General features: G+C 40.5%; 2 long non-coding RNA genes across 3 annotated transcripts; one reads left to right on the forward strand and one right to left on the reverse strand.

Annotated features, from left to right (window-relative positions):
* The first annotated feature begins 15,077 nt into the window (after positions 1-15,077).
* LOC148223290 (uncharacterized) lies at positions 15,078-24,756 on the forward strand. Its single transcript, XR_015804404.1, has 3 exons — positions 15,078-15,505; positions 22,864-22,974; positions 23,955-24,756. It is a non-coding gene; the product is annotated as an uncharacterized LOC148223290 (long non-coding RNA).
* Positions 21,197-38,263, reverse strand: LOC106851525 (uncharacterized). 2 transcript variants are annotated; one of them, XR_001402894.2, is made up of 4 exons: positions 38,171-38,263; positions 37,598-37,704; positions 25,549-25,672; positions 21,197-22,252 (listed from the first exon to the last, which is right to left on the reverse strand). It is a non-coding gene; the product is annotated as an uncharacterized LOC106851525 (long non-coding RNA). The 2 variants fall into 2 exon arrangements; XR_015804403.1 differs by having other exon boundaries at positions 21,198-22,252; positions 37,598-37,755; positions 38,171-38,236.
* Between the last annotated feature and the right edge of the window lie 33,826 nt (positions 38,264-72,089).

Raw genomic sequence — 72,089 nt, forward strand, 5'->3', positions numbered from 1 at the left:
TGATCCTTGTAATCCAAAGAAATCAAAATAATCAATGACAGGTCATGATAATCTCTGTCTTGTCCGACTGAAATAATACCAATTTACCATGATGGTTATGTAGTTCTTGACCTAAATATATTTGGTTATCTTACCCTAGGCCTTCAAGACTTTCTGGTTTCTGTACCTGCAGCATGACTTCTTTGTAGCAGCTTTTCTTACTCAGTGCACCTACCTTTCATTATTTGTGCTTTTGCCTATTTTTAAAACATGGCAAAGCCCAGACCTGGATCTGCTCCGGAAGTGTGGCTATCTCCAGGGCAATTTTATTTTTCTCTGTTTTGTTGTAGTTTTTAAAAAAATACTTTTTCTCAAGTTGCTTATGTCAAGCAGTTTAATATAGGTAACAGAATTAGTCTGCTCATTGGAACTGAATTATTCAAGACTTCAGAGCACAAGTTTATTTGGTGCAGTCTCAGTTTCTTGAGCAGATATTTTTCCAATTTGCTTGCTAGTGAAAACTCCACTGCAGTTTCATTTTAGACAGGGCCAAAAACACTTGTTTTTTTTGGTTTTTTTCCCTTGCATTTTATCACCTATGGCATCTAAAAATGAAGGTGCCCATAGTTAGAATATAGAATTGACAGGTAAATCAATGTTCCACAGTCACTGATAGCCTGAGTGGCAACACGTGAAATGAAGAATAGCTCAAAAATGTCGCTTTGCATGGAAAGGTAAGTGTAGGCATGTTTGTATGCCAGGAGCCATGGGTGAGGGCAAAGCAGGCAGGACAGGACCCTCCCTGACAAGGGCATCTTCTCATGGATCTGAGCAAGAGGAGCAGGACAGGTCCTCTGACAGCACACTGGGTTGGCCAGACCATCAGAGTCTTCAGCAGTGGGGCAAGCCCAAGGCTGTCGAGGTGGAAAACAGCCAGATGCAAGTCAGCTGCAGGAAGGCACCGAGAATGAAACTGTGTGCTTCAAAGCCACTCCCAAGCTAAGCAGGGAGCCCCACTGGGACCCTGCAGAGCAGATTCTCCCAGCAGCTCATTTAAAAACCAGACACCTGCACCCTTTTCTAAGGAGGCCCTGAGGTCTGGCAGCCAAAAGCCCAGGAGAGGTGAAGGGAGAATACCCCTCAGGGCCCTGACAAGGTACACTATGCATGAGTACAGTCTCACTAAATGGCAGCATTTACCTTTCGTGACATGATGCAGGAAAAGTATTAATTTATTTGTTCTCCAAATAATTGTGCAAATTGGAAGAACTGTCAACTCCCTGGAGGGCAGAGAGGCCCTGCAGAGACCTTGACAAATTAGAGAGATGGTCAATCAATCCCCAACTGTACGAAGTTTAACGAGGACAAGTGCCAGATTCTGCACCTGGGACAGGGCAGCCCAGGCTGTGTGTGTAGATTAGGAAATGAGAGGCTGCAGAGCAGAGCTGTGGAAAGGGCCCTGGGGGTCCTGCTCCATGGGAAGTTGGATCTGAGTCATTGTGCCCTGGCAGCCAGGAGGGCCAAGCCTGTCCTGGGGACATCAGGCCCAGCATGGCCAGCCAGGCAAGGCAGGGATTGTCCTGCTCTGCTCTGAGCTGGGGCAGCTCTGGGTGCCACAATATAAAAATGACATCAAGCTGTCAGAGAGTGCCCAAAGGAGGCCATGAGGATGGTGAAGGATGTGGTGAGGAAGCTGAGTGAGGAGCAGCTGAGGTCACTTGGTCTGTTCAGCCTGGAGGAGACTGAGAGGAGACCTCACTGCAGTTTGCAATTTTCTCCTGAAGGGAAGAGGAGAAGCAGGCACTGATCTCTTCTTTCTTGTCACTGGTGACAGGACTCGAGGAAACAGCATGAAGCTGAGTTGGGGGAAGTTTAGGTTAGATGTTTGGAAAAGGTTTTTCACCCAGAGGGTGGCTGGGCACTGGAACAGGGTCTCCAGGGGAGTGGTCACAGCACCAAGCTTGACAGAATTCAAGGTGTGTTCGGACAATGCTCTCAGGTACCTGGTGGGATTCTTGGCGTGGCCTGCACAGCACCAGGAGTTAGACTCGATGATCCTGATCAGTCTCTTCCCCCTCAGCATATGCCATGCTTCTATAAAAGTCCTTACAGAATCCAGTACCCAGAAGGGACAAGATGTTTTGTCAGGATCAAAATGTTGCAAAACCGTGTAGTGCACATTACTTACCAGCAAAAATCGTTTAGTGATTTCATGTACCACAAATACTGCCCATGCCTTGCCACATCCTCCTTCTCTTGCATGTTCCAGACCAGTCCTGTCTCCCAGGCCCTTACTGGCATGAATCAACCATCTCATCTGCTCTTATACTGAGTAACACCAAGCTCTGCCAGCACAGTAATGTCTCAGACTTTGAGCTGGCTTTGTCTTTTTCCATTCTTAAATACTTTCTCATGAAGATGCAGTAACAATTCAACAGATATTTAAGGAGAATGGAGTGTCTTGCCATGTCTTGCACTGCTTTTTTAAACCAGAACTAACCTCACTTGACTGAATTGTCAACAGGGTTATCAGACTACCCTGTGATAGTCAGATCTGGCACAGAACACATGGTGTGCATCTGTGATTGCCACAACAGAAAGATGTTTTGGGAAAATAAATATGCCCCTATTCTCCTAACCAGGATCCTTTTTAGAACACTTTTAGTTTATTCATTTTCCTGAGTGAGACAAGCATTTTGTTTTTAAGGAATGGCAAAATGATCACTCAAAACATATCACAACTTTTGACGGGAGTTTAAATCTAAATAAAACAAGTGTACAGTGCTCTGTCAAATTAAATAGACTTTGCAGTCTGTCTGCAAAGTGCAGGTGCCATTTAACCACATTTAAGCAACACATTATTGCTTTAGAAATTAAATCCTCTCTAGTCATTCTCCATGGCCACTGTTATGTCCCCAGTCTCTGGTATTATGATGTTGAATAGCTGAGATAGTCTCACCTATTGTAACAATACCTCCAAAGACATGCCTGGGGAACAAAGTGAACACAAGCACTAATCAATATTCATTGGGAAATGGGCAAGTATAGGTCTAATACATTATTGACCAAAATGTCCATAAACTGAGCAGGTACCTAAGTTTTTTAAGGAAAGTTTAAATTTTTTATTAACTAACTATGAGCAGACCCCATTGGGATTTCCTAAAAGTGCCTGAGTATCTTTGGCAGAAGAGTGCAAAAGAAATTAAGTGCCATCTGCATACTCAATGTTCCAAGCAATTCACAGTCTCACCACGTTATTTTTAGTAGATATTGACCAGTAAGACCAGAATGAAATCACTGCTGTAGCACACAGAAGAGAGAGCCCTGCTGGGCAAGTTCACAGGGGATCTTCCACTCAGAAAAATGGGTCAAGAGGCCATTTGGTGGGAACACCCACAGCAAGTGACAGATCTGCACCACATGCAGACTTTTAGATCTCATGGTTTTCATTTCTCTCCTTCTGACGTTTCACTTCTTATCTGTTGCTTTATGTATTTATGGCTCCCGACTTTGTCCTTCACAGTCACATTAAGTGAGGAGTACAGATCTTCTGGCACCATCCTGGATGTGAGAAGATGGATGACATTCCAAGTCTAAAGGGTATTATATTACAAGCCTCACTGTGCCTAAGGTTATGTCAATAGCAGGAAAATGGAACCTGGCCAAGCTTTGACAAGAAAGTATGTAGTTGGAAGTTTTCTAAGGTAAGGGAACAAGTCAAAAATACCATACTATTAGAAAAAGACACGGTGAATGTTGCAACCTAATGGTGGTTGTGTTTGTGACTCCCTAAACTCTTGCAAAATTTTGAGAAAGAAAACTGTGGCCTGAAAATGCATATCATCATTTCTAGCAAAGACTAGAGGTGTATTTAGAGATTGTTTTGAAAGTTATTTAGAGTTTTGAGTTTGAAAGTTGTTTAGGTTTTCAGATTGGTGGAGCTGGCAGATACTTTTGGAAAGACACTGTTATGTCCAGTCATAAAATATTTAAAATAATTTACTGTCAATAGAAATTCTGTAACGCAGACTAAGAGTCACTGTGAAATTGATAGCACAGTTTTCTTTCACAGTTTCAAATGCCAGCCAAAACTGAAGGGGTTTGCATTGCAGAATTGTTTTGCTCATTTGTCCACAGATGCTATGTGTGCTATTTTCTACTGCAGTCTCCTGGATGGAAGAAGCACTGTTTGTTATCCACCTAGGTCTGCAAGGACAATAATATTAATTATTTCTGACTATTTGCTTGATTTCTGGTGTATCAATTATGTGCCTTATGTGTTCTCAGACTGGTTTAGAGGTTGAAATAGATTGAACTGCTGCTTAGAGATGAAACTTTAAATGAAGGAAGTGAGTTCAATTCCTTGCTACTCTAATTTACAGTCAAAGAGTGTCAGCTGACTTCCTCCTTTAGTTCAAATTAAGCAGAGGACATGGGAAGGCTGTGCAAAACCTTATTTGTGCAGGTGGAGAGTTAGAAGGAGAAAAGTCCTTTTGTTTCACATAGTTTTACCACTTTAGACAGAATGAGAAATGCACAGGATAATATTACATGCTTAGTGGATTAAAAGATTTGAAGTGGACTAAAAGATTCTTTCTCTTTCCTCATAGTTTTTGATGAAAAAAAGCCTCCAAGCCTTGCAAAGCTCCCTAGGACTACTGTTGGTTACACGGTGTTGCTGTGTCACTGTAGCTCAGGGTTTCCCTTCAAACCTCAGCATTCATCTGGCTGAAGCACATCCACACATCTTCCTTACTAAATTTCCTTCTCACTCTGATATGCCTTCTTCAGCGTGGGGTACAGCAGTGTGAGGACATACTCTTCCATCCTTCCTAGAGCTTTCTGATTTTTTTTTCTCTACATTTCAGAAAACCTCCCAGAAAACACAGGAAATTTGAATTACACCAACTCTGCCCCCATCCAGCTTCTCATGGCATCTAGTGTCTGTGCCAGAGGCATTTCCAAACTAAACCAGATAAAATATCTGGTATTGAACACCATGGTCACAGCAATCAAGCTAAGATCCACAGTGCAACTGTTTATAAAGACTGTTCCTCAACCACTCTTTCAGGAAAGGTAAAAGTATTCTAATTTAGTCCTGAAAGAGGGCTCATTTTCATTATAATTCTCATCCTAAAGTGAAAATTCTCTGTGCTGTAGTTGCTCTCAGATCACACCAGTAATTTCCATAAATAAGCTGCAGTATGAGCTCAATTCCTTTGACTTTTCAGGTGTATAAAGCATAACCAACAGATCTTAAGGCCCTGTAGATTTGCAGTGTATGCAAGTCTCATCTTCAGTCAAAGTTGAGTGTACACATATGATTAAAATCAACCTTTGTACCTTTTCTGTTGAATTTCCTTATCTTTTTATATTTGCAGCCATAATAAAGCATAATTTATTTGTGATGTGTTTCTTTTAGCTTCTGTAGTACTACCAACTCAAGCAAAGCAGAGTGCTGAATGGGTAAGAAGAGGGAAAAATCCTTCAGAAATTGGGACAGGAAAAGAATCATTCCTCCCCTTCTATTGTGTTCTGTTGCCTTTGGTGTCCCTGATGATGACATGTTGAAACCTCTTACATCCTTAGCAGGGAGAAACGTGGGGCTTCCAAGACAGGATCTTGGTTACCACTCATCAATGTCTAACTTAGAACCCCAAATCTTCCTTACAGATGCCATGGAATATCTGGCATCAAGCAAGATGGGTGTGTTGCAATTTTTCCCCTCATCACAGACCGACACTAACACCAACAAAGTCAATGGCTGGTTTTACCACCAAGGCCTCGTTAGAGACCAAAATAGTTTAGAGGCAAAGAAATGGTTCAAGAATTACTTTGGGTTTTGAGTTTCTTTGCTCTATAGTTGTCTGTTTTGCTGTTTTTCTTTATTAGCCCTGCTTGAACAATTCTCAGAGCAAAAATTTGTCATATTGATCTTCCTTCCTCAATAGGCAAAATGCATTCCTTTTATATTTTTGTAATTTAATATTTCCAGGGAACATTGATGTATCTACGTATATGAAAAGCAAAGCAAGTGTGGAAAAGGTACTTTGTTCTGGGTGCAGAAGTAGTGAATTTTGTGGTACACTTCACCTAAACATGTGCAGGTGAAAGATTGGCTGTGTGGGTAAACAGCTAAGAAGTGCACCATAATATTTTTCAGTTTCTGGAGAAATTTAATTATTTAGTCACGTTTAATGACCTGCTGTTTACCAAACCATCACAATGAGTAATAAAAATTTTTACAGAAAGCAAAATGTTTGACTAACCTATTTATCAAAATTAAGTTCAGGTCATAGCGAGATGGGCAGCAGAGAGTAAACCAAGTGCACAAATCCTTTTCTGCTGTTTGCCTGGTCTGTGGAGTGACCCTAAGCATCCAGTGGACTTTGCTCGTGTTTGTGACTGAACAGTTCTAGTCCATGTAATTCTGCTCGGTTTTGTGGCCGTACACAAAGTACAAATTCTTCCTACGTGCATCTGAAACACGAATTGCACCCACATAAAGAGCTGAGAGCAGATAGCAAAAGCGACTGGAAGCACAGATCATCAACATGCTTCACACACAAGTTTTTGAGGACCTAGACAATTGCTGCAGCCCGACTCTGGGGGCTGTTTATGAACATGAAGGCAGGTTAGCTTCCTAGGTAACCCATTCTGCCAGGCTACTGGTCCAAATGCTGTCAGCCAGGGAGGGACTACTGCAAATCCCCGTGCTCTCCCTGCTGGAATTTCACACTCTGTGTGTGAGAGCAAGCCTAGCTTGCATTTGTGCCTGGGAAGCTAATGGATTTAGCAATCACACAGATGGGCTGCTGGATGACTTGAATAACATCTGCAGTTTAGGGTCAAGGGGATAACAGCTAAGATAAAAAAGGCATGGGTATGTGGAATTATTAAAAACAAAGACAGGGAAGTTTGTTGTCTTCTGTATAGAAGAAATATAAAAGAAAATCAACTGGTCAGAGAATGGACAGCAGTTGCATCTCTCCTTCAAAGACTGTACTTTTAAAATGATTTAAAATGAAGAATAGTGGAGAAAATCAATATTGTGAAACATCACAGAATGCAAGGAAAGAGTGCTTTCTCCCCAAGCTCATGAAAATAGTAGAGTCCTATTCCTCAGGATATCTTATGAATTCCCAGTATTGTAACAGACAATGACTCCGCCAGTGACCGATTTTATGTGGCTTCTAGGAAAAAAATATTATTTGAATAATGAATTTGATGCAGGCAGATTTTTGTTTTAGAAATAATTGCATGAAAATTACTTTGGAAATGATGCATGGGGCTAAGTTACATGCTCTAGAATAAAGGCATTATAAAAGGCCATAATACCATGTCCTTAAATGTACTTATCTTCATGAATCCTGAATTCCATTCAGGATTTCAAAGTAATCCTCACTTTGAAAACTTGGTGAGGTACTGCACTGTGCCACATTGAGTCTTTAGAGTGCAAGTATCAATGTTATTGAACAAGCACTTTGTGCAACATGCTCAGTGGAAAATAGGTCATACTGCCGTCATGTGGCTGTTGGTAAAAGAAATCATGAACAAAGGCTTTGGAAAGTGTGTGCTTCAGGATTTAGTGCAACGTAACTACCAAGAAGAGGCACACTCACAAAACACAGGCTGCATGCTTTTCTCATTGTGAAACTTTTCTTCTTGCCTTTCAAGCAGCTGCTTTCAAGCAGGACTTGACTGGGTGACTCATTGATCTTACATTGTCTGACCTTTATCTTTTTCCTGGACTCTTCTATATTTGAGGAGATATTTTAGCTCATCTGCTTGGAGACAAGAATGAAATAAATGATGGATTCATTTTTTCATCCTATCATTTTTGTGACTGATCTTTTGTTGTTTCATCATTTTCTCAGTAGTATAGGACTACCTGCATAGAGGTCAATATTCTTCTTAAATCCCAGCATGAGATGTGTTTAAATAGTTTTGGATCACTGCACTTTAGAAATAAGCTAAACTTAGAGTTACTCTGCTTTCATACTTTTTCAGAGTGTACTTTTACAAAGCCCCTTGAAAGCTAAAGGGGTTTGCTTGTTTGTTCGTTTTTATCTTGCTAAAAAGTCCTGCACAATGCTGGCTGCTCACAGATATCTGCAGTTCTCACCCCTCTCATGGGATTTGAGATGGATATGACTTCCAGAGATAGAAGTGTTCAGTTTTGCTGGACATCTTGTGATAATGCACAAACAGCTTGAATATTGATGCAAATAGGATTGGAATTTTTGGAGATATCAGCCAACTTCCCTCACCCCCTTTCATCACTAGCTTTCTGTGAAGGGGATTCTGGCTATATGCATCACTACTTTTCAGAAGTAATAATAATAATAGTAATAATAATAATAATAACAACAATGCTGTGACAGAGATGAGGTTGCAAAATCTCATTTTTTTTCACAGGGTGCACACCTTCATAATCTTCCTCTAATACCCGGTGATTACATTGACACCAGTGTTAGTTATTTAGTTATTTAGTTACTCAGTGAGCTCACGATTGACCTTTCACATTGTACCTGCAACCCTCCAGTGAAGATGTCACCGTCAGTGTCATGGGATTCCAGCACTGCATGAAGGGCCATTAGCCACCAAAGATGTCCTTGCCTGGAGTCTCCTGTGTAGGATGCTGTCATTGGCCGTGCTCCTGACCAGGCACGTTAATTAATGGATATTACAGCATGTGCAGCTGCACATGTGCTATGTGCACATGTCACTGTGCCTGTAGGATAAATATCAGATATAACACCTGACTTTACTGGGAAAATTTAGACACGTTCTCCATTCCTGCCCCTCCCTCACTTAGATTCTTGCAGCAGTCAAGAGACAGTAGAGACCTTTGAATCATCCTTTAAAAACAAGTGGTGAGGACAAATAGAGGGAGTCTTTCTCAAACAGCTTGTCGTTTCAAAAGAAGGCCACAGGCACGAAAACACTTGGCACCCTTGCCCAAAATGGACTCTTGAACTGGAAAAGATACACGGTTTGAGGTTTAGCAACTTATTTATTTCTCTCTCTGTAAATACTGGTGCTAGGACACTATCACCTACGCTGGTGTTTACATTTCAGCCTGCTGACAGAAAAGGTGGACAAGTGTGACTCAACCACGTCTTGTTCAGCAAAATCTCACCAAATACCAACCAGTCATGGTGGAAGTGGCTTAAAAACTGATCAAGTTGATCACACAAATTAAAAGAAAAAAGAGAATGAAGCCACCTGCTTGGCTGGGAAAATCACTGGAGAAAGCATCACTGCTGGTGCCACAGGTCCCGGGGGCAGTCCAGGGTGGCACAAGTTTTCCCCATGGCCCCAGACCCTGGGCTGCAATGGTTACTCAGGCCACTGGTGTTTTCATGTACATGGGGAGTTTATGATTTATGCCTCAGGGGAAAGCACAGTTTATTTGGGAGCTAAAGTAGGAAACCTCCCACTTCAGAAAGGAAGGGTATGTAAAGCCAAGGAGTTGTTTTTTAGGTGGAGGAACTGAGGTTAGTGAAAATTTGCCAACATCCAGACACTTGCCCCAATCTGCCATTATGACAGAGTTTTTCTGACCTCATGGTGGCCTTCTGATATTTAATCCACTAAATTTGATCCCAGGTCCTTCTGTGAGCAGTGGCAAGACATGCTCTTCCAGGCAGCTGGAACATGCCCCACAGGCATTGCAATGACTCTCCAGGGTTAGGAGAGGAGCCTGCAACGCTTATCTTCTTAAAAATTAATTCTTAGACACCTAAAATGAAGTGAGATGGATTCCTTCTCAAATAAGTTGGTCCAGTAATGTTTATTTATGGCCAGATACAGCCTGCTCCCGCTGATAACTGCAGTGCAGTTAACTCCATTTCTTCCAATGTGAGTGAAGTGTTTTGCTGTGGGGGTTACAGCTACAGATTTGGTCTTCTGACCATAATCTGCATTGTGTCTACATAGCAACTGAAATAATGAAACATTTCATTAGGAAAGGAAGTGATTCATAACATCAGCTTTAAAGCAAAATATTGTACCATAATGAAGCAAGAAAGTTGCAGTGACTCATTTTATCTTCACTTAAATGACAGGGCATCCCAAGAAATATTTGCAATTTGAGGGAGTCTCCTTTGAAATCCAGCCCAGTATACTTATTTCTCTTAGGTAGAGACATAGTGTGGGAATGCTTAGGAGCCTGGGGTGAACTCCCCACATGACACTCTGAAAGACATTGACTTGCTGGGTGAAGAAACTCTATTGTGGAAAGATTTACACTCACACTGCAAGGATTGCTAATTTAGCCTGCCAAGATCCTGTCCCTGACAGCCTGACTATGCCAGGCAGCACATTAAGCACATTAAGCACATCCCTGCTCTTCTAGGCTACAGATCCCAGTGCACACACAGCCTAAAGAATCACAGCATTTCATCAAAATTGTTAATTGTACTTAATTGTTAACTGCACCTGCATCCCGCTGAGATTTAAATAAGCATAGTCCTGTCTGACTCTTGGGGCAGGTCCTTTCCTCTTGCAGTGATGGGATCTTATCAAGGACAGAACCACATCAGTTGCAGGTCCTCTGCCTTCCCAAGAGAAGTCCATGCTGCGAGGTGTTGAGTCCCTGGCTCCAATCCAGCAAAGCATTCAGATCGTTTACGTGTGCATTTTGTGTCAGTGTTCAACGTGCTTGGAGATGAATCTGCATTTTGATGGCTGCTGCAGGGGAGAACAAGTCCTTGATGTGCTGGCTGATGTGCAACAACAAGAGCAGCATTAAACCAAAACATGGTATTTGAACTTCTCACTTCTAAGATTTTCTGGCCTTCCATCTGAGGGACATCCATCCTCAAACAACTACTTTCAGCAGTGCTTTTTATACTAAAGCCTCCTTTTAGGCTCTGCAAAATTATACAGTGGAACCTGGCCTTCAACTTAAAAGACCACCGATCCCACTAACAGGAGTGGCAAATAAGGCAGAATTCAAAGAATGTGTATTTTTGGTGCATGTCTGGTATTAGAAATACCTTTCTCTGCTAGATGCCACCACCAGTTAATTTTTAGAAGTAATTTTCACCAATATACAGGGATAAGAAGCAAAACAGTGTGAAGTACAGAAAAAGGTTTTGTAAGACACTCGGATTCAGCTCCAAAGGCGAAAAATTGTGCAAGAATTCCCTGTAACTGATGACTTATTAAACTAAGGTGTGTTTATGAACTACAGGAATTATGTAGTTATCTACTTCCTGGAAGTACTTAAGTGTTGCCAGGAACATTTAATTCACTTTAACTGAACAAAGTCAACTATAACACAGAAAAATCCCACAGATGAGACAAACAAAGCCTGGCAAGCTTTAAAAGAGGGAAGAGCAAGACTGGCATGTGCCACAAATCACTAGAGCCAGCCTCAAGCTGTTGTAATTCACTTGCTGCATGTCTGGTGTGTCTTCCCAAGCCCTATCTCCTGATGCTTTCTATTCAACAGCCTTGCCCTAGGAAATGCTGAGTGTTGCTCACCTTATCTTTGGCCTTGCAGCCTGTTGACTACACCACTGCCACTGTGGCTAAGCACTCTCCTTCCAAAGGAAATAAACCATCACATTATTTTAGACTCCACAGAGCCCATCTCCAAAATTAAAAGCTTTCAAACATTGCTTCCGTACAAAAAGTGCCAGGACAGAAAAGCTGCTGCTGGCTTCTACCTGGCCCCTATTGCCCATCCACAAATCCACTCGGTGGGGATAAGCAGCTGCACAACAAACTAAGGGCACCGGGGCACACTTTAACTGATGACAATTGCAGCTCCAAAACTGAATGTGTCTGGTGACTGTTCACACACAGAAGGTGTCTGGAAAGAAAGCAGCTGCAGGCCTTCAGTTTTGCATCCCAGCCCACAAACTACACACCCAATGCTGTGTGCTTTCTTTTCTACCTCAATGTACCATGCTGTTTTTACTTTCAGCAGATTACAGCACAAAACCTGAAAACATCCAGCATCTGCTACCAAAAAAAACCCCAACAAATGCCAGGAGAGAAAGTTGTTGCTGGCTTTCCTTTCTCTATAGAGCCTATAAACTGCACTTCAGACACTGGGGCTGGATGTGCTTTCCATGCCTTGTACAGCTGCCTGTGATGTCCTTGCTGCTGTGTACGAATGGAAATCCTGGGTTTGGCAGGTGTCTGCAGTGCCACTGGTGGCTCTGTTGTGATTGTGTGGGAGCAGGAAGCAGGGTTCTGCAGCTTTTGATGATGGCATTGGTGGCTGAGCAGATGACAGAGGAGAAGCAGGGCACTGGTGTGAACTGGGATGAGTTATGCTGATGCCATAGGAAAAGGAGTAAAACCAGCAGGGTGTGTTGGGGTGTGTTGCAAAGGGAGGGGATGAGCCAGAAGGTGTGAAAATGTTAGTTCCCTCCTTTTCACTCTATCTAACATTGGGGCAGGGATTGATAAAGAGGATATGGTTTATTATGCAAGTTAAATGCTCACATAGCTGGGAAATTCTCCATAGTTGCACATCCCACTGGAAAAGGCATGGAAGGCTCAATCCTGTTTATGAATGAACCAGACCTTGGAGGAACCTGAGAATGTGGATTGATGCTGCTTAGAGTGTCAATCTGAATTTAATACTTCTATATTCCCAGTAAAGAAGGCCTGTTCTGAAGAGCATAGGCTGGTGCAGCAGGATTCAAGAGCCATAACCCAAATGAAAACCAAATAAATAATGGGCAAGTACTTATTTGACTGTTTTGGATTTAGAAGATGCTTTCTTTTGCATTCTGGTGGATGAGCAGAAATCCAGCCATGGGAAGAAAGATGCAACTATGCTGCACAGTACTACCACAGAGATCAAGAAACAGCTCTACCCCGTTTGGCAATGTATTTGCAAAAGAACTGGAACAATGGCTAGGTAATGATAACAACATAATTCCATGCCAATACGTGCATGAAAGAAGGTTGACTGGCAGAAATACTGAGACATTCAAAAAAGAAAAAAATGTCTGCATTTTGGTGGATAACTCTGTGTTGGGAGGAATGGGTTAAAGGTGGAGAATATTGTCAATAGCTCAAGTGACTGTGCAGCAGGGAGCCAGGGAAGTTGTTAAAGATTTTAATAAAAGAAATAATTCTTAGATTGGGAATTCCAGAGGGTTTATCTTCAGACAACAGACCACATTTCATCAAAGAGGTGGTTCAGGGATTGTCTAATTTCCTTTGGTTTAAGAGGGATTTGCACACCCCTTGGAGAAAACAATCTAATGAAAAAGTGGAAAGGTTGAATCAGACTATCAACACAAATTGTAAAATTTTAGGTAGATGTATTATCTGTTGCTTTACTGAGAATCCAGATTACTCCATGTGCTAGAGAGGGAGTAAACCCCTTTGAAATTCTGTATGGCAGATTGCATCCAATTAATACTGTGGTGACAAAAAGTGATCAAATGCATGTGAAAGATCATGATATGTCGAGAAATTATCTATTATATCTCTCTCTCATGGGTTTTGTCCTCTTTGCATGGTATCTCAACAGGGGGACTCTCCCTTCCTTTGGATGTGGCTGTCCACAGCTTTCAATCAGGAGATATTTTTAATATCCAGACCTGGAAGGATGAACTGCTGATGGGAAAGAAAATGTTTATTTCCAATGTTGGTGATGCAGCTTATGGGCTGCAGTGGGAAACTCAAGGCCACCAACATCTTTCTATCCTGGCTCCCTTTGTGTGGGAACAAATGCCTGACTTTTCCATTTTTGGGGCTGCACTTGTGCTGGGTGAAAAAGCGTCAGGGTACATTAGATTGTTAGGCAGAGGCACACCACCATCTAGTGGTGTTTTGGAACGGCATCGGGGGAAGGCAAAGAGCCAGCTCTTGCTCATCTGCACTTTTCCATCGCACTCTCTAAACTGTACCACCAAATCTGAGGCTGTGCACTCTCCTTCCCCAAAAATGTGCCATCTCGTGCTTCCACCCCAGGAAAAGCCCAGCTCACGACTGAAGAAGTCCAGCAACTGCTGCCACACAAGAAGTGCCAGGACAGAAAGCTGATGCTCCCCTTTCTCCATGCAGTCTATAAGCTGCAAGAGCAGCTCTGGGGGTATGTGCTTTCCTTCCCACCTAAATACACCATCATGTTATTTACTCTTAGCAGACTCTAGCTGAAAAAAATTGAAAACAACCAGAGACTGCTTGCATACAGAAGTTTGACAGCACAGAAAGATGTTGCTGTCACCTTTTCCCTATAGACTGTCAACTGCACCACCAATACTGGGGGCCATGCACTTTCCTTGCCAACTAAATCATCACACATGGTCACTCTGGACAGAGACGATCTCCAAACCAGAAAATGTTCAGTAACAGCTCCCACACAAAAGGCTGAAGGACAGAAGGCTGCTGCTGGACTTCACTCTGCCCTGCAGCCCATAAATTGCACCACAAACACTGTGGTTATGTGCTCTCCTTCCTACCTAAATCTACTGTTAGGAAACTTTCCTGTCTGAGCAGCCAGCAGTCTCTCTGGCAGTCACATTCCCAGTTCCAGATATTTTAATTTCTGGGTCTGAGTCCCCTTCACAAAGGGTGGCTCCAGTGATCCCATGGGTGCTCCTCCTGACTCCCTGCACTCACACAGTCACACAAGGTTTCCTTACTGAATCAACCCCCAGTTTCCCATGGCAGAGCCCCCAAATCTGGCTCAAGTGTTTGCTCTGGGCAGGTGGGGGCACACCCTGCCCAGGTGTGGGGGGCAAGGGCTCTTGGGGGTATTACAATGGATGGCCAGCAACAGCTTTCTGTCCTGTCACCTTTACTGTGGGAGCAGCCACTGAACATTTACAACTTTAGAGCTGGGCTCCAGAATGAGAGTGTGAGGGTGGGAAGGAAGCCATACAGTCAGTGGGACACTTCAGAAAATAACTCCAGAAACAGTGGACTTGCCCAGCCAACTAAATGTCCAATGACACTCTCTGAAACACCACAAGCATAGCTCCAAACTTGAAAACTTCCAGTGACTGCTGCTCCACAAAATTTGGCTGGACAGAAAGCTGTCACTTTGCCTTCACCTTCCCTTGCAGCCTATAAACTGCATGACCAACACTGGGATTCTGTGCTTTCCTTCTCACCTAAATGTACTATCACAGTATCTACTCTCCTCTGAGCCCAACTCCAAAATTTATAGTGCCCAGGCACTGTTATCACACAAAATTTGTCAGGAGAGACAGTTCTTGCTGGCCTTTACATTCCTGCTTCGCTGTTCCACAGCACCACTAGATGGGGTGATGCACTTGTCTAGCAAACGAAATCTGCCCCGGCACCAAATGAAACCAAACTGCTCCAAAATGGAAAATGTCCAGCGACTGCTCCCCACAAAATAAGGTTCCAGGACAGAGAGCTGTTACTGGCTCTAGGTCTGTGCAGAAAGTGATCTGAGGGATGAAAAGTGAACAGAAGTGTACATGGGGGTCCCTGGGTTGTGAAGAAGGGCACTCAGAGGGCCATGGGGTACACATGATGGCATTGGGTTCTCAGATCCACCCAGCAAGGGCCATGAAAGGTAAGAGATGAACACGTTACAGCGTCATTCCCTCCTGCCCCCCATTCCCTCTGCCTCCTGCCTCCCACATCCCCCTCACTCCTCTGGGTTTTGTAACATTTGGTGGGTAGGGATGAAGCCAGGACGTGATGCAGGTGCACAGACAGTCAGAGCCACGCTGGCCATTGCCCACAAACGCCGTGTAATACGGTGCCAACATAAAATGTCATTGCAGCAGCACTTAATTTGATAATTCCAGTTCTTAAACCAAATGCTTTCTGTAAAACACAACTGCTATGGCAGGCATGGCCACAGTCTTCTGATTTTCAAGAATGAGACTTTTAGGGCTAAACAACAAAGGAGCAATGAACTGAGGTTATGTGGAATAACGTGCTGCAGAGATTCCACTGGAAAGCAAGATCAGAGCCCTGAAAGCCACCTGTGGTTAGCCTGAAATTGTTGATGGAATTACAGCTGTTGCTTTAATTTGTGGTGTGTAAAAACCAGTGTCCATAAAAACTACCAAACAGCTGTGATGCTTTCAAAAAACACAATTGAATTTTCATATATCATGTTTCATTCTAACCAATTTACTTATTGTGAAGTTTAGGTAGGGAGCAGCTGAGAGCACTTACTGCTCATTAATTGTTACTGGTAAATGTAAAACTGTATGTCACAGACTGCTTTGAAGAATTAAAACTATGGTTGCATAGATGTGGGCAAAAGTTCTAGAGAAACTTTGCCACAAATAATAATTTGCATTTCAAAATTAATCTGCTTCAGCAAATGCTTACAACCTTTCCAGAACTGCTTCTTCCAAATGCAAAGGTTACTTGAATCCACCTTCAAAAAGGTTAGTAGAAGAAAATTCAAACTTACATGCATGAGAAGTTGTAGAAAGTGAACTTGGATTTCAGTGAAGTGAATATTTTCCCTGAAAATTCTTTTAAGAAAAATTATACTCATTCTGCCATGTAACAAAATTGATATCATGGGAGAAATTGCAACTCTCCCACACAGGACAAAGAAGAGTGATAAATAATTGCAGTGAATGTTTTTTTGGCTCAAAAAACTAAATATACCACATATATATTGATTGATAAATTTGTGTAGATGAGATTAATAGGCAAGGAAAGTAGCTGCTTGATAAATAATTCAGAATAGAGCATTTTTTATTTGTTAATTTGGTTGACTGGACAGATTCAATCCAGACAAATAGAGGGGATTGAATTGTTCATTTTGGATGATATACTGGATCCTAGCATATCTGAGAAATGCAGTGGTTTAGGGTACAATGGATCAAAACCACATTTTCTTATTAAATGAAAGAAAACTTTCTGTGTTACTTCAAAGTATAGGAACCTAAGTGAGAAATGTACCCAAACAATTTCTTTTAAAAAAGCAGTGAAATGGGGCAGAATTTAATACTTCACACTGTGGTGCCTCATGACCTCTAGAAAAACCATGAAGAAAATAACCACCCAATCATTCCCCCCAACTCCCAAGTTTTCAGGATAGTTATGAAGGTTATGTCAGGACTTTCACTCTAATAACTTTCCTGACATCTCTTTCATAACTACCCTGAAAGCCTGGGAGTTGGGGGGACTATGTCAGTGTTTTAGAGTTTTTTTCAACTTTGGGGGTATTTTTCTTACCCTTTGCATTGTGTCTGTATGTCTCTGTTCTTATGATTCATGTGTTTTGTTTCTTTGCCCTGTGGTCCCTTGGCATTTCATTTTTGCATCATCTATATCACAGTTTCTCTCCTTTTCTTTACAGTTAGATGAGTTCTTTCTCGTTCAGCCCCTTGTGCCTTGAGAACCACTCCTTCAGTCTTCTCTCCCTCCTTTCCCTGAGTGAAAAGCATCTCTAATGCTGGAAATCAGATCTTTGCAGGGCTGGAACTTGTCTACATTATTAGGACAGCATCACCTTTTAAAGGAGTAATTACATTCACAAATCATGAGTAAATGCCTGCACATACAAATCTGCATTTGAGGAACTTAACTCGTGTAGTGAGTGTGGCATACAAAACTGGGAAAAACGAGAATTAAGCCTACTTGTGCAGCCATGGTTTTGTTTATTGATTATGTTGCAGTAAGGTCTGGCATTGCTGGACCATTGTTTTCCTCACAGGCCTTATGTTATTCATGAGGTGGATATTCCTGAGCTGTTGTAGTTTGTTTCCTGACAAGTGTCCAATCTTTCTACAGACTATAAAAAGTTAATTTTCTTAATGAGGATTTTCTTCACAGCTCTCTATTCTTTAATTCCCTCAATAACTTCCTTATCTCCTACATTTAATAATTGCCTTCAGAATGGCCTCTCTGACATGATATATGGAAGAAAGTGATGATGGTGAGTCCCACAGCAGAGCAGTGCCAACCTAAACACGGGGATGTTTTGTTTCTGTGACAGTCTCTAGTCTTGCTCACATTTCCCAGCCTTACCTGTCCTATTGACTACAGTCTCAGTTGCTGCACACCTCTGCTGCAGTTTGATAAAGTTAGCCACATATTTTCTTACTGTTTTGCCTCTGGTCAATGATCCTGTTTCAGCTTCAGCCTGCCCCTCCCTGTTCACTGTGTACCCAGGTCACCCTCTACTGCTCATTCTGCCTTGCCAGCCTCCACTCCCCACTGGGCATTTCAAAGGTGGGCAGTGGACCAGTGAAGGATGGATAAATTCCAGCACATTGTGACTAAGCAGGTGCTCACCACTGGGAGCCACTGGCAGTGTCAGCTCCCACGAGATCCTCCAGGACTTGCATGCCTAAGCCTTTAATCCTTTTCCAGCAGTCATAAAACTCCAGTTTGGTCAAATACTCCCCTAAGCCAGAGAAGGCTTGAGCTGCTGAGGGATTTGAGCAGCTAAAATGCTCCTCAGATTCTCATTGCTAGGGCATAGACAAATGACCTTCTGAAATTCCCTGCTTAGTGGAAACTCTTTTGTTCCTATCATCACAATGGAGCTGGGTAGAATTGCCAAAGCTTGGCATGCACACTCCTTGATCTTTGGCAGGACTGAATAGCAAGAGAGGGTATCTGCAGCAGCAATTGCACTTCTATTTCACTTACACTGGACTAGCAATTGCTTAGTTTTCGAATCTCAGCTCATTTAAGCAAAAATAAATCTTCCAAGCCAAGGTTGAAAGTAGTAAATTAAAAAGAGTGTTTTCATTCAAGTGCATCATTAAGCATACTACTAATGAGATGGATTATCCTTGCAGTATGCACAATAACACCATCAAACAAAACTTCTCCTTCACTCTTTAAGAAGCAGACCAATCTTCACTACTTGGAGTTACAGGAATAACAACGTGTTGTGTGTTTCTATATCCTGTCAGAATTCAAACCTCCCTTGGAGCATTCAGGTTGACCACTTTGAGTAGAAAACCAAAGGAGGGAGCAGAGCTTGTGTCCCTTTGGAGATTTGACTGGTTCACAGAGATGAGCCTGGTCTGTGTGTGGTTGTGAGGCCAAAGTTTGCAGTGAGGTTATTGTCTGCCTGCCCTATTTCTGCATACTCCTCGTGTAGTGTCTAAGTGGCCTCTCTCTTCTGCCTTTTTTCAGTGCTCAGGAATGTGGGTTCCACATTTTTTGTTAAACTCACACAAAAATGCAATGCTTTATGTTTTGAGTTTGATTTCTGGAACACCAACTATACAAGATGTAAGATGAAATACAAGTGTTCTCCACAAAGACCTGCAGCTTCCACAAACTGGTCCTGGGTCATGTTGCAAGCCATTGATATTAAAGTGGGAAAAGGAAATGCATTTGGCATCTAGTTTGTGCTGGTCACAGCAAAACTGCAACCACTCACAGATGTTGTGCTCCCTCCAGTATTCTGAGAGGATGGATGTCCAGAAAGAGTTAGAGTCTGTAACACATTTGACAAGAAAGAAAAACTGCAATGAAAATGTCACATAAACATATTTCAAGCAAAACTAATTCCTTTGCTTCCTCCTGACTGCAGTCTTCCTCCTTTATTGCTCCAAAGCACATCAAGCCCTGTGTTTGGCCTTTTATTTCTTTCTGTTGTAAGCCTTTTGTACTTCATTTTGTGTGAGATATTTCAAGAGAAAGTGTTTCACTTGGAAATAAAAAACTTCCTCTTAAGACTGCAAAAAAATTTAAAAGGCCAATGAAGAGAATTTGTGAGAATTTAGAACTCTGTAATAAAAGCAGTGATTTGTTCCTAGATTGAAATAACTTGACTCTTAGATGGGAAAGTACTCAAAGCCACCTAGCTACACCTTTTGGCAGACAGATAACTTACATTAATTTATACAATTTTTCATACAATTCCATCAAGTTCTTTTACTCACTTAATCTAAAATAATGTTAATGTCATCATAGGGAATATTTTTTGTTAGATTAAAAAATGAAAAATGTATTACTCTCAACACACATCACTAGACAAAGAGCTTCCAAGTAACCCTGCCAGACAATTATAGCCTAAAAGTACTTTTCAAATTAAATTCCAAATTTTTTAACAGGCTTCTCTCCTCAGCAATGTAGTTGCCAGGAAAATGAGTAGAAATATGTATATATTTGCAGTAATTTTTTTTCCCAGAAAAACATATTTTAACTGTTACTGGTATAAAATCTAGACCTGGTATGATATATACACTGCATATATATATATATATACATATATAACATAATTTGTGTCACAAGCACTTTTTCCCCCCTTGTATCAAAGCACAGGCTTTGTTATTTTATTTTTAACTTTTTAAGGATGACTAGTAATTTCTCTCAGTTTTGATTCTTAAACAGTTACAGGAATCCAAGACTTGAGGAATTATTGCTTTTGGAGCTTTAAGGAGTCTAAATTAATTTTGAATATATTAACTGTAATATTTTTTGTATCACTTGAGTGGGGCTGTTGCAGAAGAGGAAATAGCAAAAGAAAGGTCATCAAGGATGTGAATGAAAGTTTAAAGAAATCTGAAAATGTTTAGATATTTTCACATCTCACAGCATCTGAAACTTGACCTGTATTTCACAGTTTCTTAGTCCAGTCATCTATTATTCACTATATAAGTTTCAAATGAATCCAGAACATTTGATTTTAGGCATTGCTTATATGAAATTGTAATTCAAAATGGCTTATGATAGCACTGCAAGTCGAGTGAAGAGTGTCTGTCTAGACAGCGAGTTCAGAGTGCAAAATGATGCAAATAGGCTGGAGGAGTTTCCAGAGAAAAATTAATTCAAAGGGCTTGAAATTGTGACAGAATAACTGTAATATGGATCTTGCATCCTACATGGCTTCTGTAAAGTAATTAATACTTCTAATTACTTTAATTACAACTCCTAAATGTTTACAGAGGAATTTGTGGTTGCTTTCATGAATCATTCCCATGCTATAAATATCTTCATATGTATGCACATAGAGAATTAATGTAATATACTGCATGGTGTGTTTTAAACCCCGAGATGCTACTGTGACACTGTAGCAAAGCCAAGAGGTGGGCAGAAGCTCTGGGTCTGACTTTTGGGACCCATACCTTGAGGATATTTGAATCTCAGATTTCATTCACCTCCTTATTTAAAAGGGAAATCAGACGAGCTTGACGTTGGATCATCTTTACAAGCCCTGCAGACTGAGCACACCTGGCTGTGTCAGGGTCTGAAGGCTTCTGTGGGGGAGAATGGCAGTGCTGGGAATGCAGGCTCACAGGCCTTCTGCCAGGGCAAAAAAAAAAAAAAAAGCTTTAAAATTCAGCTTTAGCTCTACAGGAACCCCAGCTTCAGAGGCTGCTCAAGAAAAGCAGAAAGCTGAATTGATCCCTTTCTGAATCAGGCATACTTTTTCCTTCTATTTTCTAATCCTCTGCCAACAGCCTCCAGCCTCCCTTAGGAAAACTAGAATACCATCAAATCCTCAGCTAGACAGATTTAGAGGAGATGAACATCCCTGTGGGGCTGGGTATGGATCCAGCCCTGTGTTTCAGGGCTACTGCCACAGGCCAGTCCAGACCTTCCCTTGTCTGTGTTTCCCATACAAGTGAAAAGTTCACGACATTGCTTTTCTGTCTACAAGAGTGTTGGATTGCTCGTTGATCTTCTATCTAAAGGTAACATGAAAGAGAAGTCTTTATTCTGCCAATCCACAGCTACAGTGAATAACCTTGAAATACTTTGTCCATTGGGCTTGAAACTTCCATCTGATTTTGAGAAATATCTTCTCTGGCAATACTTGTACTGTCATATAAATGAGATTACACGTTTCATTCATGGAACAGCACTCATCTGATCCAGTTTCTGTCCTTGCTTTGGTTTTGGAGAGACTCAGATCATTCTTTTCAAATATTTCACAGCCCCTTGTAGTACTGTTGTGTTTGATGAGCGTTTTGAAGGTGCTGACACTGAGACCTCACCTTCACATGTGCTCATATTTTGTGTCTCATATCGGAGTAAAGAATTCAGGGAGCTTTGCTGCCTTGTAAGTGATGAACTTGATCGAGGTATTATGCCACTGAGGAGGGAAAGATCAGCCAAAGCCAAAGGGTCGATGAAAGGCTTCAGAGGTTTTTAGAGAAAAAGAAAAGGGCAGGTAGAATTTTATACCACCATACAAGAACATAAGAGCCAGTACATCTCCTTGTGACAGGAACATGCCAGAATTGTTCTTAAAAGTACAGCTTGATGTGTGAAGATACCTGGCAGGATGATAGTGAATAGCTGAGGATGGAGGAAAAAATAGAATTCAGACCTCTCCTGTTCCAGCCTTTTAAGGTTATTTTCTTCTTTTCAACAAGTGCTGGAAAACAAAGAGAAAAAATGAAAAACTACACAATATTTTTGGTGTCACAAATTTTAACGTACCACACTTTGTATTAGAAAAAAACGCCCTCAAATATAAATGTTGATGTATTCTGATTGCCAGAAAATAAAAGCATTAAAATTACCAAGGTGGGAATGGAAAGGCAAATGTACCCTGTATTTCATCCCATGGGAACATGGGGGTGGCTGCAGTGTCCCAAATGATGGTCCTGCTAGTGCCAGGGTCCTGTCTCTGATGAGGTGTGCCAGAACTATTTGACATTTTTGCAGAAAATATTTTAGAAACTGGCTTTGGGCTCATACATTAAAATATCAGTGTGCTTTCTAGAAGAGAAGCTGAGCCCAGCAACAGCCTGTAAATCAGTGGTGTTCATCTGTTTCTTTCTAGGCAGTCATGCTACCACAGTTTCATCTCTTTTAATTGAGCTTCTACTTTGTTTCTACCAAGCACAAAACAGGTTTTCAAAAGGCATCAAGGATCACAGTCCTTAAGCCTATTACTGTCACCAGAGGAAAGTGTGGGTCAAACGTTGTTATGCTGACCTACATTCTTCTCTGGCTTCACAGCCAAGTCCTTTTCTGTTCCAGGGCAGCCTGAGCAATGCTGGTGGCACTGCTGGAGTGGCTTTGTCTGTGTGTGCTCAACACGTCATCTGTACTTCTAGGCGACTGTGCAAGAAGTGACAAAGGAATTCCCAGGTTGGTTTAAATTTGATTCTGGAGAGAAATGAATGTAATCCTAGAAAGCCTAAAAGCATCAGGAACTGAGCAATAGCAAACACGTGGAGGAAGAAGCATTCCTTGGTCAGAGAAGACTCATTGTTTCCTCAGCTCATCTTTGCTGAGCAAGAGGCATCTGACCTGATTGTTGAGTAAAGCTGCGTCTCTCAAGAGTGGAGGGAGCTCCCACTCAGCTACACATGGAATTCCATTCAGCATATTCTCTGGCCTGTAGGTGTTGCACCACTGCTCACCCAGATGAAGTCACAGACCTTATACTGATAACAAGTAACAGTCTGCAGTAAAGTTAGAAATTGCCAATTGCTGATATGCTTACATCACAAGTTCCCTAGGGATTATTTCAATTTCAGTGTAGTGGGGTTTGTATTTGGGGTTTTTTATACGTTTGTGTAAAAAAGTGAAAGAAGAGTTAATAACAGGCAAATCTTTAATAAAATCAAAGCAATTCCCCTGAGTGATCCAAAATTCAAGCAAATCACATCAGGTACTTAAAATGCATGTTTAAATTTTAGAACAAAATATTTTCTATGATTTCTGTAATTTCAAATGAAATTTAGAATTGTATTCCAGGATGGTATGAAAATGAATATTAAAACAATATGATCAAAAAAACCTCAATTCCTGCAGGGCTTTAAATGCAACCATTTGGTTGAAGCAAGAATATTTATATTCTACCTCATATGTTGAACTTAGTGATATAGAAACAAAACACTTCAGATTAGTGGTCTTGGATTAGTACCACCAGCACCATAATTACTGTTATTACTCAAATTGTGTCTTGGCAGGCAAGGTCTTTTCCATAAGACCAGTAGTGTTGTCATGTAAAAGATTAGTAGCTTTGGAAGAGAAAAATGTTGCATGCACCCATAATTTCTTCCTGATTCTGACCAAAAGATTGGTTCATTACCATGGCTGGGTTGTATTACCTCCCTTTTCAGAGCCTCTTGAATGATTCAGCCTGAGTGCAGTGAAAAGCAGCAAGACCATTTTGGAATTTGAACCAACTCCTAAAAAGAAGATTTCTAACAAGAAGTGCTTACTTTAGCTTCTGAATACGGATCTGACCTGACACCAGAACATTTGGAATGAATTCCTTCAAACAGAGTTGGGATTCCCCACGGGAAATGCAAAGCCTGCTAAAGCACAGGGTTTCCAATGCACAGAGAATTGCTCTCTTAACACTGGCAATTCTGCAGTGGGGAACTCTCACATTACTACAGATACATTTCTCTGGTGCCTCTCAGAATCCTTTTTCTTGCCAGCTGAATATGTATTTACCTGGTCACTGCTCTCATGACCAAGTTGCTGAATATTTCAGGAAGTAAACCTCACTGCTGTGCTGTGTTGTGTGGTGCTGCCAACTCGGTGAGCAGAAATAAGCAGCTGAAAGCCAATTGCCATCTTGGAGAGAAAGAATATCTCCACAAATCATTGGAGGGACACAATTTAAGAATGATTGCAAAGACAACCTGCTCAAAGTATCTCGTTTACTCTTTATACCTGCCTCCCAATATGTAGGATTTCCCACAAATAAATGTCTGGAATGAAATCCAGAATCCGTGAACCATGGAGAGTAGATATCCTCAAGCTGAAATAATATCTGGGAAGATGGATGAACTGTCACAAGCAAAAGGTGTGAAAAAAATTCCAAAGCCATTGGATTAAAAAAAAAACCAAAAACAAAATGAACAACCTAGAACTAGGCACATATTTGATTTTGTAGTTATTGTGAGGACAACATATTTCTCTAAGTTGGGAAGTGTTTTTGAAGTGGAATGGCAACCTCAGTCCCTGTTGAGGACTAGATTTGAGCTCACTGGTGTGGGCTAAAGCTGCCAGCTTCAAATCCTATCAGCAGGTTTGACCACATGCCATACAGGCAGTAAAAGCTATCTGCAAAAGGAAAAAAATCCCATTTTACCCATCTGCAAAGATATAATTAATAAGATATAATTATTAAGATATAACTTCTGGAACATCCAGGTCTCTATATGGGATGTTCCAGAAATTAATGGTAGTTATTAGTATTATTAGAAAAGACAATATATTTTCATGCATTTTATGCAAACAGGATATTGGTTTGGGTCACATTGAATGGTATCTCACCATTAACTGGTGCTGTGTATGTATGCACAAATCTGCTTAAGAACACTTAGGAGACACAGAAAGTGGCAGAGTCAGGCACTTTTGTTTCAAACAACGGGAGAGTTTACAGCTCTCAGTTTTACTCCATCTGGTGCTGTGTTCACAAAATCTATAAATTAATTTTCACATTACAAACAATCTCTTCTGATTTAGTGATACAGGCTGAGATTGTTAATTTATTAAAAGGTGTTGAGGCTCATGTTTGTCTCCACAATTAATTCACTGAAGCAAAGTCAGTTGTTTATCATTGAGAAAACTGGTGATGCCAAAATGAGAATGGCAGGGAGTACATCAATTGAGTGCCTGATAAAATCATCACAGCAAAACCATTTTGGCAGCCTACAGCTCTTTTATAAACAATGACTTCAGTAAAGAAATGGAGCTTACTTTTAGGTGGGTGATTACTCCTGATGCAGCACTTAAGTCCAGAAGTAGGTCTGGGGAGCCAGGGGAGCAGGAGGCTCCAACAGCAGCATAGCCCAGCACTTCAGGAATAAAGCCACCTGCAGGACTGTGATATATGGAACACCTTAGAGACAGGCTGGTTTGGTTTTTCAAGTTCTTATACACACCTCTTTTAATGGCAGTGATAATATATAGCATAGCATAGCCCAGAGATGGGGGGAGAAACATTCTCAAGTACAGAAAGTTTACCTTTATCCTGTATTGGTTTTTTTCCTCTTTGTCTAAATCCTCTTTGTTGATTTATGCAAGCATGGCTTATGGACCACCTAAGCAAACCTGCTGTTTAAGCACTAAGGAGAGTCTCACTCCTTCTTTTGTGACCTTAGCATGTCAGAAGGGTTATCAAATTTTGTTCAGAGCTCTCAAAGCCCAGGAAGTGGTGTTCTCACAGTTTGCATCTGGCAAAGACCAGGATGCAGAGAAGTAACTGGCTTAAAGTCACTCAGCAAACCACTGTGGGTATCAGAAAATGAACAGTGCTTACCTGAGGTCAGGTGACATCTCTGCCTGAGCACCATGCCTCTTAGACCCAAAAAACCTGCTGGGCTCTAGCCCAGACTCAGCTGCTTTTAGGTCTGAAATGCTCACTAAGAGATCTTACCAGGATTCATGAATAGGATGCTTGGCATGATTAGAAGCACCAGATCAGAGTCACTAAAGGTAGTGAGAATGAATTGATGAATGAAAACCATACATGTAACATAATATGATAATTTAAAAGAAGAATATAAAATAGGAATAGTTTTGATTTTTGTGCCTCAGAGCTCTATCTTAATTAGCAGTGTCTTGAGGATGCCTGCTTAAACAGCGAGAGCAAACAATTCAGGCACGAATCACTGCAAGTGGAGGCATTTCTTAGCTCCATGGTGTGTTCCCAGGGTGCCTCATGAGCTTCACCATGCTACTGCCACGTGCATCTCGCTCTAGTGGTGTGACAGGGCTCTAGGGACAAGCAGCTCTGATGCCAGGTGATGTTGCATGCTGTGAATACAAGGAGAGGTGACTCAGAGGGAGTGCCACGTTTTACCTCCCCAGCACAATAGGGGCAGTGCCAAGAAACGCTGCTAGTGGAGCTGGTTGAGGGCCACCTGGGTGCAGTGTCCCAGCCAGACATTTCAGAACAGCACATTGTCCCAGCAGAATTACCTCTTGTTGCACAAGATGATGGCTGACAAACGTGACTAAAGCCTACAGGCTCCCTTTTGGCAAAGCTTTAGCCCTGGAGGACCCTCCTTCCTTCTCCCACTGCACTCCCCTTGCTCTCCTTCAACTGATTTATCTCTCTACTTTGTGCTTCTTTTTAAGTTTCCTTCTCTGCTTACCTTTCTTCTGTCTTTCTCTCTTCACATTTCTTTCAAAATGGTAAAATGATGGGATTTGCTTCTACCAGTAGGGAAAATGCACATATACTGGGGCAGTTCCATTGCAAAAAAATCTTTCCAGAAACTCAATTTGCAGTCTGTGAGACCGAACGTAAGGTTGTGCAACAGCTTATCACCATTTCCAAAGCAACCGTCTGATTTCTTGTAATGTGGCTTTTGCATTGATAAAGCAGCATATAAACTGTGGGATAATCCAGACGGGAAATTGTTCATAACCTTGTGAACATCAATAACTGCATAAATGAGGAGTTTCTGCACAGTCCAGAAGGGATCTCTAAGGCTGTGTGAACAAAATGTAGAGGTATAGGTATAACCCCTAAGAAATAAGCCATGAAAGAGAGATTTCCTCTCCTTTCTCTGCTACTCCATGTAGATATTTAACTAAAATTCTCATTTCTTAAGGATATGGGAAAAGGTTTCTCTTTTGATGCAGTCTTATAGATGTGCTTCTGCACTTGTGAATTCTCAAGTCAGCCCCAGTCCATGCTGTATACTTGGTTTGAGCCTTAGTGCTCAGTTTATGAACAAAGGCCTGCAGGTTTAAGTAAATTTGACTAAACTCTCGAGATTAGCAGGAAGAAGTTATCATTGAATCAGTCCATGACACAATCTTTCACAGTTTTTAATAAAATTGTCAATCACAGAGCTTCTCAGACAGCTTGGAGAAGTATTGCTGTGGTGTGCAAATGGACGCTGAAGAATTCCACAGTGAGATGGAGTCTCTGGTTCAGATACATCTCTGATTTTGATTTGCAAAGTGGACTTTGTTCACAGTCTATTAAACTGGCTTCATCTGATATTTCCTAGTTTATAACCTGTTATTATTTTTTATCGCTCACCATCATAAGAGTGACCCGAGACTTTGACTTATAGGATGTAGAAAGTGAGGGGATGATAATACCATAAATACTAATCTAGTTTCCATTCTTTCAGCTACAGAAGCAGAGAAACCTGATTAACTCTGTTGCCTCCATCCAGAAGTCACCAACAAACAATTCAAGGTCAATCATAGCAGAGAATGTCATGAACACACTGCATGACATCTTCACCACTACACACGTAAATCTTCTAAATAAGAATCATGCCACACTCGCGATTTAGCCAGGCTTTTGTGGCAGCTACTTTCACAAGTTTTCCATCCCCTGAAAAGGCACAAAGGCACAGATTTACCTTTTTTTTTGTTTGTTTGTTTTTGTGGTTTTTTTTTTTTTTTTTTTTTTTTTTTTGTGTGTGTGTGTGTGTGTAATCCCACACAGAAACAGGGGAAAAGAAACCAGGAAGATGTATAAACAAGGCTGCATCATAGAACAAGTTCCTAGGTCTCCTCTGAGATACCATTTCCTTGCATCCTAAAGATTGTCTACACCAGACAGGGTGGGGCTGGAAATGATGGAACCACTGGCATTCTCCTTGGCTTTATGTGGAATGATCACTGCATGTTAAAGATTCACACGCTGCACATTTTCTGCTCTCAGAAATTCTTGTGAGAAGACAGTGTTCAATGTTTTTAGTATTAAAATTAAAAGTGGTGAAAGAAAGAAACACTTAGGAAAAACAAAGCCTGACTAGAGACTTGGTGGTGAAGAAGAGGCAGCACTTGAGCTTTTTGAGTTTGTCTGGCAACAGCTGTAGCTGTTTTGTAGCTACATTTGTAGCTGGAGATGGATTGGAAAGGAAACTTTGATTCTCCAGCCAGCCCAACAACACAATTTTGACTTTTCTACAGAAAAGGATGCTTTCCTGGATTCACTTTGAAGCCAAAAAGACTTTGTGCACTTTTTAAGTGCACAAAAGACTTTTAAGACTTTTTAACTCAAGAAATTTGACTTACTATATTATGGGAGAACTTGTTTTCTTTCTTGCCTTCTACTTGGCAGAAAGGAAGCAGGGCCATAGACTTCCCACAGGCACTGGTCTCTTAACCCAAAATCCAGTTCACCAGGATGAGAAATGGTTCTACTTTTAGATCCCACTCTTCTTCTAACTACGTGGGCAGCTGCTCCCACAAACAAAAGTATGCAGACATATCCCTGCTAAGGAGTATCAGGTGGAGTGACAGCCATTTTTTGTCATGTCACCAGAAATGAGGGTCAAAATGCTTTGCACAACCTTCTGTTATTTTTTAAAGGCAAAGAAAAATCAAGGGTGTGTCTTTGACCTTTGAAATACGATGGAAATTCCCCTACAGATTCAGGTCAGAGGAGTTAGGAAACAATAGGGTTGATCAATCTGAGACAGCTCAAGGGTTAGAAAACAGTAGGAGAGATCAACTTAGTGCTGTAAAAATTATCACCATTTAAAAATACCTTTCATCTCTGAATTTACAAGGCTCATAAAAAAGGCAAAATAAAAGTGCCTATTTCTCTCAGAAGTCTAGATGGTCAATATTCAAGAAGATGTCTATCTACACAGGAGATCATAGAATTATTTAGGCTGGAAAAGACCTCTAAGGTCATCAACCATTAGCCCAGCACTTCCATGTCCAGCATTAAACCACGTCCCTAAACACCACATCCATAGCTCCTATAAATACCTCCAGGGATGGTGATACACCCTGGGCAGCCTATTCCAATTCTTGACAGCCAGTGAAGAAAATCTCAGTGAAGAATTTTTTCCTAATATATAATCTAAACTTCTGTTGGTGCAACTTGAGGTCATTTCCTCTCATCTTATTTCTTGGAGAAGAGATTGACACCCACCTCACTACAACCTCTACATGAAAGTAAGGATCTTGGGTAACAGCAACTAAAGCAAGGTAAAGAATCTCATATTTATTCTGACCTGGGGGCCGTCATCTGTAAGCATTCCCATCAAACGTGGGACAATATGAAAGGCTGATTTAGAGACGTGTACACACAATAGATTTCTTGGTTTAACAAATCTGTGTCTTAGAAAAATACATTTAATCATTCTTGAGGCCAAATTTTTTGTTCCTACTCACCAGAGCCTAGAAATGCATGAAAATGGGGCTTTAGGTAAGTCTGAACAAATCTATACCTTTCTTTACACCTTTCAGACTCTGTAGCTTGGTAAGTTTGGGTCCCCGTTGTTGTAAAGTCCATGCTCACATCCTTGGGAGTATTCAAGGTATTGGATGGCGCCCTGAGCAACCTGGTCTGAGGAGCAGTTTGCCCTGTGGCAGGTTTGGCTGAAGCTCTCTGTGCCAGGCAAGTTTTGGAGACATTGTTAGGTTTGCACACCTCCAGTATGGTCCATGAGAAAGGATAACTCCGGGTCCTAGTGAGGATAAAATATTTTGGTGGTTGGAAAATAAAAGCAGCAGAAATTGTGGTGCTTACTGATCCCTACTGATCCCAGTTTAATCCCTCCCCTCTTCAAATCTGGGTTACCTGCTAACTCCTGAGCAAAGATCCTTTTCTTCCATCTGTTGCCAGGAAGCTTGGTGCCATGTAAACTGACCTGTGATCAAAAATTCTGCTGGTAACAGCAGGCTCAGAGCCAGGTGAGGCTGTAGGCATCTGTGTGATTTCCCTGTTTCTTCCTCCATTATTCCCTGCAACTGGCAGACAGAGGAGAATACCATTTGCACTCCAGATCCTTCAGCCAGGCCATGAGGTCTCTCTTGATTGACCTCAGACTTCTTGTTGGGACTTCATCACTGTCCACTGGAAAAGACAGTGGTGGACAATATCCAGAGGGCTGTAACAGGCTGGAGAGTTTCTTGCTATGTTAGTTCATGGGCATTCAGGCCCAGTGACAAAACATGCAAAGCTGAATGAGCTACCATGAATGTGATCAGCCTCATGAGAGTTCATGTGCATCCTCCCCTCACACACCCACACACCCCAAATCGTGAGAAGCTGATGGAAAATCTGTAACAAAACTCCCAGATGCACCATCACTGACAGCCCCAGTTTAAACAATATAGCTCTCAAGCGAGAAACTTGAGATTAAAATATAAACATGAGTGAGAAATGGTGCCAAGCTTGGGGGGATTAAGGGAGTCAATGAAAGATGAAACTTCAGAAAGTGTTTGAACCTGTTTCAAAATCCTTGAAACTCAAATGCACAGAAAAGTAACCTCTTAGTTGCTACACAAACCTGTGTACGCCTTTGCCACTGCCTGGAAAGGCAGCTCATGTATTTTAGTGACCAGAAAAGCAAATATGTTTCAATCACAGACCTGTGAACCGTTCCAGTAAAATAAACTCTTCCCTCTCTGTCCATGGATGAGAAACACAAGGTCTCCATTACTAACACAAAATCTTTCTTAGGCCTTTTTCTTCATACTAATCTAACTTCATGCAATGTTCACGACTTGAGGCACAAGAAACAGAGTGAAAATACTCATGACAGCCTTTGCTGGAAAACCCAGTTATGAGAATTACTAAATCCTGCAAGACTCTGTGATCACCAAGGGAATTAAAAATGAATGGAACTAACCAAGTAACCAGTCGGATTTCTACAATTTTTTGTCACCTTCCTTGGTACAAGATAGAAGGGCAAAATGTTCACTGATCCTGACTCAAATTCAGCTGGGGGACACAACAGGAAAGGAGCAATGGTTCTGCCTGAATTAGGCTGTCTAGGTGGTGAGTCACATAAACAGGCCTCTTTCCATTGGAAGACTTTTGTCTTCCTAAAGCAGTACACCATTAACACTGCACCCTAATTCCTTGGAAGATAGTGTTGCTTCAAAACCCCTTTCAAAGCACGTTCAGGAAGCTCAGAGGGATGCACACAGAGAAGGACAACTCCAAGCACAGCCCAGGGAGCACTGAGAGCAGCCAGCAACCAGCACACCAGTGCCTGACTTCTTGTCTTGCCATGCATTTCTTTGTAGAAATGCACATGTCTGACCATTTGCTTTGCTTTAATCCTGTAAATTGGGGTAGGAGTAATTTGTTCTGTAAAGAAGCATAGTGGGAGTCCAGGAATATTTGGAAAGGTCACTTAAGGCTTTTTTCTCTTTCATTTTGTTGAATTTCTCCATGAAATGACCTTAAGAGCTACCAGTGCAGCAGTCAGCTGAAACTAACCCTTAACTAGAGAGCTTCCAGAAATAAATGAACATTTCTGTGTCTGCTGTTCCTCAGGAAAGTTGGGCAGTACAGAAATCTTAATGCTGCCAGTGCTGTTGGCTCAAACAATGCTTTTGACATTTCAGGACTATTGCATGAAGGATTAACAGATAAATGCACATTGTTACACATGGAGAACAATTCTTAACCCTTCACACATCCCAAAAGAATATTTGCATGGTCTGGGTGGGCAGGGAAGAAGCACTGGGCTTTCCTTTTGCACTCACAAAGGATTCACATCTGAACTTCCTCATTCGCCTCACATTCTGAAAGGATCAGAGAATGCAAGAGTGTATGACTAGTGCTCTGCAAAAACTTGACAGAAGATAGAATGACAGCTAGGGTAGGACAAATTATGCTTGTTAAAAGAAAGCTAAATATCATCATTTTACTCTTGAGGACATCTATAGTGATTTAAGGCTACATGAGAGCACCGAGTTGGAGGTTTAACTTCCTTTAGGATATACATAACAACTTCACACACTTAACTAATTCATGCCCACTTTCCTGAATAGACAGATGACAGTTAGGGGTCAGCCAGAAAGCCAGGGAGTGAACTGGGAGCTAGCAAGTACAATTCTGCAACAACTGTTGTGTTTTTCTTTTTTAATGAACTCAGCTAGGATTACACATGCTATACTCCTCCTATTACCATGCATTAATTTTCTGTTATGCTGGCTTGCAGATCTCTCTCTCCCAAGCCAACTCTTAGTGAAGTTTAGGAGGCATGTCCTCACTGCACATTGAATTCCTTTTACAACAATGAAATACTGTCAGGTCTTAACACGCTCAGGCTGTACCTAGGCCAAGGCAGATAGCAATCAGTTGTCATGCTTGGAGAACATTTGCTATAATATGTGTCTGTACATTTCTGTAAGGGAAGAGCTGCCAGGGAGGTGCCCTGGGAGGGCAGAGGCAGGGAGCAATGGGGGGATGCCATCCTGCATGTGTGCCAAACCTCCCAGAAAATGAGGAAAGTGCGCTTGTACATTTTTACTGTTGGTCTCAAATGGTGCTTTAAAACCTTCAGTTTTCCCTTTGGGATAACCAAGAGCCTGCATTACAACAGCATCAGCTGTCACATAGGTTAGACAGCATCTGAGAGTGGGATACAGATAATGTTATCAGATACTGCTTCAGCAATGTTCAACAGTGCAAGCTTTACAGCCACAAGGAGCACTCGTCCTTCTTGCTTCAGTTTTTAGTCCCCAGTTAATATTAGTCTTTGGTTATTTTTCCTGTAAAACTGTGGACATTACCATTTGGACGGAATCTCTAGCATTTAATGGACTTTTAATGGGCATTCCAGTTTTCGAATAAGAACAATCCCTTTATTTGTAAATTGTGCCCAGAAAAAGTCTTCAGTACCTACTGTGGCTGCAGCCCTCCTTCATTTAGACACATGATGAGGTACATTTTAGACTGTCATTGCCACTAAGATTAATCAACTCTTTTAAGACACGTGCATTATTAAGTATAGAAAGGTAGGTATCATCTAAGTGGTTAATCTTTCATTTCAATATTTTTCTTGAAATAAATACAGTAACCATCCATGATCTATAATTTTCAGGGGAGAATATGTTTATAAACTTCAACAGAAAGCGGGTTTGAATACCTCAATTTGCTTAAAAGTCCTGTTCATAATCACCTATAGAACAAGGATAAAATATGGAGAATTATCGAAGGCAAAGACTACTTTCTGCTCATTCAGGATGTTGCTAATTCTAGAGCTCCAAGGGTTTGAATACCTTTCCATTAAAATTCTGCCATCTATCTATCTATCTATCTATCTATCTATCTATCTATCTATCTATCTATCTACCTGTCTGTCTGTCTGTCTGTCTGTCTATCTGCCAATGCATGTAACTACTTCACAAAATGGAACTCTGATCTGAAACTTGACATGCATCTTAATCAATTAGCTACAAATGGCTTCAACCGACTGCCTGCAGTAGCTTCACATGAAACCTGCACACTCACTTTGCAACCATCTCTCTTATTAGCTCATTATGGAAAAGAAAAAAATCCCAAACAAACAGAAGAATAAGAGTGTGGTCAAGGACAGAATTATATATCTTGTGGCCATGAGAAAACTCAAACTCAATTTGGATAGAGAATTTTCAATAAAGAACACAATAAGCAAGCAGTCTGTGTTCATTGAGATCATAACATAATTACATACAAACCTCGAAGCCTGAAGTTTTAAACCAAAACATACTTATCTTAAAGTTACAAAGCCTTCATGTTTAACTGCAGAGTGGGAAAAGGTAGCTCCTCGTTTAAATTCTACTTCAATTTAAAAATAAAAATAATAAAAGAAGAGAATGTCTCTGGGAGAACACACACACGTGTGAATGAATCACAATTACCTGCAAAAAAGCAAGATGACTACATTAAACCTACCCAGGCAGGCATGGGTCTCAGGCTGAAACAGGGAGCAGGCTGGACTGATCAAATACTTCCAGCAAGTGAGTCAAATTCTTACTTCTCTTAGCATTGGCTCCAGGTCTGAGTTCACTAATTACCTCTGGAAATATCTCCCTGGAATATGCAGTTGCTGCTTGGCAGATGCAGTGTAAGCTACATGGGCAAGGGTAGGGGCCCCGAATCCTGCCTCCCCAAGCAGGTCAGCGCTGTCAGTGAGGAATGCAGCTCCTGCATTAACCACCCTCTTTATGACTCTCTGTTGAGATGAAAGATCCAAGTTCCTAGGAAGTGGTTAGGAATTTTTTTTTTAGATACTCATTGCCTTTATTTTTTGTAAGTACTTGATTGCAGTGCTGGTGAGGAATCTGCCAGGGCAGCATTTTTTCCACCAGAAAATTCCCTTTTGTCAAAATTTGTAATATTTTGTGAAAATGTATCAAGTTCAAAAGAATATTATGTGAAATAACATTCTGGGTCAAAACAGACAGTGACGAATTCTACCTGGTTTGAATATGTGAAGCTAAGTGGTAATAGCAGGATGGGCAAACAACTTCTTACAGCAGAAGACATCCAAGATTATAATCCAGGTAAGAGAATACTTCATCCATTCAACTGTGATTTGCCAGTTAAAAAACAACCAAAGAAGAACCAGAAAGAAAGAAGGTCTTGTTTTTTTTTAGTGAAGGAATACACAAGTGCAAAAGAAACATCCCTAAACCAAATTAGAGGGTGGATTTTAAAGGACTGTATATGTCAGTTGTTTGAACTGTGAAAACACAGAAGTGCTTGTTTCCTTGTGCAATTGCTACTATTGTGTAAGTGGTTCCCAGCATGGTAAACAGCAAAGGTAAGATGGTGAGATGCAGATAGCTTGGAGAAACATGTATTTATTTGTCAATACCATTTCGGTGAGTGCAACTACAAATAGATTTGATACTCTATGTGCAGTGTTGGGTATCATTAATATTTATGAGCAAATCCAAGAGTGTGTAGCACCATTAGTCCTTTTATTAAGGACAACCTTCATAACTCTGTATTTGACTAAATATTGTCTGTGTAATATCCTCTTCTACATGAAAGAGCATTGTGCTGGTTTTGGCTGGGATAGAGTTAATTTTCTTCTTAGTAGCTGGCATGAGACTAAGACTGGGTTTGTGCTGGAAACAGTTGTGACAACACGGGGATGTTTTCCTTGCTGCTGAGCAGTGCTTACACAGGGCCAGGGGCTTTTCTGCTCCTCACCCCTCCCCACCCCACACATGAGCGGTCTGGGGAGGGGTACAAGGAGCTGGGAGAGGGCACAGCCAGGACAGCTGATCCCAGGTTCCATATTGTAGATCATGCTCACACATAAATCCACAAAAAGATGAAGGAAGGGGGGGGGGCATGTACAGAGTGGTGTTTGTCTTGCCAAGCAGCTGTTACACAGCCCTGCTTCCTTGGGAATGGCCAAACACCTGCCTGCAGATGGGAAGTGGTGAATGAATTCCTTGTTTTATTTTGCTTGCGTGTGCAGCTTTTACTTTACCTATTAAACTGCCTTTATTGCAGTCAATATTGCAGTTTATTGAGTTTTCTCATTTTTCCCATCAAGGGAGAGTAAGCAAGTGGCTGGACAGGGTATAAGACAGCTAAATGCTGTTAAAATCAAAGTGAGGAAAATAAACTGACCCAAATTGAGGAAACAATTTAAGAAACTTGGTACAGCCTCCTTCTAATGTAATTTGCAAAGCTGCTGATTCTGAAGTTTCTTTCCAGGTGACCCTTGGATCTTCACTATTGTAGAAACTTTAAATGATGTTTACTCAGTATTAAACTCTGAAACTACTGCTAGATGTTTTCTCTTTTCCAAATTACAGAATCAGTGGAGTTGACCTGACTTCTAACTCATTCCCTTAATTCTAATGAATGTTGCACTTAGTTCTTCTGAATTGTATACCAAATAGCTGCTTGAGATCCTTTTACTGCTACGTTGAATAATCTTGCAGAAATACTCTGCAATCACTAGACTGAGATCCATTCATTGCAAAACAAGCAGATGAGCTAATGGCTCACATTTGGCTTCTTCTCTTTGCACTCTTGTTTCCTAAGAAAGGCTGTGTGTGTCTAAGTTCATGTGCATCTTTTCTGTCTGCCTCCTTGGACCTTTTTCAGCTATTGACCAGTTTTAACTATAGTTGGCATATGAGTAGGAGTCCCGAGGATACCACAGGTTCAATGGAAATGGTCAAGTGAGAAAAGACGAGACTTTTTTTAAAAAAAGCAAACGTATCATACCTGGATATGATTCTGCTTAAGAATTGAAATCAAAACTGTCCTAAAACTTCAAGCTTCCCCAGACTCACGGACACGTTTTTAAGTCATGTGATGAGCTGCACAGATTACATACATTGAGACAGTTCTGATATTCCGTGAAGAGTAAATCAGTTGTACAAAGTGAGTTAGAGACAATAGTAATTCCTTCGTTCTTTGCCAGGTGATGATAAAGAAAAGATCAGGAGAATCACTGCTTTTAATTTTGACCTGTTTTCCACCAGATGGTGCTCCTTCCCTTGTCCTGAGGTTGTTCTTTCTATCGAGTAATACTTGTCAGTATCAGACCCTTTGCATCTGTCTCTACCCAGCCTGTACACCTGGGTGCATTGCTCTGGGTGTCTCCCTGTGGCCAACAAAGCTTTCCCAGCTCTGACCTGCAGCTGTGCTTCACAGGATGTCTGGGGTCTGTTTGGTTCTTCAAAGCCTTCTGCATTATGAAACTGATATTGCAACTCAGTCCAATCACGTTGCGTCAGTTCACCCCAGTGCTTTGTTACCACCATCCACATTCACCTTTGTGGCACTGTCTGAGACAAACAAACCGAGAAATGGGTGCAATTCCACACACTGCTATGACTGTTATAGGCCATGGTGTATCAATCAAGCGTGGGATTATGACCCATGATGGAATGAATGCATTAGCTGTTTGGAAATCATGGATTGGTTTCTCCAGACTAGGTCTGTATCAGTGTAAACAAGAGGATGACAATACCAAATTAAAAACAAAGGCTGAGTCAAGCAGGAAACAGAGCTGATTCTACAGTGTCTGCATTCTGTGTTTTCCAGTGCACTTGCTGCTCTTACCTTGACGCTGTTCCCTGCCGAGGGTTTGATCTTGCACCAGCCAGAGCCAAGGCACTTTGGCTCACCCAGAGCAGACCACAAAGTACTCTTGTAACTTCCACTTTTATCTAGGACCAGGAAGACAGCCGGAATAGGATGTTGTAAAAGCTTCTTTATCTCTACCGAGAGTATAAAAAGTTTAAACAATGTCGCATTACATTTTCTCTGCCGTTTTAGATGTATGGAGTGACGCTGCACACAGTAGTGAAGGCACTGACTCACAAGAAACACTCCTGGGACCTGACAAGCCTCCAGCCACTGCATGCTTAGTGGGCACAGCAGAGCCAGCTGCAGCCCTGTCCTTCAGCTGTCAGTGCCCTCAACCTGCTCACAGCCCTCCATAGCCCTCCCCTCTGCCTTTTTCATGGACCTGCTGTTACAAAAACTCCTGAAACAGCTGAACATATACTTGGCTCTAAGGCTTCCCCTTAACTTCTGTCTCTGTCTCAGTATTCTTATCCTACTGTCAGTCCCCACCTTACCTCCCACTCCCCATGATGGTCTTTATTGGTCTTGTGGAGGAGATACACTTACCAGATGTGTCAGCAAGGCATGGGTGGGGGTTCCAACATCTGGTATAAATAGATGCTGAGCAGGAGGAGTTTGTTTTCTGCAGGGCTTTTGTCCTTTGCTCTTCCTATATTACTGGGCTAGGAAGGAGGCAGGTAAGAGACTGTAGCAACAGAGCTACTCCTTTTCACAGGAAGTTCTTGAAGTGTTTTATGAGACTGAGAGCTATCACTGCCCCATTCACCTCTTCCTGAACTGAGACAGACACTGGCCCAGGCTGCAGAGTGAGTCACATTTGAATGGGTATGCCTTGGCTTTAGCTTGCAATTCCATTATGCATCTTAGGGATTCTGTAACAACAGATGATTTAAAAGAGAATTAAAATGAGTAAAGGAAACCCCAGTGAAACCAGATGACTATAACAAACCTAAGCATGGTTAACTGCTGCATCCTATTCTCTCCTGCTGGATGTTGCTAATTCACCTAAGTCCTTACATCCATAGATCAAGAGCCAGCTTAAAAAGTTAGGACTTCTGCTAAAAGATGAACTGAAATTCCATTATATTTCTTTATTTCTTTCTTTTTTCCCCCCACTGTTTAGTGGGAAAAAAAAAGTTTTCAACTGTGAAAATTTTACTTTCCTTTATTTTATTTTTTTGAGATTACATGTTTTTTTCATTACCTGTTTGTCTTATTTATGTGCAATTGTAGATATTTAATTTTAATAGCAAAAAGCATTATACTTTACTCACTGTCAAGCAGCAGAATCCTAGAAACAGCTTCTTCACAGAAACACTGAATGGTTTCTGATTGCACAGACTTTGAGACTCATCCTAAGCTTAATTTTCCTTGATGTCTTGGTGATGCATCAGATCATGTCATCTGTTGTGAGGCTTGTATGTCCCACATTTTCAAATGCCTGGATGTTCTAACCTTCATGGTCAGATCCACTTCTAAGCGAAAAGGAGCAAAGATATACTCCCACAGTTATGACTAGTGATACAGCCATTGCATGTCTTTATGCCAAATATTTCAAAGATTAATGACAGTAAATACTATGGCTCAAGATCAGTGTGTTAGTAAGGATTGGAAAACCTGTTTCACTTTGGTCTTTTTCTACCAAGCCGTTTGCTTCATTTCAGAAACAATTCATAGGAGTGTTCTCATCTTCACTCTCCAGCTGCCTTAATATTATGATGCATTTATAGGAGAAGGAAAATTATTAGAAGAATTATGCTCTCATCTGATTCATTACCCAAGAGAAAAAAAAAAGCCAAACCCTTCAGAGTATTTGTGGCTAAAGGTATTCCTTCTTTCCCATTTAGAATGGCTTGATTCACATGTCTCTGGGAATGATTTTTGCCAGAGGACCAAGTGAGTATTGAGTGGTTGGTGCGAAAACTGATTTAGAAACAGACACAATTCTGATGAGGATGGGACAATAGAACTGCAGGAAATACTTGTTTGTGATGCAAGAATGCAAATTGTGCAGCGTGTGTGCAGAAGAGTTAATCCAACAAAACGTGGTTTTATCTCAAGACAGTTTGTGCTGCCCTTCCTTGGACATTTTAATTGCAGGTGGAGAGAGATAAGCCAGCACTCAAAGTGACAGCAAGGTAATACAGTGCTTTGTACTGAGAGCAAAGGAATGAATAGCTTTCTCATTACCAATTTCAGGCATGGGCAGGCAGAAGAAAAGGCAATGTTAAGACCTGGAACAGGTCTAGAGATCCTGCTTCCCCTGCACCAGCCAAATGGGGATAGTGGAAGCATAACTCCATTGCTGGGCTGGAGCAATTTGGACTCTTCATGTTTAGTGATTATTAATGGGCTAAAAGTTACAGAAATAAACAGTTTTTCATGTTTCATAGACTCACATGTATGTGTGAGATATAATGAAGATGGTCTTACACTGACAAAGAGAGTGGAAGGTTAACCTAATGTCTTAGTTCTGTCTCAATTCCGAAATGAGCAGGCTACAGAAGCTGGTCCTGGAGTGGGGTGAAGCAGGACCCTTGAGGAAAGGACCGTGCCTCCAGAAGGTGACCAAGGAACAGCTGTGATCCAGAGCTGAAGTGACAAAAGAAGAATGTGTTTTCCAGAAAGCCTCCAGCTATGCAGCTCAGATGGGCAGTGCTCCTGGCATGGAGCCATGGTATCTATTGCTGGTGTCCTTGAAGCTGATGGCACTCATCTTCTGATTTTGCTCCCTGTGTTTAGATTTGGGTGCTAGGTGTTAGGAGCCTCTTTTCTTGCCTTTTTTTTTTCCTTAATTTTTTTTTTCATGGACACTACAGTACACATTCTGTTTGTTTGGCAAAAAGAGCTGAATGTCTAGATGAAGTTCTTATTCATCACTAAAATCCTTAGAAAAGACTTCCAAAGGCAGTGTAGAAGGCACTCTGCAGCACTAGCAGTGACAGTGCTCCTTGGCACCCACTGGGACATAAAGGTCCTATGACTGAAGCATCTTTTAGAAGCTGTGAGCATTTCCTGGGGAACTACATCTAGCTGAAGGTCTCTCAACCACATTCCTCTTTCTCTCGAGGACATAAGAAGAGCACACCAAAACTGTACTGTACTGTACAGGTCCTGCACATTACTGAAGCAATGATGAGATTCTCCAAGTCTTTCTCAAGGGAACTTTGAAGTCATTCAAAGAGCTTTGGGAATGTATATTTTAATAACAACCCAGGACCATACTTGCTGGGCTTTGCATTTGGCTTTGCCATTTTGTTTACTATAGTGTTTGTGAAATAGGGACAAGCCATAAACATCCACCTAGATGCACTTCTGCCATGACATGCTCTGACATGCACGAGTATTTTCGGTGGAAGTATTCCTGCAGCCTTCTTCTTTGTGGGTTTTCAAGTCATCCAGTTAGGGAGAAAAACAACCATAACATGTTACTGAGGTCACAGATGAATAAGACATTATGAATAGTCATGCTGGAAACAAAAGCTTTGGTGAATACCTGGTGAGAACTGTGGGGGTTGACAAAAGTTTGCAGAGCAATTCAAATTAATGAAGCACATGGAAAAATGTTACCTTGTGGATAATTTCCAGGCTAAAAGAGTTTTTGAGTAAACTGTTCGATGCTGTGATTTCACTCGCTCTTATTTTCATCTGAGTTGTGAATCATCCGATCGACGGCTCGAAGGTAAATCATTAAGTAAAATAATTTAGGGGGCGGGGGGGGAGACGAGGGGGTGGCAATCAATGTGTCAGGTTTACCCTATGTCCCAGAGCAGTGAATAATTGCTGTTACTGTAGCAACTGATGGCTTAATGCCTAAGCTTAAACTTCTCCCCAGCAGTGTCAGATCTTCTGAGTGGGTCATAAATAAATGTGAATATATATATCATTTTTGCATCAGAAACTTTGCCAACAGATAAAATACCTTTCTTTCTTATGCCATTTAAAAAGAGAGCATATACTAACATGCCCACATAATAATAACTTGCCCATTTGTGACAAAGTTTTTCTCCATATCACATCTCACTGCCAAGAGTAACAGTCAACAACTTCCTTCATGAACTGCTGTGATTTTATCTGGAAGTTTCAATCAGATGCGTGCTTGTAAACTTTTCTCAACTATAGATTGTGAACATTTATACATTTATTCTCCCAGCAGCTGTGTAAAATGATACAATGTTTACAGCTCTGGACCTGAAAGATAAATATCATATAACCTGCCTTCAGTGTTGCAGAAAGTCTACAGTAGAAAAACATTCCAGATTTCCTAAGGTCAGCTCCAGAGCCTTACATACATAATTTTCCAAGCTAAACATCAACTCTGTGGTCATGGGTCCAGACATATCTGTCCCCAATATGTTAAACGGCAGAAACACGCTGGCACAAAAAGACGAGGTGAAGTTGAGTGTTAGAATATTTACTTTTCTCAATCTTATGTAATCTTAGCATGTTAATCTGTTTTTCCTACCTCTGAGGTAGATTTTATAGATTTTTCTCAAGTGATGCAACATACTTCAAGTTCACTTTGGTCATTCAGTCACTTATTTCCCCTTTCTTCCACAAAATCAGAGAAGGTTTGCCATCTGTCAGGAAATTTCCAGTGAAAGGACAAAATTGGTAGCAGCAATCAGCTGAAAGTAAGAATGTGCTTATTACATAAAAGTGCATGCTTAGCAATTAAAATTTTCTAAAACAACATTGTAGTTGTTTTTGTGCTTTATATACAATATTAAAAATAAAATAGTCTACCACATGTAATTTATGAAAGCAGCTAATAATGAGTTCATTATTGCATAGCAAGACAATGTTGCAGTGGTGGTTACAGGCCTAGCCAAAGTCTTTGATCTTCTGGTTCATTAATGTATAAATGAAAAGACCTTAGCTAATTATCTCAGTAACTGGTCTCACTCAGGTCTCAGTCAGTTCTTATTCAAGGGTGTACTCTTTCATTTTCCATCCTCTATGCAGGGAGTGAGTCACCTGAGTCATGATTTATTGTCCTTTCGTATAGGAGATTTGTTATTTTCATACCTATGTCCAAGGGACTCATCTGTCTATAAAATTTGCAGTTGAAACAATTTGAAAAATGCCGGGTGATGCAGCTATTTGCAGCGACACCACTGGGTATTAGTAAAGAGGAGCTGATTTTAAATAGGCAAATGCAGCACCCAAGAGTTGAGCCAGCCCCAGGGCTGAACTGAGTATCAGCAGAGCATCCCTGCACTCTTTGGGCTCCTTCCCCTGCTCCCAGGCAACCAGGTTGTGAAACCCATGACTGGGAGTGACAGTCCATGTTCACAGGGCATTTAAAAAATCCAGTGAAGGGGAATTTTTGAATCTGCTACCCTGGCTACTAACAGTGCACTCTGTCAAAGTGAACAGCAAATAATTCTTTCTATCAGCTCTCAGCTCTCTACACAAAAACTTGTTTTTTAAAGCTCTTATTAAAGCTTTTATTCACTTTCAAATATTACAAATGGTCATTTCTATTCAGATAAATTTCAGTCAAATTTATTTATATAAATAATATATATATTTATAAAATAGAAATTAATTCTGAATTTAAAATTATTGAAATCTGATCTTGATGGTGATTTTAAAATGTGGTCTTCATGTTATACACAAATTGTAGTTTTCAACTTGCATCTCAAAGAATAGTAATAGTTACCAAAGGTGCATCATAGATCATTGTCAGTCTCTCTCCCTTTCTTCCCCCATCTTTTTAATTATTTTAATAATGACAGTTCAGTGACAGTAAATAGGAACATTATGTTCCTGCCTTAGAAGTTGCATACCAAATTATTTTACGCCAGGATTCTATGACACATTCTGTATTTCTTCTTATTATAAACAAATCACATTCCATGAAGAATTATGCCATTAGAAACTCATATCAAATTCATATGTTACAGTATTTATATGATGAAAGTTTGGAATAGTAAGATGGCTGATATGCCCTTGAGTTCTAGTATAATTTCTTTTTTGTGGCACCTTTCAATGAATCCATGCATGAACACATCATGGCTTACCTGCCTCCACTGCCATTGATTTTCCAGGGATGACACCTGGAATGGAATTCCTGGGAATGGAATCTGTTTTATGCAACTATGCTATGTGGAGAAAAATGCTGAAGGTAATATTTAACACTGGTTGGGATCACATATAATTAACCATTATTTTCAGGAGAATTTGCTTCTGTTATTTTTTTACTGCACACAATTGCACAGGAACAGGTGGCTGCTTTCTTTCAGCTCGTATCCTTATGGACACTGGATGTTATGGTGCCTCTACCCAGAGTATTATTGGAGATGGGAAAAGAGATATGAGGAACAGTTTAGAAGAAGAAGTGACATGGTGAGAGGATTATGACAGTGGATTATAACTGGAGTATATTTTTCAACATGACTGGGGCAAAAGTGAGCCAGATAAACTTCTGGCCAGAATGTGATAAAGCTCTGAAGAGTCTGTAAAGGAAAAGGAATACAAGCACCATTCTGAGGAACATTTAAAACTAATCTAGCTAACAGACTGGTTACAATGATAGTTATAACAGTAGTTTTAGTTCATGAAATACACTTGATTGACCAAGAAACTGCTTTAAAGGGACAAAAAAGCCCTAAAGCCTATAGCAACCTGGTTTGATCACTTGCCTGGCTTTGGTTTAAACAGGAGGCTAAACTAGACATGTTCTGAGGTCCCTGAGAGCCTGAAGTGTCCTATAAAATCACAGAGTGGTTAAGGTCAGAAAGGACCACTGCATGCCATCTATAAATATAAAAAGAAAATAAATACAATCAAATATATGGTGGAGAAAAAAAAATATGGAAAGTGACTGTACCATTTCCTATGAAGTTGAAACTTTTCCTTGTTTCCCCCTTTTTTCCACCACTTTCCTTTTCTTCTCCACTCCATTTCTTCTTTTGTAGATTTTGGGCATACTAACATATTTTCCTGTGTTTCCTGTGTTGTGATCCAAGAACATGCTTTTTGTGCTCTTTCTGTCCCTATGCAGGAATGCTCAGATCTACAGATCTTATGCATGTCCCCCGTTTAGATTAGACCATCAAGACCATTAACTAAATGATGTACTTGGCAGAAAGAATAGAATATCCAATCCTATCCTATACAGAAGATCCAGTTTTAGTAGCAATGGTGCAATCTCCTAGTACAGAAATTGACTGAAAGTGTGTGTTTATTTTTTCCTCCAGATTTGGTAGCCCCAGTAGGTGTTTCCCTCAGGTATGCTCTGGAGAGGCATTTCTGCAATGTGTATCTGTGTGTGGGGGTGCATGATAAAGCCACCTGTCTCCTTAATCAGTGGGGGATTGATTCCTACCTGGGAGTCCTGGGATGACTGCAAGAGGCTCTGCTGCCTTTAATATGTCTGCTGTAAGTAGAAGGATCTCCTGCAGGGCATGAGACCAGTGATGAAGTTTCCTGGAGATCACAACTCCAGCTCCAAGGCTTTCACTGTCTTAGGGAGCGGTTCAAGGAGAGACTCACTCCTTTGAAATTCAGGGCTGTTTTGCTGTGGGTCACTGAGCCCAGTTTGCAAGCCACAGAATAAATCCTACTAAAGTCACTACAATTTTTCTCATTCTTTCCTCCCACAGATGCAGAATGCCAGCTGCTAAAAGCCATTTCAGAAAGGGCATGGGAGAAACCTGGGAGAAGGTTTTTCTTTCTAAATAAATCAAGCCATTAATTCAATGCAATGTTGTGTAGTAACCCTATACAGGGGTGATGAGGTGCCAAGCTTCATGTCAGAGTGCCTCAGTGCAGTGCCTGTGATACTGCTCATTCACATGGTCACCTTCCAGATTGAATAGTCTGGGCAGACGAAGGTCCTCAGTGCAAGCACCCACAGAACTGAACATTGGCCCCTTGCTCCGGAAAAAGTGATACACGTCTGCTTTAATCCGGGAACAACGTGCCAGATTTAAGGATGAGAAACGTGAAATCTTTGCCGAGTAAAAGGCATCTGGAAAATATTAGGAGTATCAGACATGAACATCCCACCTTAAATACTAATGCAGCAGAACTCCAAGGATAGAGGTTGAACTTCTGTGCCTCTCAGGTTTAATTAGCATGGTAAGTGCTAGCACAATAGTCTGGTACACAGCCTGGTACATCCAAGATCTCCCTTTACGGCATCACTAATAAACTCTGCAGAGTCTTCATCTCTAGACATAACCACTGAAACTTGGAGTGCCTCCTGAACAGGAATGCATTCATCTTTCTACTGTTATACTGTTTCAAGAAGGGTAGCTGCCTTAGCATCATGGCTGAGAGACCTGGAGAGACAAATTGCTGAAAGACTGACAGAACCCAGAGCAGTAACTCAGGTCTCTGAACTCCTCTCTCTTTTCTGCTTAGAAGAAGTCCCCTCTCCACAGCACAAGTTTTGTAGTAGGAACCAGCTGACTTCCAGTGAGGTCAGTGTTAAATATTTGCTTATTCTATCCCCATCTTCCTCAGAATGATATTTCCCCTGGTCATGCATGCATCAGACATGCCTATTCCCTGGCAGACAGAGTGTTAACTCCCAGCCAAAGGATGTGAAGAAAACTCTTTGGACATACGAGGATATAGCACATGCATCCAGTAAAAGATTTTCTTTTAAATGTTATTAAAGTGAAAGCATAGTAAGGAAAGGGTGCATTGTCTCAATTTCATTATACAAACAAATAAAAGCACTTGCAGTTCCATGGAATTTTAACGCAGTTAATCATAAACTTGATATTTGCATCTCACAGGCACTGAACATTGTGTAGTTACTGGAACTGGGATAAACTGGTTTTGAAAGATTTGCCTGCTCTAGCTATGTTCAAGGGTTAACCCTCACTCCCCTGCTCAGATGTTGGCAAAGGAAATCCTCTCATAATCACGAAGATTGGAAGTTAGCCGATGAATTGTTCACATCTCTATCTTGCAGGTAGCTGCTTGCTTTGAGATGCTCTCAAAAGATCTGTTCTGGTATGACTCCTAAGGCTAACTCGAACCATGAAGGGTTGGGTTTTTATTGTCCTTTGTACCTATATAGTTCTTAGACCCCCCCTTCATTCATTTCTGTGAAGCTATTCCAACTACACTTAATGGCAGATATATCCACTGCCTAGCTCTAAATGCTGAAATCTTGGAGTCTTCTTTAATACCCTTTCCCAAAAGCATGAATGTACTCTTTTAAATTCTCTCAGCTGACATTTATACACCAAGACAGAAATGTGCATAGGAAGTTTTTCAGTTTATCCCCTTTGCAGTCATTCAGTCATGCAATGCTCACTCACATGCAGGAAATGCACTCATCCAGAACCCTGTTTTTCAATGTCACAAAGATTGAGAAGCTCACATTGAAGATCTTGGGCACCCACATATTCATGCTGTTGTGGGCATATTCCTATTAAAGCAATCCAAGGGAGTAGCAGTGCTTCCATGATCCATCATAACTAATAACTAATAACATCATAACTAATCTCTCAGTCAGCTGCTCTGCACCTCAATTTGTCTGTCTCTGTATTCTCAGTTAGGACATGTGTTGTGCCATCCTGACCTTAAACTGCTTTTGATCTAAATCTGGACATAGGTAATTGTGTCCAGGGTTGTCCTTGACTCCTCATCTCTGTTTCATTTTCCCATGCTGTATGGATTACAAGGGTGACTACCTTGCAAGTAGCTGATTACAGTATGAACAATTCCCATTTTTAATGCAACTCGCCCTGACATTCCTTTTCAATCAGATTTTATTGGCTCTTAATGTGTTCTCGTAGCATCTTGTTGACCTTATTTTTTAATTTTCTGCTTTCCCAGCACATAACAGAAATTATACATGCTCCTTGTAGGTCTCTTCTGGAGATTAGAGACCTACTACCCAATTAGCTAATCTAGAGATTAGCTCAAACCAAATTCTCTTCTCCGAACAATTTTTACGTTTAGGAATGTTCAAATCATTTAGATTTTAAATGACTCCATAGGGCTCTTAGGGAATCCAACACTCTTAAACCAGGAAAAATTCAATTTGGTAAGACACACTGCATCATGCATCATAAGAATCAGCACTCTGTGTCTGGGAGCCATGTACTCACTTGCAGGTTTCCTAAAATGTTTGATATATTCTGTATATAGTGAAATACAGTCACTAGTCACAGTGCTTATTCCTACTTTCCTACTACAATGTCAAGGTAAGCACATGATACAAGACCTCTTCTATAGCTCTGCTCCTGTTCCTATCTCTGTGCTCCTAGCACAAACCTATAATTTCTATATTCACCAAATTTTGGGAGTGAGAAGTGCAATACCCAGGAATGGTTATGCCTCTCCTGATTCCTTGTGGTTTTATTATGTCCTGGTTAATTAATGTAACAGCAGAAGCATTTGAGGCCTACTAAAAGTTTATCTCATGATATCTGTGCTCCTTTCTTTTTTAATCTTTGTGCATTACTTTGTGTTTGCCTTCTTTATGTTCTCATAATTTTGCTTTGGTTCTGGCAGCTTCAAAGTGTTTGCTAAGAGATTTAAACCACAACAGATAGAAAAGATCCATTAGGTCATTTTGCCCTGCTTGTTGTTTAACACCCTCTATTGCATAGTTAAGAAGTTTTCCTCTGAGACGTCATTGCACACTCAGTATTGCCTCATCATAAATTAAATCTTCTTGAAAAGGCAGTATACACAGCTATAAAAAATACTATTAGATATACATTGTCAAAATCTCACAGAAATCCAGTGGACTGTGTCAACTCATATAGGCAAAAGGCAGTCTTAGAAATAATTTCTTACCAACTGATAGGGTTGACTCCTCACAAATTTTAAATATTTTTCCTTCAAACCAGAAGCAAAACATAACTGATGCTGCCCTGCATTTAATGGCCTCCTCATTGCTACATATCTTTTTATTTGTCACAGACATTGTTTATTAATATTAATCTTTGTCTCCCTGTTTCTCATATCAGTTTATTCCCAATGGTTTGTGCAATGGTGCATTGAGTTCGTTTGACCTGCGCACTGAGGAGACTAAAACAAATGAATAACTAATTATAAGCCTATATTATCTCTAGGATTTGCATTTCTTTCATTCAGTATTTGGATAAGCAGTTTGTGTTTGCCCTGACAGTTCATTCTGGCCATTTATTACCCTTATCTTTTCCATGGAAAACTTCATATGTTACTTATATTGTTTTTTCTTTCTTCCCTATCCCCATCTTATTTCTCAGTTCAGATGTCTATTTTTTTTTCTTATGAATCTCTCTCTCAGAGCATGGACAGTTTTTCAGTGTTCCTTGCAAAGTTTCTTAAGTAACTATTTTTCTGCAAGTCCTTCAATTAATGGATGCAGACTTGATTTTGCCTTTTTTGTACCTTTAGACTGGCATGATGAGAGAAACCACTGCACTGATTAAAAAACAAAAAAATCAAACTCTTGATCTGAGATGTGTGACAAGGAAACCAAAAGGTCAAGGTGGCGGGGGTCCTCCTCAGGACTAGAAGTGGAGTTTAAATGGTATTTTTGGGTTTGGCAAATGGATTTCTGGGAAAGGAATCAGAGGGTGTTTGCTTTTTATCCCTTTGTTCATCAGGTCATCCAGTACTCCTTTTGAGGCATATCTGGATTTTCAGGATACATTCTTCTCCTGGGGAGAACATACAGAACCAAGGAACTTTGTCACTCAATGATTTTCAGTTTATCAGATCAACTAACAGAAAGTTGGGGTCTCTTTGATGACTGTTATGTGTGTGAAGAACCTGTCGAAATACTAAAATATGTAGCTGTACTGGTTTAAAATTTAGATCTTCACAGAATTGTCTGCAAATCTCATATTCTGCTGTGACCATTGCCAACCTCCTCATCATTACTTTCTTTACTTGTAATTTCTCTAGACAATGATCGGCAGAACTGTAATGGATTTTCCTTGAGACTGATTACATCTGAAAAAATGCAGACAAAATGTTTTCTAGACTCAGACCAATATTTGGCAATATTTAAAAAAATCCATTTTTCCTTCTTTTCTGGGTGAAAAGGAGTCTGATTTACAGAACTGCTAAGAAATAAGATTTGAAATGAGAATGAAAGTAGCTGCGCTTTCAGTACTTTACATAACTATAGAATACTAAGTGTCTTAAATACATGGTGCTCAGGCAGCTCAGCATGGATACCTTAAATTAATAAACACCTTTGTCTTGATCTTTTTAGGATTCTCCATTAAAATAGGGACAATAAATTATTACTTTCTTACCCCACTAGGAATTCATAAAGATCAATAAAAGTTTTTGTGCTAATACTGTAATGTTAGTGCTAATGCATTAGTTCAATGTAATACACTAATCTACATATATTAAATGTTTATTTACATTATAAGTACATGTTTAACCATAATACCTAAAATACCATGAGGATGAACAGCATAAGAGAACTCATGAGGAAATGAACAGAAGTTTTCAGCACAAAGTTTGATTCATGTGCAGCAAATACAGCTCAGGGCCACTCCCTGTATGCATAGTATTGGGTAGCTTCCCTTTGAATGAGTACCCCCCTAGTTGTGCCCTAAGTACTGTGCCTCCCAACCTGTCACAGTGTTAATAATGTTCTCTTAGTTCTGCTCCCTGTGTCCAATTTCTAGGTTTTGAATAAGTGGCGTGCAGAGATGGCTGTTTTAGCACTGAGTAGCCTGTGGGTTAATCCCATGAACGAAGCCTTTAGCTCTCCCCTACAGACCCCTGCCAGTTGTACTGAGAATAGCTGCTGGACCAAATGGAGGACTCTTTGCAAAATTTGCTTTTTCAAGTTGGTGGGTGTACAGGAATAGCCTTTTTTATCTGCTAGGAAAACCTTGTGAAGCCAGGAAGTGGAGAACACTTGCTGCAAAAGAAAGCTGAGAGAACAAGGCTCTGCCTCCTGAATCCATCAGGTGGATTATGATTTCAGGGGAGAGTGTCCCTGGACTTCAGCAAGGCTTTCAACACTGTCCTTCACAACATCCTTGTGGGCAAACTCAGGAAGTGTGAGCTGGATTAATGGACAGTGAGGTGGGATGAGAACTGGCTGAGTGTCTGATCCCTGAAGCTCCTATCAGTGGCACAGGGTCTGCTTGGAGCCTTGTCACTGCTGGTGTCCCCCAGGGTTCAATACTGGCCCAGCCTTGTTTACCAAATTCATCAGTGACTTGGAGGAAGGGGCAGAGGCCTCCCCAGAGAGTTCCCTGCAGACACAAAGCTGGGAGGAGTGGCCCAGAGGGCTGTGCAGCCCTTCAGAAGGACCTCGACAGGTTGGAGAGATGGGCAGAGAGGGACCTTCTGAAATTCAACAAAGGCCAGTGCAGGGTCCTGCTCCTGGGCAGGAACAGCCCCATGGAGCAGCACAGGCTGGGGCTGAGCTCTTGGGAAGCAGCTCTGTGCAGAAGGAGCTGGGGGTGCTGCTGGCAAACAAGCTGCCCATGGCCAGCAGTGGCCAAGGAGGCCAATGGGATCCTGGGGTGCATTAGGAACAGCATTGCCAGCAGCTCACAGAGGTGATCCTGCCCCTCTGCTGAGCCCTGGGGAGGCACATCTGGAGTTCTGTGTCCAGTTCTGGGCTCCTCAGGACAAGAGAGACTTGGAGCTCGTGGAGTGGGTCCAGTGAAGGGCAGCAAAGATGACAGGGAATGTGCAGCATCTCTCTCTTATCAGGAAAGGCTGAGGGACCTTATCAATGCCTGTGAGGATGTGACAGAAGGCTGTCAGAGGATGGAGCCAGGCCTTTCTCAGTGGTGCCAAGCAATAGGACAAAGACAATGGGCAGAAACAGATGCACAGAAGTTCCACCTGAACATGAGGAAGAATCACTTTACTGTGCAGGTGAACGAGCACGGGAACAGATTGCCCAGAGAGGGTGTGGAGTGTCCCTCACTGGAGAAATTCAGGATCCATCTGGACACAATCCTGTGCCATGTGCTCTGGGATGGCCCTGAAGGTTGAACCAGAAGACCCACTGTGACCCCTTCCAAGCTTGCCCTTTTTGTGATTCTGGGATTTGTCAATTAGGTTTAAAGTGGCTAACTTTGGTTGGACTTTATTTGGAATGGTAAATAGCACACTCTTAATTTGACAGCCTGTTGTAATCAATCTGTGCTTCAAACATAAATGTTCCCGAGCTTTTCAAAGGAAAGGCACTAATATTTCTTGCTATAAATACAAAGTACAGCACTTTCCTTAGCCTTTTTGAATTTGTCACAAAAACATATACTAGTATGAATGACAATTACTCAAAATTTTGTTGCAAAGCAAATGTCTATGATGAAGAATTTCAATTTAGCCAAAGAGCTAAAGGCTAAAATTTAGCAAACTATGAAGAAAAAAATTACAAGGTTTTGCAAGCATAAGTAATGGGCAACCTTAGTAATAGGTGGCATTTGCCTGTAACATAGAAGACAGCTTGGAAATAGTATCTGTCCTATTTCTTCTGGGTTGTCTATTGATGTATTTACAGAAAATGTATTATTTTCCATGAAAGTATATGAATCACTTCTGATTTTGTTGCAGCAGAGTGAAGGCAGGAATCTCATACTCTGTACTCTCAAATTGCTTGGCATGTCTAACCTACCTATCAGCTTTATACCCACCTTTTGATATTCCACTGGAATTTAACAAATGAAGCAGAGATTAATATTAATGAAAAAATAGAAATTACCATACATTTGTTCTCTGTTTCCATCAGGTGTCAGACATTACAGTAAGAGACGCCAATTTAAGAATCTAGACAGATTTAGGTAATTTCCTTGATGCTTGATGGCTATAATTAAATTAATTCTGGGAATCTGCACTGGCACTTCTGCCATACTGTGATTGTGGCCTCCAAGTTCCTAGTTATAAAGTTTTTAATGTTTTCTCTGCCACCTAGAACTGTGTGGGGACCAAATTCATGTTAATTTTGTGGCTGCAGTGCAAAAGAAGGATAAGCAGAGGGAAAGCCATGACTGTCTCCGAAAGCCACCCGTAATCCTCTCTGTGCTGAACCACATGTAAGTGTCAATAAGCATACTTGGGAGCATGGGGGCAGCATAGTTGGCCAGGTAGGGCAGTAAATTTAGGGAGCCACCACCCTGTGTGGCACCCTGCCTTTGAAAATAGCACAGTAATAAATAATGCATGCTGGTGTGCCGACCAAGCCAGCTTCACCCTGTCCAGACCTGTTGGTACAATGTGCTTTTTTGTCTGTCTGGAAGTATTCTGCGTCTTAGCAACCAAAGCTGTCTCTGCCCTTAGGAGCTGAAACAGAAAAGGCCAACAGTCACACAAACAGAAAGTGACATTCCAGTCTCAGTACCACATTGGAACCATTTTTCTTCTGCTTTTGCTGATGCCCTTTCTAGCAATAGGAGAATTCTGCTTTCCCTGTCTATATTGAAATCCAGTGGTCACATCCTCCTGTGGTGCTTCTCCAGCATACAGATGAGATGTATTTCAATGTGATTCTTTAATCTCTCATGTTTTTGCTCAGTGGCACAACGTAAGACTTGGCTTTCTTGCTAAAGGCATCCTTCCTGAGAAGGAAAGTTCTCTTTACTGCTTGCTAGCTCTTTGCTTTTCCTGCTCTGGACTGATCATTCATGCTGATATTATGCTAAGGAGTTATTTTGATGATGAAAGCTATAAATACTCACCAAGACATGACCTGGTATGCAAATGCTTGGACTCAGTGACATGAATGCTCAGAGAAATCTTGTGAGTGCTAGGCCTACCAAACTAGTTGCCTAGCTGTCTGCAGGGACAACCTCAACCCTTGGTGTTGTAACTGCATGACAATGGAACTATCCCAGATGGGTATTTACAGTCTTTCTTCTTCCTCAAGGACAACTTTCTTTGATAGGTGAGAATCAATGGAAGCCATGGAACTTGACCTAACCTGGGCGAGAAAAAAATTGAATCTTCCCAAGTGACACTTGTACACAGGTGCACCTTACCTATGTGAACAAAAGGAACTTAGTTTTTAACGGGTGTTAGTGTGGATGGTAGGAACAAAGGTGACATTCCTTGAGTCTGAGATCTATTATTTATCCTGAAATCAGGTTCAGCATAAATAAAATTTGTGAAATATTTTCCCGACATTGACAATGAGCCTTGATTAATAATTAATAATATCTCTGGATGTTGAAGGACAATTCATTCCCTGTGCTTGGTAAACCTAGCACTGAGAACTCTTGTCAGCATCTGTCAGGGGAAGATTTATGATGAGACTCGGGACCAAAAATGAGGCAAAGACTAGAAAATTCACTTCACACAGACCACTGAACAGTCACTGAATAATAATATTTAGCATTTCTTGTTCTATGCATACAAATTAATGAAACCTCAGAACCTTCCCACATTTTAGTGCATTTTTAACTGTTTCTATGTTGGCGTCTTTTTTGACTAGTGAAGTCATGAGAAACAGATGAGGCTTCCTATTTTCATTTGGGCACCTGGTTTCCTGCTCAGGTTCATGGCTGCAAGCGGCAGAAGTAACTCACATATGGCAAAGGAAAACTTTGGACTGAGCACTTCTACTGATTCCCTGCCCTGCTAACCTGCATATAACTGAACTTTCATACTCAACCCCATATACCCACACGCTGATGATTTTTTTCCTCATTTTGTTTCTTACCTACTCTCAAATGCCCAGAGAAGCTGAAAGACCAATAAACCCCCCTTTCATGAATTTTTCAGGATTCTCAGTGTATGAAAGAAAGGATTGAGCCCATCACATGGGCTCACCCAGTCCACCTCCCTGCCAGCACAGCGTTATTCCACACCATGCATCTCCTAATTTTAATTTAGGACATTCCCGCTTTTCACTTCTCCCCGTTCTAATTAGGATCTCCCTATCTACCTGAAACAACCTCAACTTAAAGGAATAAAATAAAAATGAAGGGATGGTCTTATAAAAAACAACTACAAAGAAATCAATCCCTCATCCATTACCAGGTTTTTCTTTTGTTCTGGAGCCACGCGTGTAACCTGGTTAGACCTGTTCTCTTTGAATGCCGAGGACTGAGCTGGCCTTATGCAAACGCTCTCAACCTCATCTTGGTTGTTGTCGTTGCAGATCCAATCAAATGAACAGGAAGTGACCTAAGGAATTCCCCTATTGGCTGCTTGAGTGTTCAGCAAAATGTTTTAAAATTAGTATCACATCCATTTATCTTCACTCCTGGGAGGCTTTAGTTGACATAACCTAGTACCTGTGCTTACCCAACCTACTGTTCTGTAGACAGTTTTCCCATTGCCTCAGTTCAGGATTTCCACTCCAGAATCTGCAGCTAAATGAGGTAAGGTGTTTGGGGTATTTATTTTTTTTTCTTAAATGCACCTCCTTTAAAATAACACCAGTGAAAATAATTTTAAAAAAAGAAAAAAATTATCTGCTGGACTCCTGGCCACCATACCAAGTCTCTCCCTTCCCACTTTGGAACAGCAGCTAAGCCCATTTAATCAAAAGGCTTTTTAATGTTTCAATAAAGATTTCTGCTTTCCTGGTTTGAACTTGTATCTTCCATTTAAGTATTTCTTATTCTTATTCTTAAATATTTGTGTTTGTGTTTGAGTGGGGCCAGATCCTGAGAATCTTTTCTATTATGATGTATCTTATAATATTCCGGGTCCTAAATCTGCTACTTTTGTCAACAGAGTTGTCATCTATTCAGTAAGACAAGGGGTGAAAAAGTGGATTTTCTCAATGCTATTGAGAGTGCTTGTGTTGCAGAACCATGATACACTCCACAATGACCGTGTTTCAGTTCATTTTACTGATGAGGATGTTGATGGACATGGTGTTTGTAACAAAAAACCCTAAAGTACATTTATAATTTGGCTTGGTTTCAGTCTCAAGGCAATTTCTTGGCAGTTGTGTGGTGAAAGAGGTTCTGCTGATTTCAGTTCTTTCTAAGCAAAAACACTGCACAGAACCCAGCTCAGGCACTGGGTAGGTAAATATAGTGTGAGGCCCGCAGTGTCTTTACTTGTTTAATTTGTTTCTGTTCCAAAGGTAATTTTATTTTAATAGAACCAGAACTGGCCCCTTAAGGTATAGACACAGCTGTTTAAGTACTTGTAGAAGAGAATGTAAAGTAAAGGTTGCTCCAAATCTGTATTGATTTTGTAAAATATGTGTAATGGACTTGGTGACAAATGTTTGCATTTCACTTTGTGAGACATTTTAGGCACATACTTGTGTGTATATTGTTATAGAGTTATTCAATTATATCAGTAATGTGCTTTTTGATTACTTCATCTAAAGGTATATGTTGTGTTTGCTTCTCAAGTACATCCAAGTATCCCTTTTTTCCTATATTTGCCATTTTTTTAGAACCAAATAATTAGAGTTAAACAAGCTCACAATGACAGAAATGTGCCTTGAGGTAAAAGTTTCATTTAGTCATTTTATTTATACTTGTCTCACTTGATGCTGTGTTAAACAGATCTAACATGCATCAGTATTTTCTGCAATTTGTGAAAACTACAGTGAAATTTAAAGTGCTCCTATAGGTTTTGCTTTGACGGGAAATTTGCAGGGTGTCGTTTAAGCCAGTTGTCTGACATTTATTTCGCACTGTAGGAAACATCAGAGCTGGAAAATATAGCAGTTTTATATTTAATGCAAATGCAGAAACTAAAAAAATGGCTGCAATTAAAACTAGAAAAACAACAGGATTAGGGTGTCTCACTTACAAATATCACAATGACAGCTGAATTCCTGTCCCGTACAATTTTCAAAACCAAGTGATTGTTGGAATAACAACATAAAACTTGTCAGAATTTTTCAGAGATAATTATGTGACTTCAAGTAGAGCTTATCTTTTAGAAAACTTCCAATCTTGAAAAAAAAGTCCAGAAGTCCAGTGATGGGAAATTCCCCAGAATGTTTTTAAGAGCCCCAGCATTTAAATACCATTCTTCTAAAAATATTTTATCTCATTTTCAGTCTGACATGGTCTTGCTTCAACATTCAGCCACCTGGTTTTGTTGTCTTTTGATGGTTATTGCGAAGTTCCCCTGGGTAGGAAATTTCTGTTCCTTGTGTAGTTAGCTGGGGACAAGTTCTTTCTTAGCCTCATCTCTGATAATTGTGGTAGTCTGAGCTCCAAAGCCTGTTTTCATGGAGAAACTTACAGTACAGTGAAGGATCACAACCTGTTTCACTGTAAGATTTTCCATCCTTTAATCACTTCAATGCTCTCCTCTAATTTTTCAACATTAGCCGTGAAATTTGGATGTCAGGATGGATCAGAGTCTGTAGAGAGCCAAACAGAGATATTATGAGTCAATATACTGGGAATTCCAGTTCAGGGGTTTATGAAGTGTGCCTAAGGCTTTCCTAGAACTGCCATCCTCCAGACACCCTTCTCCCCCTTGAGCACTGGTCCTGTATGCAGAGACAAGGTTATCATTAGTAGAGTCGATGTTCCCTTGCATTTAGAATTTCTATTTTCTTCTACTCTAAGTGTCACCTGTAAAACCTATAACAATGGTAAAAACACACATTTTCCCCAAGTCCTGATAATAAAGGCTCTCATATCAGATCAGAATATCTCTCTGCTCTGCCCCAGTCGTGGTGAGATCAGGTTGTAGAATGTGGGCTGTTTAACACGGGATATTATTACCCTCTTGTTACCTGAGACAATATGCTGTGGTATTGCCATAGTAATTTCCTTTTACTTTAGATATTCTCAGGGTGTTGTGGGTTTTCAGCAGTGGTGGAAACAGAAAATAGGACAGTTGGACGAGTGAAAAATTAAATCATTCCCAGTGAATTTTCTTGTTAACATCTGTACTTGTTCTGTCTGGGAAGTGCAAGGTAGCAAACTGCAGTGGAGAGAGATCAAACTAAAAAAAAAAAAAAGAAAAAATCATCCAGAAAAGCAGATGGAGAGAGATTAGAGAGGAAAAGGAAGGATTTCTGTAGATGCGTCTGTGTTCGGACGCGAGTGACATGTCTGTTGCGTGTCCCACAGAAATTTCCACCAAACTCCCCTCTGAGGATGGAATTTTACACCTGCTGAAGAATTGTGTATTTATGTACAATTCTCACAGAAAAGGATTAATGATTTTATTGACTCAGCACACTCAGAGAACTGCCCACGAGCCATGACACCTTTCCAGAATCAGCGCTTCGCTTTCCTTCCTTGTTCACCCCTTCCATGCTTTTTTATAAATACCTTTAACTTAGTGACAAGACCAAACCAGGAAAACTTCTCACTAACTGTAATGTAGCTTGGATCTTTTCTGTGGAATCTACAGTCACATGCTTTCTGTTGCTGTTAACAGATTAAATCCTCACAAAATTGTCTGACCTCTTTCTGCAATACTATGAATACCAACTCTGTGAACTGGGGCAATGACCTACTGTAGAGAGAGACAGGTTGGAAAGTGGGTGCTCCAGGACAGACCTGTCTGGCATAAAAATTCGTCAGTGTGCTGAGATCAAGATACAGATAGAGATGAATGACCCCTTCTTAATCTGAGGGCAATGTGCCTACCTTTTGTAGGATTTTCTGTGGTCTCATAGGGCTTTCTTTCTCATCAGCCTTCCTACAGTTGTAAAGTAGGTATTCTTGCTGAGGTATAGGCATTCCTGCAACAAGGAGCACATAAAAAGAAAACGGCCACAAACTTAGTTGTCATTTGTCATTACTAATGACACACAATATTAGGATGTGGTAGAACGAAATGTAAAGGCTTTGCTGTCCACAAGGAAATGAACAGAAACACTATTTTTGTATCTAGCATGGTTTGTGATGTTTAATGAAGTAAAGTCTCTGTCCCATCTCACAGCTTCACTACTACTGAATTTTAGCCATAAGCTCATGGAATTTTCTTCCTAAAAATAAGTGCCTTGTGAGCATTGGTGAAGTTCAACCCCATCTTCAGCAAAGCGCTCTGGCTTCAGCCGCTCAGGCAGTGTCCAAGGGCACTTCAAGATCTCTAGCCACAGATGGCTGCACCTCTCCCTCATTGTCTCTGCCTCAGCACACTCTGCAGCTTTCATGTATTATGGTCTCTGATGATCCCAGGAAGTATTTCAGTAAGTTTTCAAGAAAAGGGTATGCTGTAAACTCAGTTACTCGCGAGTAACACTGCTGACCGAAAGGCTAAGCAAAGAAGGATTTGTTCTCACAGCTGGTATACAAAAAAAGTAAGGATTCATTTGGTTTTTGAGGAAGTCATCAGGAGTCTTAGAACGAGAGCTCCTCTGAGCTCTATTGGGGTTGTAGTTTGCACCAAATCCCTCACTGCATGCCTAGAATACTTGGGGTAGTTGTTGGTCATTGGTCTACAGACGGGTGAGAATGAGTAAACATGGAGTCATGTAGCCAGTGGAGCAATCAACTGGCATTTGGCATTTTTCATGTCTCCCTATGAGGAAGAGCCCTCAAAGGCTGCCTTTCCAAAAGCTGACATTGCACATGGCTATCATTACCTATTCCTCTGCTGATCTTGTGAAATGTGCTTCACAGGAAAGAGAACTAGCAGACAGAACAGCCAACTGGAGCTGGGTAATCACAGGTTATAGACCGATGAGATGGGATAATAAAAGAGAGTTGCTGTATGGTGGTGGAAAGAAAGTAATTTTACCTAAAGGAGCTACAAAAATGTGGAATAAAAGTTCCTGCCTATTATGGAGGAAGGATACAGACATAAACTTTTGAGATATTTTCTCAGCTCACAATCGGATGTAGCCAGAATAGTCTCCTGAGCCCCCTGTAAGTCTGTAAGGATTAAGCAAGTATGTGTAAAAATATATTCTGTTGCCTAAATTAGTAGTGCCATCTACAATTTAGTGCCAAGAAGAATTGGTTTTGTTTTTAAAACTGTTCCAGGTTTTCTTTCATTTAGCAGTGAGAAGTTAACTAATTTATCTCGCTATATAGTAAAAGAACCCTTGTAAAACTGGCCAAGATGCTACGGTCAGGAATCAGACTAAGTCCATGATATAGTGATTACCTCCAAACTTTCTTAATGATTTTTACTGCAACATGTAATTATTATTACACAATAGTTTAAAAGCTTGCCTCTTGATGATGCACTTTCAAAGTATGCTTGGCTAAGCAATTGTCTCATAGATTGGAGGGGCTTTATCAGGGAGTCAAATTCTGACACACTCAAGGGTGCTGTTCTCATCTCTTTTGCAGTGAGATCTAACACAGTACTCACATAAAAGACTCTTAATATTCCCAGGCACCTGCCCTGACAGAGGAACATGAAAAAGTTTTAGAAGACAGAATTAACAGGTGATTAGATGAGTAAGATATGCTTATAGACTTATCAAAATTAGAATGTACAAAATGAAACAGATACGGTTTTTCCTACATTTAGTGACACACAGATATCCTTACCCTCTCTAAGACTTTTAATGATGGAGCTGTAATAATTTGTAGCAACAGGCAGACACTTCCTTTCCTTCTTTAAAATCTTAAATGATTAAATATTTTTGGACGAGAATCAATCCCATAAATTTGTCTGCCTGTTTCTGATTCCAACAGTCACAACAAACACCTTGCTCTAAGTTCATGGAATTAAAGATTCATTTGGGCTGGAAAAGATCTCTGAGATCATTGAGTCCAACCATTAACTCAGCACTGCTAAGTCTACCACTAAACCAAGTCCCTAAGTGCCGTATCTACATGTATTTTAAACGTCTCCAGGTGTGGAGACCCTGCCACTTCCCTGGGCAGCCTGTTCCAATCCTTGCTAACCTTTTTGGTGAAGAAATGTGTCCTAATGTTCAATTAAAACTCCCCTGAAGCGGCTGGAGACCACGTTCTCTCATGCTGGCACTTGTCACTTGTGAAAAGAGACTGACACCCAGACTCTTTTCAGGTAGCTGTGGAGAGGGATAAAGTCTCCTCTGAGCCTTTTTTTCTCCAGGCCAAAACACCCCAATTCCCTCAGATGCTCCTCATAAGATTTGCAAATCCCTTATCTCCTTCACAGACTTTCTTCCTGTAACTTTTAAAAGAGGAATTCAAATCTTTTTTTCCCGGTTTCAACCAATTCTGTTTTCTAATATGCATAGCTCCTTGATTTAATCCTTTAAAATGCGCAGCTATTGGTGTTTGGCATGTCAGTTGTGTCAGTAGGTGTAAGTGAGTGCCTGGCATTGTTCTGGTAGCGAGTGAAGGGCTCTTTGTGACAGGAGACAGAGCTGCTTTCCATTTCCATGTCTGTGGGTTTTGCCCTGTGCTGCAGTAGGGTTTGGTTTTTTTTGCAGGGACACGTGCATAGCCTGGGAGCTGGGGTGACCAGGAGTGCCCTTCCCCAAACTGTGGACTATAAGCAGCAGATCAAAGCATCAGCCTTCCTTATGCTATGACACATCTTCAATATTTAAAAATCTAATGAAGATTTAATCATTAAAGATAAAAAGAAGAAAAAACTCCCCAGCACCTGCAAATAGCTGTTATAAGGATCTCTGATAATACTCCCTTCTCAGAACATTGTTAAAATAGGTATAATTCCATGGTAAAAAAAAATAAAATCTACTTTTGAGGAAAATAGTTGTTTGAAATGGTCTGGAAATATTTTCATTGATTTTGTTGGGGAAATCTCTTCCAGTTACACTGATGACTGAGATACATAGCAGTACAGGGACAAAACAGAACTGGAGGAAGCAAAGTTTTTTTTCCGATTTCTGACTCCTCCAGCCTCCCTCCCAGAGACCAGCTACATATCCACAGTTGCTGGAAGACCTGGCATTCTTGTGATAGATACTTGAAGATGATATTTTACTCTGGTTTACTGGTTACAGGATTATGATGTATTGAAGAAAAATTACTTGTCCTGGTCAGACTAATTAAAAGGCAAAGAATTAAAGAGACGGGGAAAAAAAAGGAAAGAAAAATTTAAAAAAGAAAAATAAAAGAAATAAGCAGGAAGATGAAGAATAAAGAAAAAAGGATCAGTGAAAAAGAATGAATGGGATAACAAACTTCACATCCTAGTTTGTTTTTGAGGCTGCCTGCATTTCAGGATTAGCGTGGATGGGCTCTGCAGAAGTTCCCTGGTCACCATATGCACAACAGCCATGTTAGGCGAGTTTATTGCTCCCAGCACAGCTGCTCTGGGGTGACTTTACTGCCTCTGTACCTCAGTTTTATGCTTCACGTTTCTGTCTTTCACAAACAATTCCACATAACAGAGTTGCACATTTGATCCTTGAACAACTTAAATATATGTTTTTACATGTCAGTTGAATCCCTATTGCCAGGGAACTTTCTTTAAAAAATTCCTTTCTTTCATTGTGATTAAAAGAGAAAATAAAAAGCCCCAAAACCACCAAAAACCCAATAAAAAAAAATCCTAAACCACACAAGCAAACAAAACCCAATCAACCAACTAAAAAACCCCAAACAAACAAACAAACAAACAAACAAAAAGGAAGGAAAACCCCCCATAGAAATAGCCACAGTTTCACAGAACAGAAATTTTGAATTTCAGCCAGCTCTGCTTAGGTATTTCTAGTTCATTTTCAGGATCATACATAGGTCAAGGGCAACTTTTTTGATTTAATACTTCAAGTGTAGGTTTAACTGTTTGGCTAACTTATCATTCAAATCTCTACTAGTCACATAATAGCTGTGATGCATAGAAGAATCTTGTTTTCAGTCTGAACAGGTCTCTTTTTTTTTTTTCTTGAGAATTCTTGCTCTTGTTTAATACCTTCTCCCTGCCCTCAAAAAAACCACATTCAGGCTAACTCATCTGCATGTTGAAAGATTTCCCAGAGACGCGATGCAATGGATAGCAATGGAGCTTGAGCTGGAAGATATGAGCTATACTGACTTCTCCATTGACTTTATTATGTAACTTAAGTGAATAATTTCAGCTCAGAGTCTCAGTTTTCCTATTTGTAATGTGGACATAATGCTGGTTCTTTCCTTCATGCTTTGTGCTGTTTACTGCCTTCACTGTGTGTGCAGACCCTTCCTTCTCTGCTCCATGGTTGTCAGTGTTTCAGTTCTTCCATCACCATAGATGCTATTAGAGTAGATGAGCCCTGCAGGCTTAATTTTCAGAAGAACTTAAAAGTAGCTCAGTTCCCAGCTGAGTGCCTACTTCTCATGGACTCAGTGTTATTTTTCTTCCCTGTGAAACAGTAAATTAAGAGATGGAGAGTGTGTGGGTTCATATGGGAAAGCAAACCCTCCCAGTCTTTCAGGTTTTCTTTATCTCTCAAAAAGTTCCTTTACTGTTTACACTTAATTTGCTGCTTTTTCCTAGTAATTTTTGAACCCCCGTGTCTTAGCTGCTTTTTCCTTGTGTATTTTGCATGATACTTCTTCTGACTTTAGTCTTAGAACAGCGTGTTGCTTTGACTGGTTCCAGTGATGGAAAAGAATAGTATTGAGCTCTTTTCTGACACCAGGTTATTCTGTAGCAAGGGACTATTTGTGAAACAGGAGGGAGTTCACATAAGAATTAAAAGAGCACATTTGTACGAAACGCAATGGGCAAAGCTCTACCGTCAAACCAGCCCCGGCTGTTGAGGCAGATGCCTGGCTTTGCTTTTTTTGTTTATATTCCAACAAATCAAAGCTGACCTGTGTTGTTATCGGAGTAGAGCAGCAGGTGCAAAAAAATAACTCTGCTGCCAACTCAAACGAAAGGGTAAGGCTAATACCCTCTGGGAGGTATTGAGGAGATAACAGAGAGCCATGCCAGCAACTGAATTAACGGCTCTATTTACGGTGGGTTTTACTTAATAACCTGCTCCTAACACTGACACATAAATACTCCATTGTATTGTTTAACGCAACCACTGGGGAAATCAATGGAAACAGGATGGGCAGCTCCTGCTGTGCCAGGTGAGAAGGAGCGACGCCACGGAAGCGTTGCTCTTCTAACCACAGGCAGGAGGGAGACAAGGAAGGTGGGAAGGTGTTCTTGGTTTTTTACAGAAGTGGGGAGACATCGTTTCCCACAACTTCTTGACTTACCTGTAGAAAGAGGCTACAGAGCAAGGAAGTATCATTCCCCCATTTTCTGGTGGCTTTTAATAAAGGCAGTGAGCATAAAGAGGTGGTGACATACATGTCAAGCACTGTCCCAGTGCCGTGTGGCTCTGGGAGGCTCCTGGGAGCAGGGGAAAGCGAGCCTGCTGCTACACCAGCGGAAAAGCAGACAGCCCTCGTGCAGACACTGCAGTGGGATGCCAGGGATGTGGTTTTGCAATCTCTTACTCTTTTCTCAACAAATACAACATGAAGAAACCACATGGATACAGCTGGGCTCCAAGTAAATGTTTATCAAAACCACACAAATGTGAAAGACCGAGTTGGAGTAAAAGTAATGGTCTGACAGCAGCTTTCTGAAACAAGGTCAGTGGGCTCCACTGGGTTGTTTCAGTGATAGCCACCCACGTGGGGACAGCTTCCTTTGCAGACAGAGATTCACCTTGGAAACTTGGTAGTCTGGGGAGGAATGCAGGGCAAACAGGCATCCTGGAAGGGGCTATCCCATAGGTGGGATCACCAAGTCCCAGCTTGGTAATAGGGAATGTGGTAGAGGAGTCAATAGCCAAATAAACCCTCCCTGTCAGCTCTGCAGAATGACTCTTCCCACCACGAACCCTGCATTGCCTCTGCTACATCTCCTCTTTGAAATATGCTTTTCCTATCCCATCAGCAGAAAAGTGTGATCATATTGTGGTTATTCAGGCAGTAGGTTGTAACATGGTATAAATACTTCTTTCAACTAGGTTGGATCCCCAGAATGCTGCATAGTTTAGCATAAAATTCTTTATACTTAATTTCCAGTTTCTCTGCCCCAGTTAATTGTGGCCCTCACATATTTAATGAAGAAGTACAATCTGTTTGTTGATTGAATGAATCAATTAATGTAAAAAGCAGTAGTCCAATTGGAAAATTTGCACATTCCCCAAGACACTTTGCTGTTTTGAGTCTCCATCCCAAGTTCCTTGTTCTGATTGCTTATCGCTCAGAAACCAGCCCTAAAGAGAAACCTTGCAGTTTCCAGGCAGATGCCCTTTACTAAAACAAAATATATGAATCAGAATTTACAAAAACGAAAAGAGAAAAAAACACAATTGCCTTTTTTTTTTTTTTTTTTTAAGTAGGCAAATTAGTGGTTGTTACTGTTGAAAACCAGGCTAGTCCCATAACAAAAGAGAAGTGGTGGTGGTGATAGTGGTTAAAGTGAACTTCCACATGAAATACTGGCTGCTGCTGCTGCAGCATAGATCTGAGTGGCTGTTATGTCAGCAACGAGTCAGCATCTAATGAGAGCCAAACATGAATACAAACACAATTATTACTGTTATTATTGTCATTATTCACTAACAACTGAACAGTCACACAGGCTATATTAGCAGCATGGAAAACATTTCCCTCAATATGCTGTTGGTCTTTAAAGCAATGCAAAGAGAAGCTGTCGTGGAAGGTAGAGGGAAGTGGTTGGGGAACCAGAGCCAAGGGAAAAGGAGAAGGTGTTAGAACATGATGGTAATATTTTGTTAGCTGATGAGGTTCACGCGTAATTATAGACGTGTGGCTTGTCAAGTTACAGGGCCATCTAGAGTGTGCTTTTTGGCCATTTGTATATTTAGTGTATTGTAAGCAAAAGAAAGGTGTTTAGCAAAACGAGATTAGGGAGATGAGCTGGCTCCTGGTTAGAGGAAGGATGTACCAGAGAGATAGGAAGGACATGAAAGGAGGTGTGGAGTTGTTCCATGAGGTGTGGTATTAAGTGCTGAAAGAAGAATAAAGAGCAAAGGCAGTTTTTCCCATTATTGTGTTTCCAAGACTCTGTATCCCTGAGGCTAGCCTGATGAATCTATGGCAAATGACTTCTAAATATTCAGGAAAAAAATGTTTGACCCAAATTATCATGAACTTGCTGAGGTGGTGCAGACAGTAATGAAAGCATTGCTATATACCAGTCAAAGCCAACTCTGAAAAATAGAAAAAAAAAAGCTCACTTATTTTTGGCCAGTTTTTAATGAATCTATCTACTTGTTAAAAAAAAACCTCTAAGAATACATTACTGCAAATATAATCCAAACATCTATCACAAGAAAGAAAACGTTTTCTTGACTCACATTTGTTTCAGCTCTATGATAGCAATTTCACTAAAATGTGGATCTGTGCACAGAATTTCTGCAAAAAGGAGGATGAGGTTTTTGACAGTAAAATAAATGATGATATTATTCTTTTCATATTCAAAAACTAGTGGCATGGCAAGAAGGTGCACATCTAGCCTGTGATGCGACAGGAAAGCATGGATCTGAAACACCAGATTAAGTGTTAACCATTTTTAAGTGGCAGGTTCCATTTCACTGTTTTCTCTGCTAAAGTAACATGACAGTGGGGAAAATTTGAAGTACAAACCCTTGGTAGTTGACACTGTCAGACACATCTATGCCTCGAGGACTCTCTCTTCACAATCTGCCTTCTGTTTGTTTCTTATTTAGAAAAACAAACAAACAAGAAACCTCCTATTTTAAAATTCTTCCTTTTATTTTCATTTTACTAATGAGTACCTTGAAAATTGAAGTCAGTTCATATGAAGATTATTGGGAAAAAAAGGGGTCAGAGAAAAACAACCTATGAAACTTTGCATATCATCAAGTAATTTTTTTTCCTTGCATTCATAAAGTGAACTTTGTTCTCTCTCAAAAAGGAAACTGAACTATGGTTTTGTCTTTAAATTACATCGTTAAAAGAGAGATAAGAACCAAACCCAAACCCTGGAGCAGAGGGATAGCTCAGATACAGATCTAGATCCTAACTTCTCTACCCAAGGTTCTCTTTAGTTAAAATATACATGCAAGATTTTGAAGCATCCATATGAACATGTTTAAACAACCACCACATATCTCTTACAAAAGTTGCCTTGTAGTGCATCATGAAAATAAGATCTTTAGTAATAAAATATTCCAATCAAGCTTTATTTGATTTTGTTTATCACGATCCTATCTGTAATGTAGGTATATGTTAAACACTCCTTTCCTATTCATCTTCCTTTCTCTGGTCTTTCAGTTTACCTTCATGTATACATTTAATGTACAAGGTTCAAAGAAAACAAAAGAATAAACCAAAGTCTTCCTTTCCAAAAGCCCACAACAGTAAATGATCAAGGTCTCAATGTGGTCTCTGAAAGCTCACCAAGAGCTCACCAGTTTTGCACATGCAAAGGTGGGTTTATGCATATGAACCACAGCTCTTTACTCCAAAAATATGTAGGCATAGAAACGTGCTCTTCAGAGATGCGTAGTAGGAAATAAGATTAGCCCCAAATACCCAAACCAGAATCCTGAATACTACAAATTTTGGAGATTATTTAGAACTTTTTCTTATAAAAATGATTCCTTGAACTTTATAGTCATAATGTGATTCAGTAAACAGATTTTGTTACTGTGGCCCAAAGGCACATGAGATGGATGAAAAATGAAACGCATCAAATGCTCGGTATGTTTTACAACAAATAATGAGTGTGATCAGGCTGTTTCTTCATATGAACTTTCTTCAAAGCTTTCTAAGAGTTTTTCAGTTCTCTTAGTGGTGAGTCTTGAGGTTATCATCAAACAGGTCAAGCTGCATAGACTATCACCTGAATAGTACCTTGCAGGCCATAGCAAAGTGGTCCAAAGTTGAGCTTTTTATTGTGAAGTAGATGCCTGTGAGTAATCAGCCTGCAGATGAGTTGTTTCTTTTGAGGCTTCTCTCTGCTCTATAAGCATTACAGGTATGGAAACAAGGAAGTGTGTACTAGCTACAACTGAATCTGCATGGCCAGAAGAGATGCTAACACACTGCAGAAAAGGTCACATCTGAAAGTGAGCCATGGCCAGGATGATATCTTATGTGGGAGTCTGGCACAGACACCAGGGATGAACCTGAGACCTTTGCAAATTAGACAGATAAAGATCACAGGGCAATCTTTGGGTCAGCCATAGCTGTTTGTATAGACACACTGCCTCAGACTAGGACCCTGGAGCCCTGGTAGTAATGCACATTAAATCAAAGGGAATTAAAAAAAGCCCATAACAGAAGACCCAAAGCTCACAGTAACATGCAAACAGGCTTTCAACATTCATATATTCAATTTGTGCCTGCCCTTACCACCACTGGAGATGTAAAATAGCTGGTTGGAATGCAAAGCAGCTAATTGATCATATACATTACAAGTACAAGGCATTTATGTTTCTGAAGTAGCCGTATGTGTCAAACAAGTCCACGTGCTATGTTGTACATGTCCTTTGTGAACGTCCTGAAAACTCTGCCCACTTAGCAGTCTTTTGATTTTTCAAGAAAAGGATTAAAAATCCAGATTTTTTTACTCTTCAGTTGCAATTTTCGCTTGGTATTATTTATTTTAGATTACGGTGTAAGTCTTTGACTGTAATCCAAGATGCAGCAATGATCTAAAATATTTAACATACTCTGTAGATACTTGTTCCATAAACTCCAAGCCCTGAAAAGCAGGGATTGTGTCTTCACTGTGTACATAACACACTTCAAAGAAAATAGGCCCAGGTGAAATCTACATTTGAAGTTCAGCCATGATGGTAAAAGGGGAAAAATGGGGAAGAATCCCATAGGTAAATATGCCAAAAGAGATCCACCCTTTTGGACACGCCAGGAGGAGCTACACTGAGCTTGTCTCAGCTAGAAGTCACTCTTAGACTTTGCATAGCTTACAGGTGGAGTCATGGCTTAGTAGTTTCAGTCTGTTTTGCCCAAGACGTTGTTGTTGTGTTTTGCACAGAGTGCACGACTTTACCAGGGGGAGGGCTGGGGGCCCCTGGGGGCCCCTTCCCCATGGACCCCTTTCTCTTATGGGCTCCCCTTTCACTCCCCCTTAGTCCACTTCAGAGTTGTGTCCATGAGCAACTATAAATTGGTATCAGAGCAATCGCTCTGGTTGTACTACTTCAGGATTCAATCACTTTCTCTGTTCCACTTATTCGCCTTTCCAGTGTTCAGAATTTTCGTGTCATTTAATATAAGATGTTCTTGAAGGATTCTGGTTCAAAGAAAGGAGAAACTCTTTATATGGATGTTAAGATTCATTGGGTTGAATGTGGAAATGGGGATCAGAGTAATTTATTTTCAGAGCACACCTGTAGTGCAATAAAATAATTCGCATAGAGTGCACTATACAGTGTTCAAGGTTCAAGGATCTGTAAATATGTTTTTCTGTAATGCTGGATTTGCTCCATAGGCAGGCCGTGGCTCCTTGCTCTCTCCATTACCACTGTTTGCTCAGAGTGGTCAGGTGGTCATGGAAGAGAAGAAGAGCAGAGCAAATGACCTCCTGCTACTGCCAAGTTGCTGGGTTGTGGCTCAGCCAAAGCTCCTTCAGACTCCAGTGAGAGCTTTACTAAGAGAAGCCTTCAGGGTTTGGTCTTAGAATACTACCTGATAAAATGAATGTTGGTGCAAGATTTTTTTTTTTAATTTTAAATGCATTAATTCCTTCTAATAGGATTGTCTCTAGAAAGCATTTTGCTGAACATCCATTCACAGGTATATTTAATGTGCTGGCTGAGTAAAGTGTCATTAGCATAGTGTTATAACTCCAGAGACGGCATCTCTTTGGGGCAACAGAATAGGACTGTGTGTACAGACACCTGCCATGCACTGACATAGATGTGTGTGTGTGTCTGTAAAAATACATGTGATTATGTATTCAAATGATATTTCGTCTGTGCTTTCATTTATAATGTAACCTGTCGTAGTAGAGGGACAGATCTCAAGATTTTTTTATATTATTTTCCAAAATATCAGGTCAGCTAGAATCCCTTTTAATATGGTTTCCAGAGGAAATGAGGCTTTCGTGGTAATTCTTTGTTTTGGCTTTTACATTTGGCCTTTAAAAATCTTTGAGTTTCATTGCCAATTTTAATTAAATTTGATATGGGGGTAGAAGTCCCAGAGATACGAAGTTTTTACAGGATTAATGAAATCTGGCTGCCAAGTACAGAAGGAAAATCCATTAATACTCGATCTGAAAGAAAAAGTGACGCTTGAGCTCACTGCTTTGAGACAATGAGATATTATGAATGCCCCAACCGTGGGAAAAACTTCAATCAGCACTCACATCTTACTAGACACTAGAGAATCCAACCACAAGATACACATTCATAGGAAACCAGGCTTCATTAGTTCCACAATTCACTTTGATACATGGAATATAATTAAAAGAAAACTGAACATCTTATGTGTCCTTCCCCTTGAGGTTTCACGCCCTTTAACCAGGTTTGTCTGTGCACCGGGGAAATTTGAGCATTTGGCCCTGGACTAAAGAAGAACACGCTGCTTCCAATATCCTGACTCAAAATCTTTTCAAGTATGGGATAAGCATAAATCTTCCATGAATTCTTAGCAAAGAAAGGCATATACGGGATGACATGAAGAAAATCCCCGTTTAGTTTTCACACAGAAAATATCGTTGAGCACAATGCTGTATGCTTCCAAGAAAAGGTGTGGAAGTTGTTAGTAGGACTTTATAATCCTCCTGAACAAAGTGCTAGAATGATTTCCAAATAAGGAACACCCTTGCATTAAGATAAAGGAGGTGACCTGAAAAATTTCAAGACACCACAAAACTTGTTCCTTGAGTAATACGTAGAATTTTGGCAAAGTTTAGGTCAAAGCTAAATCCAGTCCTCCTTCTGTGATTAATGTCATATTGTAAATTCTCCCTCTTAGGCACAATTGTTCCTACAGGTGATACTGGAAATTAATTAAGTTATCGAGGTTGAGATAATTTATTTAGCTTCCAAAACCAACGATTGATTGATTAAATTGTAAAGCAAGTTTCATGGACATTATTTGAAAATAATATTATTGCTGTTCAGGGAACAGTGAAGAATAACTGTCTGCTAGACTGTGACAGAGATAAGACATTTTAAAGGAAAATAACTAAAATCCAGATCTTGGGAAGAGGCTGTCAGCGCTCTTCAGATCTCTAATGTGCATTGGTTTAAGTTACTGTTGGGGTGGAAAAACTTTGCAAGAAAGATGATTTGGTTTATTTAACTATCCATAGCTTAGTTGCCGAATCAAATTGTCATAGGATCTTTTGGTTTGGAGATTCACCTGATTAGTTATGAAAAAGAAAAAAAATTAATTGAATTTTCAGGACAAAATTACACAGAAATAATTTCAGTTCATATGCACATATGTCTTTTACACAAGTTATGAAATCTGGGTAGAATTCCAGAAACTACAGAAGCTGCAGAATACAAAACCACCTAACACAGTAATTTTAATTCTGAGATAGCTTCGTAAATGTGACTTCAGATCAACGGATTTAAGTGATGAAGTACCTATGAAGTACATATGAAGCGCATATGAAAATTTTTTTAAAAAGAAGTGAATTTAGCAAACTAAATTTCTAAGTGTATATTCCTAATCCTCAAGTTTTATTCTTTTCCCAGAATAGCTGGTATTCTATCTCAACTATATTTGATGCTGTAATGTCTTTTTCATTAATATTTCATTCATTCATACCTCATTGTCTTTAATGATTTAAACCAAATTTAAAGAAATAAATCGATACATCATCAACCAGTACAACCTCCGAAGTGCATGCATTGACTGTCAAACAAACATTACTTCTTAAAAGATCTTACACATCAAGTATTTAATTTCTATACATTATAGGCTGAACATGTTTATGATCATGAGATTGAATTCAAATGCTTCCTCACACCTCACTTACAATACCAAGTCGCTTGGCCTTTTCCACAGGGCTAAAAAATGTCTTCTAACTTGTATAAACTGACAGATGTGATAGACATATTTCATTTGGCCAGAATGGACAAGAAGTATCTCTCTCAATTGTTAATGTTTTATAATCCCATATACCTGCTATAAGAAATTAAATCCTCCTTGCTAGGTGTCACTGAATCACAGATGGGCTAGAATTAAAAATGGAAAGCGACTGCCAAATCATCCACGGTTTGATTTTCCATTCTGTATAGCTACCAAAAAACCCCAAAAAACAAAAAACCAAAACAAATGAAAAAACCCCCCTAAACTAGTTTGTACTGTAAAATTCTATTCCCTGTGAAAAACTTCCTTAAACTTCCTAAGGCTTTGACTTTTAAAGCAAATATCAGTAACCTCTCTCCCTTTCCCTCTCTAAATACATAGGGGGGCAGAGGGGTGGGGGGAAGAAATAGATACTTGTAAATTTTAAGTTACATGATTTATTTTAAACAACAGAGGAAAACACCAATCCAGGTAATTTTCAGACTGCTCCTTTAAAACCAAGGCAGTAAGTGTTTCTATTGACTCCTTCTCTTTTACCAAAAAATGTTGCTGGCATGAGCTTGTAGGGGATAGAGATGTGCTCTCAGTGGATGTTTTTTCACTGGCCTCATTGGATAAACAGCCAAGACCAGTGACCTTACCCTTCACAAGTCCATTTTGTATTTCATAACCTTTTTAATTCTAGGGTGAAGTCTAGTTGCATGCACATGCCATCCTGATGTCTA

Source organism: Sturnus vulgaris, chromosome 6 (genome assembly GCF_052056855.1).
Source record: "Sturnus vulgaris isolate bStuVul1 chromosome 6, bStuVul1.hap1, whole genome shotgun sequence".
NCBI lineage: Eukaryota > Metazoa > Chordata > Aves > Passeriformes > Sturnidae > Sturnus > Sturnus vulgaris.